Below are 72,089 nucleotides of genomic sequence, written 5' to 3' on the forward strand. Positions count from 1 at the left end.
ACTGACTAATGTTGGGCCTGCCCTTCAGGAGACCACAGCAGGAAAAAAGCAGCTGCATGGAGGGATCTATCTGGAGCAGCGGGCTAGGAAGCCTCTGTGAAGGTGTGCGTATCAGAACAGAGATGAGAGGAACCAGGTAACATGGAATCTTCCTGTGGCTCCTTCCTCGGCTTGCCCAGCCTGGAGCTGGAAGGACAGGGGAGCTCCAAATACTCAGTTTGGGTGAAGGTCATTTTCACTAGAACTCCTCTCCAACCTCAAACAGGGTTTCTCTGTCTAACAGTTCTGGCTGTCCTGGAACTTACTCTGTAGACCAGGCTGTCCTTGAACTCACAGAGATCCACCTGTTTCTGCCTCCAGAGTGCTGCGATTAAAGGCGTGCGCCACTATCACCCATCTTAATTTCACTAGAACTTTGAAACAGACATCTATGGCTGACCCTTCTCGTTTCCTTTGGCTTTACCTGCAGGAGTTGTTTTGCAGATAAAGAAGGCAATGCAGAGCAGCAAGGGGATGAGCAAAGCTGGCCAGCGCAGGGCTTAGGTCTCTCAGTGACTCAGGAACACGTTCAAGCTGAGGCAAGCTCAGGGCTGCCTCTGCACCAGATCCACCAATTGCCCTGATCTCACTATTTCCCATGTAACCTCATGTGACAGATGTCCACCCAATTACAAACCCTGTTGAGACCAGGAGACGGCTGAGCTCTGGAACATCTCCTCTCATGCCCTGCCCATTTGCAGCCTGGGATGGAGGAGCCCATTGGAGATATATCTTCTGTGTTTCTGGCATGGGGCATGGGATGAAGGTTTAGTTTGGTTTTGCAATCTACAAAACCGGGACGATCCCATTGCTCTTGTGGGTGGGTTCACTTTAGCCCCAGGCTGGGCCTCTGCCATTTGGCTGTTCAGCTGCTTCCTGTGACTCCCACTCATTACCTTCTGCAGGAACATGAGCAGGTCTGACCTAAACCAAATTCTCCAGGCATGGAAACTTGCTGCCCCCCAAGGGGCTTCTCAGTAACCCCTGGGCATCCTTGCCTGTGCCCAGCAATCTAGTTCCAGGACATGCAGTATGGACAAGGATCAGGAGGTCAGCGACAGAATTTATACTACTCCTTTCTGACTGGGTGGCCTTAGAGAAGACTTAGAAGACCAACAAGAATCTCGACATTCAGCAGGCACCCAGTGTTTCTCCACATCCTGCAGCTGTTTATGATGCTGTTGGCATGGTTGGAGAAGCCGGCGGGTTGCTCCTCCACCAGGACTCTCAATGGGGTGTAATGGGGCTCTCTCTTGCTGCTGGACCCGTAACTCGGCAATACCAAGTCCCTAAAATGATTTTTTATTTACATTTTTAATTTAAAATATTAGCTTCCAATGGCTAATGTGAAAAGAAAAGAAAAGAAAAAGAATATGATTAAGTAAATAAATCCAGTGAGATTTGGGCACATAAATGACAAAAAGAAAGAAAGAAAAGAAACCAAAAACCGCAGCTGCCTATATGGGTAAGAAAATGTAATTGCAACTCTAAGACCTCCCGTGCTCAGAATAGGATATTCTGAGGATATTCCAGGTCAATGCTAAGTAGTCCTAAAAATGGTTAAGGTCCGTGGTGGCGGCAAGAACATTTCAGTTAGAAATGTAAATGCTGGATTTGGAAGGCGAGAACATTCTCTAACAGAATTGGGCGGCCAGGTGTTCTCACTGAGACCCACAAAAGACCAATGTCTCAGAAGTCCCCGGGCAACTTTCCTGTACCGGCGATTCCCACGCGGAGCCGCTTTCCCCTGCTGGGCTGCTGCAGCCCAGGTCCTCCCAGGTCTCCTGGCCCGCGCAGTGCCTCTGCGATGACAGATGGAGGACCCCACTCCTCTCTCCAACAACCGAACCCCAGCCCGAGATTCCGCTCCAAGCCCCCAACTCCAGCACACGAGTGGAACCTGGCATGTCCCAGCCTCGGCGTTACCTCCTCGGGAAGCGGGGGCTGCGGGGACACTGACCTGGGAAGCCCGCGCTCTAGGACAGGCTAGGAGCAGCAGGAGAAGGACGAGCGCGCGCTGAGAGCCGGGTCCCATCTCGCCCAGCACAGTCTGGCTGCTGAGGAAGGCAGGTCGCTGTTCCCTGACAGACACTGAGTACCCGCGGTGCGCGAGTCCTTTTAAGCTCCCACGGCCACCAGAGACCGCAGCCGCCGGCGGCACGAGACTGTCCGGACGACGCGGGGAGGCGCCAGCCCCGTGGCGGAGGCCGGGAGAGGAGGGGCTGCAGAGCCTGGAATGCGCCTGGGATCGCGCCCAAGCCACGACTCCTGGAGGAGGCCGGGCGCGACCAAGGGTGGCCGGTGCCCACCCTGGATTGCCCTACTGCCCACTGTCCCCACTTCCCGCCGGGAGCGACCCAGGCTTTCGCCAGCCACACGTGGCTGACTGATGAGCCAAACTTAGGTTTGTCCTACCTCAAAGCCCACACAAGGACACCTTCCCAGGACAGCAGAGAACAAGGCTAGTGTGGCAGGAAGAGGGGCTTCATAACTTTTTAAACTGCATACCAAAATATGGGAGTTGAATTGCTGAATTTAGCAACTGTAAAAGCATAAGACTAAAAATTAATTCAGAATCAAATATAATGAACCCAAGGTGTCCTTGGTCACGGTGATTGGTGCTGGTCAGTTGTCCCTGGGCACCATGCGAATGAGACACCTATGACACTTGGCTCAGATCCAGACTATTTATGTTATGAAATAAAGTGTTGTTGGGTTTTTTTTGCCCGCACATACAAAGTTTTCTGCCACTTTGTACATATTTCTGTGAAGTGGTGTGCTTGGTGTAACAATTATCAAACTATCAATCAATTTGGAAAAAAATGTCAAAAATGCTTCTTGTTTTTCAATATCAAATAGTCAGACAAGATTTAGTTCTTCGTGTAAAAATAAGCATACCAGATTTCCTTTAATCTTTAATAAATGGTAAAATTAGATTTATAGCAAAGAATTACTTTAAAATCAATGGAAAAGTTTTAAAAGAGTACTGCCCAGGGTTTAGGAGCACGCACCCGGCAACTAAGAGTTCACAGCCTTCCTTCTAGTATGCAGTCTGTTTCCCCAGAGTTTCAGTAGAAACTAGAACCTCACTAAGGTCTGGGTGGGTAACAACCCGAGGATGGACAGGCATGAAGTTGAAGTCCCTGCACCCAGGCTATGGGTGAAGCAGGTGCTTCAGAACCCTGGAAAATGTAACTTAATTCTCCCTGGAAGAGCATCTTGGGAAGCTCCCCCTGATGGTACGGAATGCTTCAGAAGCCCACAGCCCCTGACACGGAGCTGTTTTCAGTGGGAATCAGGATGGCAAGCCCGGTGTCCTCTCAGCTCTGTGAGGGCTGCTATGAGAAAGAGACACAGACTAGGCGGTGTCTAACAACACAAACGCTACAAACGCGCACCTTGAGACTCGAGGAGCTGGGAGTCAGGATCAAGGTATTTATTGGCAGATTTGGTGGCAATGAGGGTTTGCTTCATCCTCATTTGTGGGGATAGGCAGGGGAGCTCTTTGAGGCCTCTTTTCTTGCGGGGAGGGTCAGGTGGGTAGGGTTTCAAGACAGAGTTTCTCTGTGTAGCCCTGGCTGTCCTGGAACTTGTTCTATAGACCAGGCTGGCCTCGAACTTGGAGATCCACCTGCCTCTACCTCCTGAGTGCAGGGATTAAAGGCATGCACCACCTCCACCCTGCATAAGGCCTCTTTTGTAACAACACCATAGTGATCTAATTCAGAAATATCCTAAGGCCACATCTCCTAATACTACCACACCGAGGAGGGAGTTCAAATTATGACCATTGCCGGTTCCCTGGAAAGCATGGAACACGGGGCATTGGGCATGGAGCCTGGGGACCACCCAAACTTTGGCTCCCTAACAAATCCCACTGAGCTGTTTCCTCTGGCTCCCTGGAGCAGAGCAAGGTCCATGTCCTTGCGCTTTGGAAGTGTTGCAGAGAGACCTAGTCAGAACACTGCTTGCCACTGTGCAGGTAGAGAGGAAAGGACAGCAGCCAAACCAGGGTAGCCCGGAGAGATGATGGGCCTCTGTGTCAGTCTCCGGTGTGTCCGCTGTCTTTGAGCGAGCCACCCGTTTCCTGGCTGCGCTTACCTCCCGGGAATGAAAAGTTCCATTCTGCTTGGAGTCGCTATTTATTTTGAGTTTTCTCCTGCCTCGTATTTACATGGCAACCGCCAAGCACACTTAGTTGGTTCTGGCTGCATACTGGACACCGGAGGCTGGGCAGATGTGAGCAAACCCTCTTTTCTCTCCCATTACCCTTTCCTCAGAGTCGCAAGGCAGACCAGATCGCAGAGAGGCAGAGAACGAAGCAAGGCTATGCCATGGTTAAACTTTCTCTTCAGCCTGGTGTGGTTTGAAATCACCTGGGAGACACACCTCCAGGCACGTGTGTAACCAGAGAGGTTAAATTAGGAGAAAAGACCCGCTCTGAATGTGGGGACAGCCCCTGTCTGAAGACCCCTGGGTGGGCAGTGAGGGGGGGGGCTGGACTACGGGAGAGTGGGTGGGGAAAGCGGAAGCCGGTTTAACTCTGCCACGCTGCGCTCAACCCAGGAGCCCAAAGAAACCCTTCCTCTTTCAGTTGCCTCTTGCCAGGTATTAAGCCACAGTAATGAGGCAAATAACTAACGCAGCACGGTTGGTGACCAGCCTGGGGTATGCGGACTCAATTCTAAACGTCTCCGCTCGGAAAGGCGCTTCCAGGACATTTGGTCTTGACCTAATCCCTACTTTACTTTTAGGAATCTCAGGATTGCAACAATTTTACTCAAAGCGACACAGCTGCCTCTTAGGTTTGCTGTTTTGCGTTTCTAAGGTTTCTAAACGTCAACAGGAATTTTTGCTTTTGTGTTGTCCCTATTTGCTAACTTCCATTTTGTGACATTGGCCCTATCTGTGGCTGACTGTGCTTCGTGCTCAGGGTTCATCTGAATTAGTCTTCTGAGGTCTAGCTGCCCTTCTTTCTCCGTCATCCACAACCATGGTCTGCAGTAACCGAAGCAGATGCCCACAAGCAGAACTTGCCGGGTGCTCTCTCCAGAGTGACTGACTGTTGGAGCCATGCTCAGCAGTTCAGAGCAGAGCAGAGGACCCGGGTTCAGTTCCCACTACCCACATGGTAGCTCACAACCATCCCCCCTTCCAGTTCCAGGGGATTCAGCATCCTCTTCTGGCCTCTGTGGTCACCGGCATGCATGTGGTGCACACACATTTGTTCAAACAAAATACTCATACACATAAACTAAAACAAATCTAAAATGGAGAAGGCTCGGAACATTAGCTGTACAGTTAGGGCTTCCCTCTGCCCTAATAAAATGGCCCTATCAGCTAGTGTGCGCCCTCTGTTTCCCCTCTATTGTTTCTTGGAGAGTATCTGGGGTACTGGGGCTGTTTTGCAGACAGTGAGATGACTTGGCAGATAAAGGTTCTTGTCACCGAGGCTGATGACCTGAATTTGGTCCTTTGAATCTACACAGTAGGAGAGAACTAAGCTCCGCAGGTTGTTGCCCACCCTCCACGTGAATGCCATCGTGTGCGAGAGAATTCGTAGTAAATAAATAAAATAAATATAATTTTTTAATGAAAGAAAGACTCTAGGAGCTGAGGGTGTAGCCCATTTGGTAGGAAACTTGACTGACATTCATGAAGCCTTGAGTTGGACCCTCAACCCCGCACAACCAGGTGTGGAAGTACACCTACAAAACCAGCACTTGGGAGGTGAAAGCCAGATCTAAAGTTCAAAGTCATCCTCGGCTACACAGTGACTTTGAGGCCAGCCTGGGCTACATAAGATCTGCTGTAATATCCTCAGTTCCCCATATGATATGGGAATGCAAAGAAAGGAGGAAGTTGGATTTTAATATTAATATTCTCTCTCCTCCCCTCTTCTCTCTCTCTCTCTCTTTCTCTCTCTCTCTCTCTCTCTCTCTCTCTCTCTCTCTCTCTCTCTCTCTCTCTCTCTCCCTCTCTCCCTCTCTCTCTCACAGCCTCCTGTGTCATCCTTCAGGAACTGTGCACCTTTTTCTTTAGAGAAAGGATCTCTCATTGGCCTGGAATTTGCTGAACAGGCTAGGCTGCCTGGCCCCAGAGCCCCCTGTCTCTGTCTCCCTAGCATCGGGATTAGAAAGGAACGCCACCATGCCCTGGCTTTATATACACGGGTTCTGGGGCACAAACTCAGGTCCTCATGCTTACAAGGTAAGCATTTATTTTTTTAGAGACAGGGTTTCTCTGTGTTACAACCCTAGCTGTCCTGGAACTCTCTCTGTAGACCAGGATGACCTCGAACTTACAGAAATCTGCCTGCCTCTGCCTCCTGAGTATCAAGGTAAGCATTTTACCGCATGAACCACCTGCTCAGTATTTAAAATTCTATTTATTTATTTGTTTGTTTGTTTATATCTGATAGGCTCTTACTAGGTAGCCCAGGCTATAGTTATAGAAGCTACACTATTCCTGGCTGAAAGAGAAGGACTTGTTGTTGAAATCTGTGTCAAAGACCTGGCCACTGGCAGCATACAATGGAAAGCAGTGACTCCCTGGCTGTCCTGTGAGGCCCTCATGGTCTCTTACGGTGCCCACATCATGTTGCCTCCCTCCTGATGCATCTGTGACCTGGTCTTGCTGTTGGCACAGTCACAGTCCAGCATCTGTCTCTCTCTAAGTGCCATCATGCCTCTAAGAAGCTACTCTGTAACGGTCACAGGAAGGAAGACTGGCACCTTAGTCTGACCGGGGATAACAGGGCAAGTGGAGGGAGGGGATCACTCAGCAGGAGAGCCATGACTTCATCCAATTCCTTCATTATACAAATATTTATCAAGTGCCAACTGCAGGCCTGGCTCTGAGCCAGGTACTACATTATGCTCACACGTTATAACCAGCGATTCTGCCAGCAAGCCAGGCAGTCACATGTAGAACATTGAAGACATTGTCTGCCTGTGTACAGCATCAGGACAGACAGTAGAAGCTGCTGGCCATGCCCTGAAGACCATTTCCAATAATAAAAAAAAAAAGACCAGACTTCATTGTGTCATAATTATAGACCAAGCATCATTCAATGTCTGCCAAGGGGAGAGAAGCTTTGAAAATCCGCAAATGCCATTCCCCAATGAAGTGCAAATGTCTGTGGAAGAGGCAGAGTAGTGGGCTCAGTTGGCCGATGATGTAGTTCTTGGAGTCAGATGTGCCTGAGCCAAACCTCACCACTTGCAGGGACCAAGAGGGACTTGCATCTCTCTATTCTTTGCAGGAATCTCTTTCAACATTTATATGATAATAAAGACATTTATCATAGTCAATAAGACATCCTAAATTATAGAGTCAAACATGATGAAGGAGCTGGGATTAAATAACACTATGGATGGTTGAAGAAGCCATAGGAAATTATTTTCTATTTACTCAAAGTTATGTAATACCCCCTCCCCCATCTATCATTTAATTAAAGTTACACCACTTGGGGTAGTAATGCTCCCTCCCCTAAAAATCAGAGTATTTAACAAAAGCCCCAGGGTCAGGTATGGGACACTTCCTTTCGAGCTGTTGGTCACAAGAGTCTAGGAGACTCTCCAAACCATAGAGGCTATTGCCATTGTCCTTGGTGCCTTCCAGAAAAAGATGCTACACACATTGTGGACACAGAACTTAAAGAGGTGGAGCCGAAACTGACCTGGCAGCCTGGGACTAGCTCTCACAGCTTTGGATGGAGCCATCACACTGCCAAGGGAGAAAATCAATTTGGGAGTTCTATCTTGCTGTGAGCACCTACAGGCAAGACGATCACTGGCATGGGGAGATAGTCTGAAAGGTACCATAGTGGCACTTACGTCCTGGGAGCAAACAAAGAGCTGTCTAATTGCTAGTTCAGTAGGAAGGAATCCATGCCTGGTGCCATAAACTAGTCAACTCCCAGTGTCTACAGAGCCCACGAGATCTGAGGAATGCTGTGGAATAATCCTCCACTTATAATTAATATTAAAACTCTGTGCATTTATTAGAGCAATCGACAGTCCTGACAAAAACCTCTGTCTACAAAGGAGAATCTACTATTATCAGCTTCCTAAACCAGGGTGATTCCTAACTGCACACTAAACACTCATTCTTATACCCACAGATCAGTGTAGCTTTCTCTCCTCCATTGTCACAGAAGCTTCTTTTGCAGCAAGTGGAGACCATTACAGAAACCCACGAGTTGTCAGAATGCAAAGATCTCCTGACTGTGGGGTGTCTGTCCCCAGCCAAGACTTCACAACACAACTCCTAAGGCTCAACACGACACAACTCAGGGAACAACATAGAAGAGGAGCCATAGGATCAGGACATCTGTTTTAAGACAGTCTCTTCTAAAAAGAAAAAAGATGAAGTATTAGAGGGGTAGGGAGGAAGTGGTGGGGGTAGGGAGAAGGGGTGGATATGGGAAGAGTTGGGGAAGAATGGGGGATGAATGTGAATGAGATACATTGTATGAAATTCTGAACGAATTAATAAAATATTATATATTTAAAATAATATTATATTTTAAAACCCAAACTCTATCTTTGGAGTTGGAGAGATGGGTCAGAGGGTCAGAGGGTAAAGGTGTTTGTTGGCTGTCTGGTCTGACAACATGTGTTTGATCTCTGGGAACCACATGGTAGAAAAAGAGAACTGACTCCTGGAATTTGTCCTCTGACTGAAACACACACCCACACACCCACACACACACACCCTCAACACACAACAAACAAAAAGTGAACAAAATGTAAAACAATTTCAAAAATTACTTTTGTCTTTGCCACTTGATGATGCAAATTCGTACTTCATATGAATTGCCGATTTTATTTTACAGAAATTTATTAATCATTTGATTAATAAATTTTTAAAAAATATTTTTTTTTTTTTTTTTTTTTTTTTTTTTTTTTTTTTTCGAGACAGGGTTTCTCTGTGGCTTTGGAGCCTGTCCTGGAACTAGCTCTTGTAGACCAGGCTGGTCTCGAACTCACAGAGATCCGCCTGCCTCTGCCTCCCGAGTGCTGGGATTAAAGGCGTGCGCCACCACCGCCCGGCTATTATTTTTTTTAAGCTATCATTTCTTCAGACATTTTTCTGCCTCTGTCCTGTTCTGCTTCTGGTGTGCTCATTGCGTGTATGTTTGTCAGTGTGCTGCTGCCTCACAGGTCTCCAAGAGCCTGTGTGCTTTTCTTCTTTCTGTTCTCTTTGTTCTCAGACATAGTAACTGAAACTGGCCAATATTCAAACCACTGATTTCCCCTGTCCAGGCAAATCTGCTTGGGTGTTGACTGGCTCACTCCGGTTGCTGTTTTCTCCAGCACTAGCATTCCACTTGGCTGGTTGTTATAACTGCCATCCTTTTACTAATACTTTCTGCTTAGACAACATTCCCACGCTTTAGTTTTAGGAGATGGCTTCTTCCAGTTTGTTCACTATATTTTAAATTGCTTCAGGAATTTGTCTCAGAGAGACTGGATTCCAGGCACAGTAGGGATGAGAGAGGCAGAAGAGCCCTACTTATCTGCAAACACCATGTCTATTGTGGAACAATCATTTTGCACATTGTGAAGATGTATCTTTGCCAAGGCGCCTTCTGATTGGTTTAATAAAGAGCTGGATGGCCAATAGCTAAGCAGAAAGAGGTTAGGTGGAACTTCCAGGCAGAGAGAGAGAGAGAAATAAAGATGAATCTGGGTGCAGAGGAGATGCCAGAGGAGACAGAGAGAAAGTAGGACATGCAGGAGGAGAGGTAAAAGCCACGAGCCTCATGGCAGCACATAGATGAATAGAAATCGGTTAATTTAAGTTATAAGAGCTACTTAGAGACAGACAATGGTGGTGCATGCCTTTAATCCCAGCACTTGGTAGGTAGAGACAGGTGGACCTCTGTGAATTTGAGGCTAGTCTGGTCTATAGAGCAAGTTCCAGGACAGGCTCCAAAGCTACAGAAAAACCCTGTCTCAAAAACCAATTTAAAAAACCATTATAAGAGCTAGTTAAAAACAAGCCTAAGCTAAGACTGAGCTTTCATAATTAATACTAAGTCTCTGTTATGATTTGGGGGCTGGTGGTACAGAGAAAGACTGGCTACATATGTCGTACAACATCAGGACTCAAATATCCAAATATAGGGCCTGAGAAAGTCTAGAAAAGTTCTGGACAAGGAGCCAGACGTAGCTTCCTAGTCCTGCAGTCTCTCAGGCAAGTTGATGTTTGCTGGCATACAGAGGCACAGCTACCAGCTGCTGCCTGCAGGTTGGCACCAGCCGCCAGCACCATCGGCTAAGCTGAGCCATGCAGCAGCTGACATGGCAGTCTAAGATCTGTTTCACAAGGTCGGAGAACTCTACAGGTGCTCAGTAAAGACACATCTACATGGGGAAAAACCTCTAAATAGGTTATGGTGTGTTTTTAAAAAGTGTACATAGGCTTAAAAAAGAAAATGGGTATAGACAATCATAAAAACAGTTTATAAATAATAAAATGAAGTGTTTAAAGAGAGAATAAAATAATATAAAAAGGATAATCCACGAAAGATGGAAAATACAGTGAGTCTGGGTCCTATATGGTGTCTTGTTAACTTTAATTTTTTTGATTGCTGATGAGTGAAAGACAGCTCCTGAGAGACCTGGGGACTCTTACAAGAGGGACTGCTGAGCTAAACCAGCCTAGACACTTTAGGGATGCCTACACTTTAAAATGGAAGCCAGAAAATGTATTGCTTTGGGAAAGAGGTTATGCTTTTGTTTCCACAGAGAATGAAAGGCTATGAACTCCTTCAAGGTTGATAGAGATCAGGTTTGATCAGGTGAGACCCTCTAGAAGACCTGGCTGCAGACATAAAGAAATAAACCTAGGGGCTGGAGAGATGGCTCAGAGGTTAAGAGCATTGGCTGCTCTTCCAGAGGTCCCGAGTTCAATTCCCAGCCACCACATGGTGGCTCACAAACCATCTGTACTGAGATCTGGCGCCCTCCTCTGGCATGTGGGCATACATTGAGGCAGAATGTTGTATACATAATAAATAAATAAATCTTAAAAAAAAAGAAATAAATCTAGAAAAACTACAACACAGGTGACATATGTTTTAGCTGCTCAAACACAAAACAAAAAATTATCTTTGGCTGGCTTGTGTACAATGCACAGGCCATACTTGTGTTAATGCAGATACGTATGTTACCTTTAAAATTTTATATGTTTTCAGAACAAGGGAACCAGACCCCAATGAAAACGGGTGGCCCAGTTGATGTAGCATCTCAGATGGCCTCTATTGCAGTTTCCTGGGAGTTCTGCATCCAGAATAGCTTTCAGGCTGAGTGAGATGGTCCAGACTCACAGACTATTCTACCAGGACTACAGATAAGCCTTGAGCTTTCCCATTGCACAGAGACTGGACAACAAACGTTATAGCTGATTTTCTCAGGTTCCTTAAAGATGGCATCACCCACAGACAACAGGAAGAAGTCTAAAGAACACAACATTCACATTCCCAAGAGGTTGGGTAGGTAGTTTTTTGATCGTTCAGTGGGTTATGGATGTTCGTCATCATTTGGTGGGGTTGGTTACAAATTGTTACTGATCATGATCAGGAAAAGAGCTGAATGAAGGAAATTACATCAGGGATCTCTTTCTAAAGGAAAAATGGGAATATAATATAGAAAGGATGGGATAAAAGGGTGGACTGTTGAGTTTATTTTTGAAAAACCATTAATCTCAAATATTTTACATTGGCATAGAGTTTTCTATATTGATACAAATTAAAGGTTATTTTTGTTATACTGTATATATGTTTCTACTCTTATTTAAGGTATTGTACCTATGCAGCTCATTTAAAAATGTAATGTAAAGTTTTAGTCCTTGAAAATTATTTGGGATAATAAAGAAATACATGTTAGTAGTCAGTCATTTATAATAATCAAACTTATAGTCATGTTAGGTATGGTTTTTAAGGTCAAACAGATATATTTTAGATAGTCTTCAAACATTTTAGAGATCTACAGAATATGACATTTAAAGTGTTAAAGACAGTGAGACACAAGACTCCTGGTAGCACCAATTTACTTCAAAAACAGATGATGGGCATCAAAAAACCTCCATATGATGTTTACTTTCTTTGTGGCAAAAGCTAGTCATTTGGACAGGAAACTACCCTTGCCTCAACTGCTGACAGTATGTTATCCAAAGTAGATAAAGAGGACACACACAAGAAGAGGAACTGCCAAACTTTGTCAAGACAGGGTAGGAAGTTCTTCAAAAATTCCTACTTCACAAAAAAATATTTTTAGGCCTGTAGGCCAAAGATGGATGCCCCAATGTTGCAGAAGAACCTTAGGTCACTGTCCAGGCAGTCAGCTGTTTCTGTCATTTCCATAGTTTGTTTGCTCTGCACTTCCTATTTACCCAGGTAATAGTATATCCTTCTCAGATCTCTGATGGAGTTGAAGATTAGATAGTTATAATTACAGTTTCCCTTGATTCTAAATTCAGAAACGAAACGCACAAAAGAGGTGTAAAGTGTATAAGGTTGAAAGACATAAAACTTAAATTGTTTATCTACAAAATGTTTTGAGGTCTAAAAATATAGTTTTAGGTTTGTAATACAAGTTAGGATAGAAAGTGAATTGGGTACAATACTTTGGACTCACCAAGTTAGGATAGATAATGGAATATTTTCTCTAAATTTGCCAAATGCAAGTGGACTGTATATTATGAATGCTATTCTTACCTGATAATTGTTTTTAATGTATGTAGTTTTACTGTGTTAGAGTTAAAACCTTTCTTCTTTATTTAGACAAAAAGAGGAAAATGTTGTGGAATAATCTTTTTGTACTCTTGGGGAAGATGTGTCTTCCCCAAGGCACCTTCTGATTGGTTTAATAAAGAGCTGAATGGCCAATAGGTAGAGAGGAAGAGGTTGGGCGAGACTTTTGAACAGAGAGCAAAGAAGAAATGAATCTAGGTGTGGGGGAAATGCCAGAGGAGATGGAGAAGAAGCAGGACATGCAGGAGGAGATGTAAAAGCCACAAGCCACATGGCAGCACATAGATTGATCAAAATGGGATAGCTTAAATTATAAGAGCTAGTTAGAAACAAGCCTAAGTGAAGACCGAGCTTTCATAATTAATAATGTCTCTGTGTCATGAGTGGGGGCTGGTGGTACAGAGAAAGACTGGCTGACTACACATGCCTCATATATGCGGTTCTGCTTCTGCTTCTCTGAGTCCCCAAGACGTCATCCTCAGTCCCTTAAGGCCATACTTGGATCTGACAGGTGAAGGCAGAAGATAAGAACCCCTGCCAGATTAGGCGACACCCTCTTCTGGCCATGCAGCCTCCTACTGTTCAGGGCAGGTGGACATGGGCTGACACCAGGACTGTCACAGTGTGAACCACGGGTGCAGACTTTCAGGGCCTGCAGCAGTGAAAAGTGGGCACATGAACAACAGGAACAAGCCAAGACTGGCCGCCGAGACCTCCAACCACCTGCCCGTGATGATGGTCCCACAGAAACCAGTGTCTAGACAGGCCATGGGAAGAAGAAATCCCAGAGGGCTGTGGTGTAGGTACTCACTGAAACAGAACCATGAGTTTGGACAGGACTATCAGGGATCTCACTTTAATGGACCGATCTTGATATGTTGGGTCTCAGCAGTCAATTCAATTGGATTGAGAGACACCTAGGTGATCAATAAAACTTCTGAGTGTGCCTCATTCAGAATGAATGGCTTCATTCAGAGGCCATTAGATCATGGAGTCTCTGACCAAATCAAGGTCCAATTCACAGATGGATTTAATCCACGAATGGATTATCAGGAAGGAGTGGATCTTAGGAATGTCCTGGTTAAGATGCCTCTTCCATCCATCTCTCCCTGCCTCCTGGTCACCATGAGGTGGCCTCTGCACACACTCCTACTGCCCATCCATCTCTCTGCTTCCTGGCCACTGTGAGGTGAGCCTCTGCACACTATTACTGTTATATATGTTTACATACACACACATGAATACAATCTGTGGGTACATTTAGTGTTGCTGGCATGTACATGTGTTTAAGGCTGACTCCCTGGGACCTATCAGGAGGCTATTCCTTAGAGAAGAGGGATTATTCATTTCTCAGCAGCCACTAATTGTCTGTAGTTCTTTACCTAACAGTGGGGTCTTGTGAGAGTTCCCCCACCATATCAGCATATCAACTGGCATTGTATCGTGAAGGTCTTGTTTAGACAATCATATGGCTGAGATTTCATGGAGCTACTTGTCATTTATAGGAGATACTCTAGCAAATGCCCTGTCCCTCTGGCTCTTACAATCTTTCTGCACCCCCTTTGACAATATTCCCTGGGTTTTAGAGGTAGGGGTTGTGTTGTAGCTGTATCAGTTAGGGCTGGGCACCTTGTAGTCAGCTGTTCTCTGAACTCTGACCTGCTGTGGATTTCTGTAATCATCTCCATCTACTGCAAAGAGATAATTTTTTGATGAGGAGTAAGAGATAACTGACCTGTTGGTACAAAGATAAGTACTTAGAATGCAGCTAGAAATTATACCAGGGGCTAGAGGGATGGCTCGGTGGTTAGAGGCACTAATTATTCTCCCAAAGGACACTGGTTCAATCCCAGCACCCTCATGTCAGCTAACAATGACTTGTAGCTCTAGTTCTAAGGGATCTGATGCCCTCTTCAGCCTCTGGGCACCAGGCATGCATGTGTGCACAGACATACATGCAAGCAAAACACCCACTCACATAAAACAAAAGTAAATATTTTAAAAAAGAAATTATACTGGTTTAGGAAAGCAGTAATAGCAGGCTCTCCTCTAGGGCCAATGACCTCACAATGAAGTTGATTGGGTTTACAGTATCAGGGATGAATTCCCCTCTATTGAGTGTCCCTTACATCCAAATGTGTGGCTTATACCTTGGTTACCCCAAGATATAAGTGCCACTATTGCACCTTTGGGGATATCTTGTCATGCTGGTCATTGCGTTTTGTAGGTGTCATAGCTAGGAAGGACTATTGATTGCATAGCATAGGGACAAAAGTTTGCATAGCAACTGCATATTCTGAGAGCTAGACCTCAGGGAAGGGGCTTTTGGGTCAGTTCCAGCCTGAGATTTGTACATGTACTGTTTCCAAAGTGTGTGGTGTCCTCAGCAATAGGGTCTCACCTTTAAGTTCTGGAAGATAAGAAAGGGCAATGGCAATAGCCTATATTGTTTTGGGAGTCATCTAGATTTTCCCTAGTCAACAATTTGAAGGGAGAATTCCTATGCTTGACACTAAGGTTTTTGTTAGTCTATGGTTCTTGGGGAGAAAATGTCATCCTAAGTGGCATACTCCATTCACACTCTGCCTGTCATCTGTCTATCATCTACCTAATCTATCACCTATATACACATATGTGTATACACATATGTATTTTTAAGTTAACATAAAACAATGCTTCCCTAAGGCTTTTAAAAACACCCTTAATGTTGTGAATCTCTCCTCCTTCTTTCCCTTTATACTGGCTTCCCTCACCAGTTTCCAGCTAAATTCTTCCTGCCCTCTTGTCTTAGGGTTCCTATTGTTGCGAAGAGACACTATGACCATGGAAACTCTTATGAAGGAAAACCTTTAACTGAGGCGGTGGCTTACAGTTTCAGTCCATTGTCATCGTGGTGGGACATGGCAGCATGCAAGCAGACATGGTGCTGGAGAGGCAGGTAAGAGTTCTACATCTTGTAGGCATTAGGAAGTGGACTTAGACACTAGGCAGTATCTTGAGCATACTAGACCTCAAAGCCCGCCTCCGCAGTGACACACTTCCTCCAACAAGACCACTTCTATTCCAACAAAGCCACACCTCCTAATAATGCCACTCCCTTTGAGTCTATGTGGGCCAATTACATTCAAACTACCGTACCCCTTTTCCCACTTCTCCCCTCCAGCATCTGTGTCCAGCCACTCTGCTCTTTAGAGCTCTTTCCTCTATTATTTTGTGTGTAGTGGGTACTGGGAATTGAACCTAGGGACTCATGCCTATTAATCAGATTTTAAAAGTCTAAATTTAAATATGTAGTAAGATTTGAGCATGGTGAACACACACCCTTTAATCCCAGCACTCAGGAGGTAGAGGCAGGCAGATCTCTTGAGTTTGAGGCCAGCCTGGTCTACAAAGTGAGCCCCAATTGCAGCCAGGGCTATAGAGAGAGAACTCATCTATAAAAGTAAATAAATAAAAAAATTAAGATGTAGCATGCATCTTAATGTCTTTAAGGTCTTTAATCTTCAAAGTCACAGACTGACATTTAATAAGTAAAATACATTTCTTAGTTGGTTAAAGGAAAAGAAAACAGGTTCTTCAGGGATGGTGTTTGGCACCACCTGCTGAATCGTTTGGGTATATTTGCCTGTGTATAAACTGACTTCGAGGACCTGCTGTCAAGGTTATTTTCACGGGAATTCAGCTTCAGGACAGTCTGTGGTGGAAGAAATTTGAATGTGAATCCATAATCACTTAAGTGGGGGGCTTGCCCCCGGGCAACTTCCTTTCAATATGAGCACATCACCTTCAAATATTTCAGGTGGAGTTCATCAGCCAAGTCTCTGTTGTCTCCCCACCACCCAGCTTCAACTGCAGTTTCCTCGGCTTACCTCAGCTGCCTCCGAAAGGCTGCACCCCAGGCAGGCCCTTTTTGTACTACCTTCCCAGCTGACTAACAAGTAAACAGAACTCCTCCTCCTTCCAGGACCGTGAGGGTGGTCTGTCTCTCTCGCAGACAACTACTGCTAGTATACTTGTCTGTTCACATTGTCAGGAGGGTGACACTTGCCGAGCGGTTTCACCTCTGTGACCGTTTTCTCATCTTTAAACCAAATTGGGGGGGATACAGAAATATACCTCCTTGACACGTAGGTAGCACAACCGTGAACAAAGCCTGGAGCCCCTCCTAAATAATTGTTGTCATCCAAACAGCTCAGGTGTTTCCTCTGAGACTGTCCCTGTTGTTCCCCCACTGCAGCTCAAGGCTGGGAGGATGTCTGTGAAGTGCCCCCACCACGGTTGCTTTCAGTGGGATGTGCTTCATTCCTGTGCCCTCAGGCCACGCTGGCTTCTCTTTTCTTCTGGTATCAGGTACTTTTTCTTTTTTCTGAGACAGGGTCTCTGTAATGATCTGTTCTGTCTCTTTAAGAGACAAGCCACGCCCACTCCCTCCCTTGCCCCTCGGCTGAGACAGGCTGATCTTCAGCTTCCAGCCTAAGTTCTCTCTCTTTTCCGTCTCCCTCTCCCTTCCTGCCCCTCTCTCTGCTCTTCTCCTGCTTCCCCTTCCCCCTCCATAACCCTAATAAATAGCAACCTCACTCTGCATGGCATGCCTATTTATGTCTCTGTCTCTTGTCTTCCACACCAGCGTGTCTCCCTGCCCTGGTCCAGCCACTGCTTGGCCACCGCTCGGAGACCTGCAGCCGTCCCTGCCTGGGACTGGCTGCTCTCAGGGCCTGCTGCCACTGCTTGGGGACCTGCAGCGTTTTTGCTGCCACCAGAGATCCTGCAGCATTTTTAATAATCCATTACAGTCTCACTACGTCACTCTGGCTGGCCTAGAATTTTCTATGTAGAACAAGTTGTCCTTGAAGTCATTGAGATTCAGCTGGTTCTACCTCTGGACTGCTGAGATTAAAGACTTGCACCACCACGCCCAGTTTACATACCTTTTCTTAAGGCACTGACAAGTTTTATGTATTTATTTTTTAGTGTGCTTTCCTTTTAAAAATTAGGAAAACACAGAAAAGCAGTGGGTAGGGCTTCAAGTCTCCCATAATCCACTGCTCCCAAACAACCTAGTATTAGGTGTTATGATTTTGGTCCCTGTCCCTTTAAGAGACAAGCCACGCCCACTCCCTACCCAGCCTGAGCTCTCTTTTCCATCTTCCTCTCAGAGAGGCAGCTTTGCCTCTGCCTCTCTCCCCACTTCTCTGCTTCTCCCCCCTCTCTCCCCCCTTCCCCCTTCATAACTCCCCTGAATAAATATTCAACCTCACTCTGTAAGTCATGTCTACGTCTACCCATGTCTCTGTCTTCTGCCCGCCCGCCATGTGTCTCCCTGCCTGGGACCAGCCACTGCTCGGGGACCGGCAGCCATCTCTGCCTGGGACTGGCTGCTCCCAGAGCCCGCTGCCTGCCACCACATGGGCCGCCACCACTGCTCAGGCCACCGCTATAAGACCGACAGCTGTAGGCAAGCAGCAAATGCTATAAAGTCCCAAATGGTGGCAGCAGGCCATGTGGCGGCAGACAGCGGGTTCTGCCTTCTATAGAACTAGAGCAGGGACAGGCACATGACTGTGACTTTCTAGACTAACTGGCAGACTGGTGTGGCCATAGGACTCTAAGACAATATACTCAGAAGCAAAGCTCACCACTTCCGGGTCCAGCCTCTGACGTTTCCAGACTGTCCTTGCCCCTTTTGCTGGCTGGATGTGGATGGTAGGTAGGTCTTGCTTCCACAGATAGAAATAAACTGTGGGATGCTGCAGGGTCCTACTCTGCTCTTCCTACCTCTTCACCATCCCAGAACTGTTATTTGACCAGATAACATTTATTTTTTTTTTTCAATACAAGGTTTCTCTGTAGCCCTAGCTGTCCTAGAACTCATTCTGGCCTCAAACTCAAGAGATTCACCTGCTCCTGCCACCCAAGGGCTGGGACTAAAGGTGTACACCACTATGCCTGGCTCAGATAACTTTAAAACCCTGCAGTGATATATTGTTTCTGATCTAACAAATAAAGCCTGCCTGAAGATCAGAATGCAGAGCTAAGCCACTAGTCATAGAGGCCAGGTGGTGGTGGCACACACCTTGGGAGACAGAGGCAAAGGGATTTCTGTGAGTTCAAGGTCACCCTGGGCTACGCTAGACTAAATCAGTATAAAAGAGAAACAGAGCTCACACAAAGGTGATCCCAGCACTTGGGATCACAGGCCTTTAATCCCAATACTAGGGAGGTGGAGACAGGAGTGATATGGCTGAACAGAAAGAGGAATATAGGTGGGAGGAGACAGCTCAGATTCAGTCTGAGGATTTGTAGGGACAGGATCACTCCTTTGGTCTGAGGATTCAGTAGAGTTAAGAATTAGTGGCTGGCTGCTCTGCTTCTCTTATCTTTCAGCATTAACCCCTATATCTGACTCTGGGTTTTATTAAGATCAATTAGAATTCATGCTACAAACTCCATCCTTTTGTAGGACTTATATATTTTATGTGTATGGGTTTCTTGTTTGCATGTACATTTGTGCATGTGCACGGTGTGTAATGCTAAGGCAGAGGAAGGCTTCTGATTCTCTGGGAATAGTTATGGACAGTGTGAGCTGCCATGAGGGTGCTGGGAAAAACCCAGGTCCTCTTCAAGAACAAGTGATCTTAACCACTGAGTCATCTCTCCAGTCCACAGGTAACTAATTGTATGAAGAGCTGGAGCCCAGCTGTGGTCATGGTACCTGAACTCAGTGGCAGCACAAGCTGTGGGACCCCTCATTCTTCCACACATGTGCTCCTGCTCATGCTTCATATATGTATTTTTCTATTATCACAAATTCTTCATTTTTACTCAAAAGCTGAAACCATCCTGTAAGAAGTAGACAGGAATTCACTCACTATTCTTATCTGGTGCTGACATTTAGTTTGTCTATAGTTTGTGTGTGTGTGGGAACCTTACTCTTTATTTTGAGACATCTTTGAAAATATCAAGAGAATTGACATCATTCAAAGGTCTTAAACATTGCTGGATATTTCACAAAGACTGAGTCAATGATGTCATCGTGAATGAGCACTCTCACTTCATTAGACTGAGAGATGACAGGTCTCACACATGAACACATATACACACACAGGTGTACAAACTTAGGATAATTCGATTTAAATATTTCCATCTTGTTCTGCTCTAGCACAACTAAGGCTGAATATTTTTCTGACTTTTAGCTGTACCTTCCTTTTAAAGAATTCCATGCCCTGCCCTCTCCTGGAGAGCGCATTTCCTACAGATTTCCATGAGGCAGTGCTAACAGATAATCTCAGAAAACAATCTCCAAACATCAGAAAGCAATTTATTACAAAAAACAAATATTAAGGCATAAAAATACAATTTTTTCAAACAAAAATCCTTTAAATTGCTGTTATATATTCAAGGAAATTTCTCCCAAATAATAACTTAATCTTTTTAAATAGTGAATATATTTTTAACCTCTAAACATTCTCCCCAAAGAATGTTTTCCTAGTTCTAAAGAAGCTTAAAACAGTATCAAGTTCCTGTCCTATGACATACACTTCCTTAAAAAATCTTATTTTGTCATTTAAATACATTTATATGTTCAGAATTTTGTATATTACACTTCCTCTGACAGATGTAAGGCTTGGTGTTTTGTATTGCTTACTGCATGCTGTCAATCACTCACAGACATGAGTATCAGAACAAGAGACAAAACCTAGCATGGTCTCTCTCAGCTTTAGTCATAGACAGCCAGGTCAATAGCCCCAAACCTCCTTGAAAAAGGGTGTACAAATCAACTTTATACATACACTTTAAGCCAGATCTTGACATTATTGTAGTCTAAATATGATGTACCATAATCCAGAGGGAAAGGTGGCACTTTCCACAGGATAGGAAAAGTTAAACAACACAAAATCCAAAAAACAAACAGGAAAAGCATGGGGGCATCCTACCACCTCCCAAGCTTATAACTTCCATCTCTCGCTTGTTACTGAAATATTATAACTACCCCAGAAGGCACATATTTAAATATCAACCTAATTCAAATCATGAAAAAATGTCTCAAGCAAACCTCATACATCACCAAAATCTAACATGAACTGTATTACAAGAAGTTTTGAGCACAAAACTTATCCTCAGATCTCTCAACTAAAGGGGAGGCCTGTCCAACAGCATCTTGAGCAAACTGAGCTGGGCACCTGGAAGTCCCAACGTTGTCTGGAGCCTCGGAGCAGATGGGGGAAGAGGTTGAAGAGCTGCATGGTAGCCTTGGGTGGGCCTCCTAGTCCTTGTGAACTACACCAACATTGCAGAGCCCCCAACAGAAGCTCAACACAGGTCACTAAACACTAGCACCTGGCACAATTATCACTAAATACAACAGACACCACACACACCCTTCCAAACATTTCTAGTGAGGTTGTCAAAATGAAACTCCACTCTCTCTGGATGGAAAGAAAAGTGTTCATTTCAACCTGGAGATAGGCCAGAGGCAGCATCCTTTGTCTTTCCTGGTTTATTTATTTGTTTTTAGAAACACTACTGATGCGGTATCAAAAGCATTTCCCTGGCCATCAACCCTTCCCCCCACACCCATTCAATGTGTAACCCCTGCTAGCTATAAGCAGAAATATCAACTGCAGGCGTGTGGGTTGTGGGTCAACTGCTTCATCCCATGAAGGCAGGGTATTAAATACAAATGTGAAGTGGGCTTCAGTGGTGCATGCCTGCAATCTTAGCAAGAGGTTCTCAAGTCTAACGTCAATCAGTGTGGGCTACGCAGCACCCTGCAACTCCTGATCCCCACCCTGCAAGGGTGTCTCCAGTTCTCAAACAACTGAGTTAAAAGGTGGACTATGCCAAAGCAAAATGTACAAGCATGCAGGGAAGCATAGTGGACAGGAGAAGCCCATCACTGTGGCAGAAACTGACAGAATGTCAACCATGGTTGAATTGGCCACTCTCCCCCAGGAAGCGCCAGGAAGCAGGGGGGCTGCGAACCAGCCTCTCTCCACCAGGGCTGCCAACACCGCACCATTTCCCAGGGTCCACTATGGGAAATTTTCAAGAGATCCAAATACAGAAATGTATCTCTACCAACCCTTATGGAATGAGTATGTAGGAAATAAATTCAGAAGAGTAAGCTTTTGAAAGAAAGGGTTGTTTTGTGGCGTCAAAGTGAAAATCACTGCAGGTTGTGGTTAAGTGCTCCTGGTCAGATTTTCATGTTTTCTCGATTATTCCAAATTAATCAAATTCACAAGGCCAGATGCCCTCCAGAGAAAAGCCATAGACCCTGCCTTTCATCACTAATGCCTGCCAGCCTGGTGTCTTTGGTCATGAGAGCAGCAAAGCATTCACATTTCCAAACTACATTCAAGTGCCTTTCAAGTTACAACATCCTATATTTAAAAAATATTAGAATAAAAATTTTCAATCATACATTATGAACATAATTTAACAAGGTGTAAAATATGATCGAGGGCTGGTTAATTACATGTTGATGCATGGTATAGTTAGATGTTTTTATCCTGAAACGGAAAACACCGAGAACGTGTAGCCAACCTGATACTGTGCAAGTCCCCACAAAGCTCACAAGGAATGGTGCATCAAGAGGCCGGGAAGAAAGTGCTTTTGGGGAGCCACATGGCCAGGGGTCACAGCGGAATTAGCAGCAGCACGTGTACCCATAGCCTGCAAATCTTTGGACGTATCCTCAAGACGTCTCTCTTTGTGCACTTGTGTTCCCCTGAGCTCACACTCCATGACATGCAGTGCATGGTGGTATTTACAAATAGGAGTTTTGTGTACACCAACAGAGGGGACAAGATACAACATATGAACATGCTCACGTTCTAATATTATGTCACTTCAGTATAAAAAAATTGAATAAAGTTATCACTACAAAAGATGAACACTGCTGTGAGCATTCAGGAGAATCAATCTCGAAGGTGCGAAGGAAGGAGTGGTCATAGAGAATCTTTTCCTTTGTTTTTGTTTTTTTTTTTTTGTTTTGTTTTGTTTTTTGGGACAGGGTCTCACTCAGTAGCTCTCTCTGGTTGTCCTGGAACTATGTAGACCAGGCTGCCCTTGATTTCACAGAGATTCAACTGCCAGGCATGTGCCACCACACCCAGCTACAAATTCTTTTTTCTGGAGAACACTTGAGACCCAAATCTGCATGCTTGTAGCTGTCACCTAACACGCTTCTGTGTACACTTGGTTAAGACGTATCAGATCATTTCCAAATTCAGGCAACATAATGGCAATTAAACTGACTTTATGAGTCAGTTTTAAAGATGGCTTTATGAGGGTGGTGGACCCTCCCACACCTGAATTCTTCATTTGCATACACAGATCTTCATGACAACACAATAAAACGTATCATAGTGAAGTCATCGGTTTTGATGAGACAGGCTTTTCTCATCACTCAACTGCAGTCCCAGTCACATTATCTTTTCTGAAGAGAACATTTTTTCAGCTATTTCAGATCTGGTCATAATTTCCTAGAGGGGAAAAAGATATGTGTCAATTGTTGGGGCTACATCCAGAACCTACCAAGATGTTCTAATCTTACAAGTCACTATATTTACTCTTTTTAACAGACCTAACTTTGGGGAAGTATAAGATAAAAACCATGGTCCCCACATAATTCAACAGGTTAATAATCAGCCAAGGTTGGAAAAAGTCAGCTTCTTTCTACCTACAAATGAGTTTAGGTTCTCTGTAAGAGACAGAACCAGAGTTAATAGGGATCTCATGTGAGATTTGTCTCATGTTACTGGACCCAAGACATTTTTTTATCATGTCAAATGAACTAAGTGCACCACTAAATAGCCTCCCAGCATATCCCTGTGGGATGTAGATCCCACAGTGTCGTGTGGGAAGGCCTCCTGCACCCTGTCATCCTGCCACAGAGGAACACAGCACTGCTTCAGAGGCATCTCCCTTCCAATTCTTCTCTTGCTTTACTGGCAACACAGAGCATACCAACTGCTAATAGCCGCCCCTCCTCTGTATGAGCCATGGCTTCACCATTTACCCTTTAATCCATATACTGAAGATGAACCCTGCCTTGGGCTACCCTGCAATGTCTAGCTGATCAAAAACTAATCCCCCCCAAAAAAACCCTTTATTTAAACTTCATGCTTAGTAAGTAAAGCTGGAAACTATTCTAATACATTATACGTATCAGAAGCTAAACAATGGACACACAATGCCTTAAAAAACACACTTTCAAACAAAAACCTCATGAAACACCTCTTCTCTTCATTTATATCAATCATCTTTTACCCTGCTTCCGCATGCAGTGAATCTTACTTAGCCCACAATCCTTCACACTTCAAGCCAGCTCTGTGTCCTTCTGTCTGCTTAGTTGGTAATTACATCAAAAGGTTATTTTTGAATTAGCTTCTGAAATACAGTGTAAAAACAGAAACCACTCTAAGGAGACTTGTAAAAGGAGGCTTACCTCATCTGAGTCCACTAACACTGGGAGAGCGCTGAAACAAAAGAGAAATAACAGTGAACTCTACAAGAACTCTACAGCCAGAGCTGCAGGGCAGCAGGGCATCTGGGAGGGACTGGGGCTTAGTGGACTGGCAGGGTTCTGCCTTCTGATTATAGGATGTATGCAGTTTCCAGAATGCATGTGCCTTTGAAAAAGCTCAGTCTAAAGTTAACAGAAATACTTTAAAGATCTGAACTTTAAACAGAAACAAGCTGGTACTACAAGGACACTCCTACTACATATGGGGCAGTGGGCTGAACTCACAGAAACATTCAAACACACAACACTCCCTATTTACTTTTCAATCCTTGGCTATTCTTTTACTCTTAATAATTGGCTGGGTATCTGCCACTTGAACTACAAAACTAAATTCCGTGCTTTTGTGAAAATGAGAGAGAAGCACATTATCAAACATAGTATTTCTTTTTTCTGGAAAATATCTGTTTGGAGATGTATTTATTTACTGTACATGTTAGCAGGTGTGTGTGCTTGGAGCACAGGTGTGGACATCAGAGGGCTACTCAGGGGCTGGCTCTTGCCTTCTACCCCACAGGCCCTGGGACTGAACTTCCTGCCTTTGTCTGCTGTGTCAGATACAAACATACCTAAAATTCTCAGTATTCAGGGATGAAATGTAAAGAACCTTGATGCTAATGAGGAATAGATAAAAAAAGCAAATATATATAAAAATAAAACTACCACACAAAATGAAGTCCATAATACACACAGGGTGACAATGAACGCAGACTCCCTCTGAAGCCATGAAAGCTCGAGCTGGTAAGACAGCTCAGAGGCTAAGTACGCCACCAACATGGTGACTTGAATTAAGATTCCTAGGCCCATATGGAAGGAGGGAACCAACTTCTACAAATTCTCACCTGACCTTTACATAGACAAATGGATGTAAAAATAGTTTACATGTCTGAACTTTTCTGTGGTAAAAGATTAAAATGAAATAAAAAGATTCTGAAAACTGTAACCAGGAAGAGAGCGAATTGGCTCAGGTCGCTAGTACTGAAATGGCTGTACAGTGGAAAGGGGTTGGGGCTATGTTCAGTTCTGCAAGAAGTTCACACGTGCACGCACGCGCGCACACACACACACACACACACACACACACACACGCGCGCGCGCGCGCTTTGAGAAACATCCAATAAAATCTCCTTAAACTACAGCCTCAGGTTCAAATTTGGAACAGAGGATATTTACACATCTGTGAATGAAGAGGGAATATTTTCTTCCACCCACTTCAAATCTTCATCCTGTAGAAATAAATATTTATATTTAGTATTTGCTGAATATCACCTGAAAACATACATTTTTTGGTAGCATGTTTTTAAACTTATAAACTTAAATCAGATGTATGGGATCTGTTAGTTGCTACGTGTGCTGGCTTAGAATGTCACACACAAGTGTGACAGTGTTTCATAAACAGACAGAACATTACTGATTTTTCTGTTTCTTGGTTTTAACTAAGAATATTACTGATCTTCCCCGCCCCCACTTTTGTTTATTTACTTTTCATTGGTTTAAATCCAGGAAGGGTACAGCTTCACATGGACTCTGTGTCCAATGGCCTTTGTAGGAAGGTTGCTTCAGAAACTAGCAGGAACCATGCCACTGTTTCCATGGGCCTGAGTTACTTTTCTCCAGATCGCTCTGGTTTTGTTTGGTTCGCTTCCAGGTGCTTCTATGTTGTTTTTTGCTTTGTACGCATAAACACATCTCTTTCCCAAGTAGTATGGCTTCTCGGGCATAAATTGTTCTTCAATTTAAAGAACAGCTGTGTGCTCTCTCTGGTTCTGGAGACCTCGTTTATAGCCAGCTGAAATGGTTTTGAATCACTGCCATTCCCAGAAGGCCCCAGGAATCTGCCTCTAAGATCAACAGCAAGAACTTCCCTCACCTTCACAGGTACCAAGATGGCGGAAAGAGCTTGTTCTTTTTTGTCTTAATGTCAAACTAAAAATGTAGAATTTATTTGTAAGACAGAAAACGGCAAGGTCCACTGTTTTTGCTTCTATCCCTCATAATGCCTAATTTGTATACATTCTTGGGTTTATATTTATATTCAATTAAAACAATAATGGACAATGCTCTAACCTCAGCAAAGCACTGAAATGGAGTGTTCATATTCCTATACCAGACAAGGAAGGCCAATCAGCTGGAGTAGGTAGAGGTTTTCTGTCAGGGACCATTGTCCTAAAGGACAGCAGAGGTCATTGCCCTAAGGATGTTTACGGAGAACCCGCCCCACATCCAAACTATCTTGAGAACTACCTGTTAATAGAACCCGCCCCTTATTCCAACTATCTTGAAAAATGTTAATAGATCACATGTTTCGGCTTACACCAGGTGCTGACTGATGACCTTCCGCTACCCCGGCAAAGTTTCTACCCCTACCCCCACCCCAAGCCAAGTTCCTCTTTCAAGGGCTATATAAGCTGTAACCTTCACCCTAATAAATGAGACCTTAACAAACAGAATCTTGCTTGGTCTCCTTCCTCTCTTCAGCCCATGTCTTTCAGGTAGCGCCCCTTCAGAGGACCCTGAATAGCTGACCCTGCTGGCGGGGTTACAGTTTTCCCTTCTAATAGAAATTTACACTGTATACATAATGAATACATTTTTTAAAAAAGGAAATTTACTTCTAGTTACTACACTCAAATCTTGTTTTTCTTTCCTGTGTACCTGGCTATCTGGGCTGTTCTACTTGCGGCAATAAGCACCTTGCTGACTGAGACAAGGCAACAGAGTCCTGTTTCTGGTCCTAGGTAGAAATTAGTGACAAGTAAGACCTCTAATTTCTGATCAAAAGCCAACAACACTGAGTCTAGAAAAATGAGTAAATTCCACTGACATGTTTGTGACTAAGGAGTTTTAAATAAACTGATACACACTGCCACAGGGAAACTAACAAGTTGGAACCATTAACACAGCTTAAGTATCCCTCCCTCATCTTAAATTCTTGGGCCAGAATTTCATATTTTATATTTCCAAGTATTTACAGGAAATGTAATTTCACACAGTGAAAAGCACAGGGATGGGACCCAAGTTGAAACAGGAAATTCATTTATGACTCATCTACTTTGCACACAGAAGCGAAGGCAATTTTATACAGTATGTGGAAGAATCTGGCACATGACCAAGTTTCACAGCAGGTTTTTATTGTGTCATGCTGATGCTCAAAAATTCGGGGGCTTTGAATCTCAAATTAGAGTGCTCTATCTGCAGCTTTAATACAAACTGAGTAAAACTAGAGGTTTTTAAATTACCATGAAACTACTCAAAGGATACATTTTACAACTGCCAAAGTAAAAATAAGAGAATTTGTCAAATCCTACTGAGAACAGTGTTATTTGCCACAGAGCACTTGTCCTGTGGAAAGCCCACACACATGTAATTTTATGTATCATTCCATGGCAGCAGAGTACAAGAATGTGTAAGGTTCAATCTGCTTAGCTATCATCACCATTACGTTCATGCACAGCAACATGTGTAAGGTATTTTAAGACTCATCTTTGAGCCAGGTGTGGTGGTGCAGGTCTTTTATCCCAGCACTTGGGAGGCAGAGGCAGGCAGATCTGTGAGTTCGAGGCCAGCCTGGTCTACAGAGTGAGCTCTGGGTTTGGTTCCTTGCATCCCAGTGGTGACTCACAATCGACCATAACTGCAGTTCAGAGGCTCCGATTCTCTCCTCTGATCTGAGGGCACCAGGCACATACATGATGCACATACATGCAAACAACACTTTTATACATAAAAAGGAATAAAATAGTTTATAAACTCATCCCTGCCTTAAGGTCTACATTTGACTTATGCTTTCCTGGTTTTAGAAGTCTGTTGTTTTGGAAAGTGAACAGGACATAAGAAATTCTTTTCCCAACAGGTGACAACCTGGATCTAACACAGCTTCAGAAGAAATTGCTTGGATGTGCTGAAGAGCTACCACTGACTTTACCAAGACAAAGCCTCTCCACCTGGGATGAGTCTGGTAGAGCCCTGGCCAGACATGGACTGAGACCCAACAGGGCTGGGAAGCCTGAGGTGCTGCACCTCCAACAAGCGCCTGACCTCAGGCTGCTGGCCCAAGCATAGCACCTAACAAATGAGGACAGACAGCAGTGACACTGTTATGGGCCTGAACCTGCACCAGTGCCTGGACACAGCTAATTTAATAACAACAAACCTTAGCAAAAGCTCCTTTGACGATCAGTGACTCTGACACGGGCAGACTCTAAAGTATCAGACAGAGATCCACTAAATACACAGATACTCACGAAATTATCAGAAGTAGGTTTAGCTGTTCCATTCGAAACCGTTTTTGAGGCTCTTAGTTTTATTCCTTCAGCTACAATGAGAAACATCAAAGAGACATATAAAAGATTACTAATTATACTTTCCTTTATAACTTCACACTTAATACCCTAATAAGAAAAAAAGATAATTTTTAAAAGAGTAAGCAATAGCCACTTTGGCCAGGGGAGTAGCTTAAAATGCTGTTTTGGAATGAGAAAAGAGGCACAGGGAAAGCTAACAGGCTTTTGAATTGATATGTACCAGTTGAATATTTTATGGGCACAGTGGTATTTCAACCCACACACATACACAGTGTGTCAGAAACACATCAGGGCAATTTGTCAGATGTCACTTCAAAACGATCACTTCTCTGTGCTGGGAACGGAGCACCCCCCCCCCCAGCTATTTGAAAGGAAAATGAATTAATAACTGTTAGTCACCCTACTGTACTACCCACTAGGACTTGTCCTTCTGTCTAACTTGAATTCTCGCCCTCCCTCCCTTCTGTTTTTTGAGACAGGGTTTCTTGGAGCCTGTCCTGGAACAAGCTCTTGTAGACCAGGCTGGCCTCAAACTCACAGAGATCTGCCTGTCTCTGCCTTCCGAGTGCTGGGATTAAAGGCCTGCACCACCATTGCCCAGCTGAATTCTGTCTGTTTAAACAACTGTTGTCTATTATTGTTCCTGTTTTTTTCTCCTCACCTCAACCTGTTATTGCCTGCATTGAAGATCAACTGTTTTGCTTCTCTACTGGTAAGAACATGTTTGTCTACCTTTCTGTCCCTGGCCTAATTCACTGAGTAGTATCCTCCAGGCTTAGGTTCTGGTAACTGTATTTCACAACAAGCAGGTTTTCAACTTGCTGGTCTAAAATGCACCTGCAGAGGAGCTCAAGCATATACTTCCCTAATTCAATTTAAAGTTTAAGGACAAATGTGCAAGGCTTACAGTATTTCAATAATAAGACATCTTGGGAACTTGGGATATATCTCAGAGGTAGAGCATTTGTGAATTGTGAAAAAAGCCCTAGGTTTTATCATAACACCCCAACACACACACACACACACACACACACACACACACACACACGTATCTTAGGCATTTTTACTTGCTTGACATATAAACAGCAGGGTATGCTTATGGTATAAAATATGATATGAAAATTATTTTCTTCATATTGATTGAAGTTTTAGATTTAAAAAAAATTATGCACGTGTGTTGATATGGGTATGTCACACTTCTCTTTAAGAGACTTTATACTGTCCATGACTTGTAGTAGGTAGTATGTGAGGAGTCCTCTCCAATTGGCTACCAGTCACGCTGACTGTGAGCAGTGGGAGCTGTAGTAGCTTACTATTGTTTTGTGTCCCTGATTACTGAGAACACTGAGCACTTTCAATGTGCACACTGCCTATCCAAGTCTTCTGTTCACTGTTTACCATGCAGAAACCTTTCAATGGATGTCTTCCTTTATCATTCTCCACCTTATTTCTTTTCAGGGTGGGGGTGGTGGTGTCTCTCACTTAGCCTACAGTTCACTATTTCGGGAAGACTGACTGGCTAAACAGACCTGTCTGTTTACACTACCTCTCCCCTCCATCCCCAATTCTAGCATGGTGTTGCACCTGGCTATTATGTAGGTGCTACGATCCAAATTCAATTTCTCATATGTACTTAGCAAACACTCCTGAGCTTCCTCCCCAGTGTGTGTGGGTGCTGGGCACCTGTGTGTGTGTGTGTGTGTGTGTGTGTGTGTGTGTGTGTGTAGTGGTCAGAGGACAACCTCTGGTGTTATTCCTTGGGTACCACCCACTTACACTTGCCTGGAATCAGCCAAGGCCAGGTTGGCTGGCCAGTGAGCTCCAGTGATCTGCTTCCCCAGCACATGGGTTAAACATGCATGCTACCCAGCATTTTTTTTTTTTTTAACATTCTTTCTGGGGACTAAACTCCTATCCTCATGCCTGCAAGGCAAACACCTTACAAGCTGAGACATTTCCCCAGTCCTCATAGGAAAGATTTTAAACAATACATGTGACCTTGCATCTCAAGTAAAAAATTCTTTTTCTTAAAGTATGTATAATAGTCATTTTGAAAAAAAACCCCACACATCACGCACTTAAATTTTCAGATGTTACCATGAATTCTTCAACTTCATCATCAGAATCATCTATCAAAGGCATGAAGGCATACCTAGGTGAAAACAAAGGAGTCTTTAAACCTGATCACTGTTGGTCATGGCATATAAAAAGCTTATTGTCCAAGTTTCTAATGCATTAAGATAATAACTAACCTCCCACCTCATTTCAGTTTTTCTAATGAAAGTGCAGATTAATCTGATTTGTGAAATTAAAGATCAAATACTTGCTCAAAAATATTGTTGATGATAAAATTTATTTCTACAGATTGTCCTATATAGCAAGGAGGAATTTTTTTAGAAGATTATGTGTATGAATATATTGTCTATATATACTAAATACATTGCATGCCTGATGTCTGCAAAGGCCAGAAAAGGGGATCAGATGCCCTGGAGCTGGAGTTATAGGTGGTTGTGAGCAGCTATGTGGGTAGTGAGAGCTAAATCTGGGTCCTCTGCAAAAGCAACCAGTGCTCTTAACCACGGAGCTTTCTCTTTAGCCCTCAAGAAGAAAATGTTTTCCTATTTATTTATTTATTTATTTTGTATGCAATATTCTTTCTGTGTGTATGCCCACAGGCCAGAAGAGGGCACAAGACCCCATTACAGATGGTTGTGAGATACCATGTGGTTGCTGGGAATTGAACTCAGGACCTTTGGAAGAGCAGGCAATGCTCTTAACCTCTGAGCCATCTCTCCAGTCCAAGAAAATGTTCATAGACGAAAAAAGCATTACATTTAGAGGGCTGATATTCTATTTTCATATCACCAAATGAATCTATATTTAAACAAACATTTACATTTTTGAATCCTCTAAGAATTTTTGTATTTTAATTATTAAATACATCATATATTAAACATCTTTCCGAAAGCATTCAGGAAATATTGCTGGTAATAGCGAAAGTCAAATGTCCAGTATTTTTGGAATATGTGTGTGTGTGTGTGTGTGTACACGCATTTTCTCTCACATTACAAAATACTGCACAGCCCCTGGTTACTGTGATGCATCTATCCACAGTGATACAGAGATATATTTTTAAAAAGAAAAGTGTAGAAGAGTAATTTATTTATTTTTAATTCTTTTGGGAGGGGATTCAAGACAGGGTTTCTCTTCATAACAGCTCTGGCTGTCCTGGAACTCGCTTTATAAACCAGGTTGGCCTCAACTCAGAGATCCACCTGCTTCTGCGTGTGCTAGAATTAAAGGCATGCATCACCACTGCACAGTTTAAAATTTCTCTTAAAGATAGGGTCTTGATGTGTATCCCAGGCTGACCTTGAACTCACAGAGCTTCTGCTTCCTGATTGCTCTGACCCAACATGCCCAGTTATTTAAATTTTTATTATTTATTTGTGTGTGTGCATGTGCTCACACAATTGAAGGTCAGAGGACAACTTTGAGGAATTGGTTCTCTCCTTCCAACAAGTGGGTCCCAGGCAATGAACTCAGGTCCACAGACTTGATAGAAAGAGCCTTTACCTGCTGAGCCACCTCACTGACCCATTATTTGTTAAAGGAAGAAGAAAACGCATTTCCTAGTATGCCTGTCTCATTTTCCCTAGAGGGATACACAAGAAAATCAATAGTTCTCTCCTGGGAGAAGAAGGTAGGCAGGAGAAGGTGGGACTGGCCGCCACCACAGTCCAAAATACAGGTTTCTGAACTGGAACTCAGTCCTGTACCATTCAGTCCTGCTCTCCCTGTCCAGCTTTCCTGACATAAAGAATAGGCTGAAGACCTCGACTCTCAGACTGCATACCTACCTGTCTAAGCATCAGGTCAGTGCTCTAGAAGGTTCTGGCTCTGTGGATCCTGGATTTCAGATTAGGATGTTTAGTCAGTAAAATTTATGCAAATATTCTAAACCAAAAGCACTTCCAAGAATGTGGGATAAGAATGCAGCACCTGGGGCTGGAGAGATGGCTCAGGGGTTAAGAGCATTGCCTGCTCTTCCAAAGGTCCTGAGTTCAATTCCCAACAACCACATGGTGGCTCACAACCATTTGTAATGAGGTCTGGTGCCCTCTTCTGGCTTTCAGGGATACACACAGACAGAATAGTGTATATGTAATAAACAAACAAACAAACAAACAAATAAAAGAATGTGGCACCTGAACACAGTAGAGCGGGTCCTGATGGTGCAGGTGTGGGAGAGCTGACCCCAGGATATGAAAGCCGGAGAACTGGCCCCACCCCTTGCTCAGTGCTGCAAGGGTGAATTAGCTAGGGCAATGTGGGAGAGCTCACCCTGGTGGTGAGGATAGGGGAGAGCTGGCGGGCAAGAACCAGGGTTGACTTGACCTGCTTCAACATCTACCATCTATAATCTGCTGGAGCATGTGAAGAGACCTGACCCGCAGAACCAAAGCTGCAGGATCTCTACAACACAGGGCAACAACAAGATATCCAAGAAGAGTACTAACAAGGGCCCAGCATTGATAGTGCAGCAGAAACCAGAGGCCTCGAACCAGATCAAATGACTCTTTGCAACAAATACTTGCAAGTAAAGATATATGGACAAAGGAGTTTACTGTGTGACACACTCTCTCACACAGCAGCTTCCATGAAGAGATTTTTAGTTTTTTTCTTTTTTTCCTCTCTCTTAAATTGTTTTATTTTGAGGGGAGTTATAGGGGTGGAGGGTGGATGTGAGGGGATAGGGAAATGAATGGGATCAAGATGCATGAAGTGAAAGACACTTGGGATAAATAAAACAAAAGAAGGAAAAAAATGCTGCCCCGCCATACTAGCTATACTGCATACTTTGCTGACTTCTATGTACCATGACTTTTCTCCCCAAATGTACATTCCCTCCATCTCAATCTTTCACTGTGTTATTGCTATTTTAAAGCTTTTCCATAAATTCTGGCTCTTCACAGAATCTGTTCAGTTTTGTTTTTCGAGACAGGATTTTTCTGTGTAGCTTTGGAGCCTGTCGTGGAACTCACTCTGTAGACCAGGCTAGCCTTGAACTTACAGAGATCTGCCTGCTTCTATCTCCCGAGTGCTGGAATTAAAGGCGCCACCACCGCCCGGCTCTTCATAGAGTCTTATCTTCCTCCTGGACTGCTTAATGCCTCTTACTGTCTTCCATTTGCTATGCCTGTTTTCTCACTTGTCTATACAACTCCTTAAAAACAAAGTACTTCCCAGCAGTCTCCATGTGTGTGGGGTCCCTGCAAGCATCAAGACCAGCAGGGAAATGATCTGTGCGAGGGAAAGGATGAAACTTGGGTCAGCACCAATTTTAGTAGGCGGCAGGTCAAAACTTAAGAGTCTGACCTCGAGGTTTCTTTTTCTTACACATTTAAGCACAGTAAAACTTTGGGGGAAAGTCTCCATGTAACAATTAACACAACAAAGCTTCAGGGATGGCTATATCAAAACTCTCTTGCAAAGCATACCTCTATAGGAAAGCACCTGTAACCTTTGCAATAAGAGTGACTTCTACTGATAGTCAGGGCAAGGGTGTAAGGAGGAAGGACTTGTAATAAGTATAAGGGAAACTTTTATTGTTGAAGGATACAAAGTACATGAGGCCTCTTTCATGAGGAAGGGTTCTATTCACTGAGAGACAAAGTTCAGGATTAGGGTTGAAACAGCTGAGGATTTTGGAGGACTCGAGTCCTGGCTCTATAGAATAGCAAAAGATCACCAGGTTGTTTGACAACATCCACTCCTGCCTTCCAGGTGAATGAACAGGCATCATTTCCTTCCCTTGGGGAAAAAAAAGGCCATTGTGTTTAACAGTTCTGGATTTCCTAATGCTTCCTGGGAGGTGTGCCTCCTAAGGTTCTCAACAGCACAGAAGGTAGCTAACAAATGCCTCCGAGTCACAATTCCCCGTGTTGTTACCTCTGGTTATTTGCTGATGGCCTCCATAAGAACATTATCACAATAAGGATGAGTGAAAAGAGGAAGCTCCAAAATGCATCATCAACCCAGAGCTCCATCCAGTCCTAGAACAAGGATGATCCAAACATGAACTGTCAACTTTCTGTTAAGTGTGCAAATGTCCATTCAAAGAATACACAGGAGTACTGAGATCTCTCCAGCCTGCCTAGCAAGTAAACAAGTAAAAATCTTCTTCTAAGGAACCTATGTTGTAAGCATTGTGTCTAAAAGTAATACATAATTCCCTTCACAAACAGAAAGATTTAGGAAAAAAATCAAAACATGTAACTCCAAGCAGAAAGTTTCAAGAGGGAAATATGCCAACCAAAGTTCAGCTTCTTTCCTTCAATTGTCTCTTTCACGGCAGCAGATGAGGGCACCTGGGTCCTTTGTGAGTACATCTGTGATCTCAAGAAAGAGGTTCTGAGTGAGAACTGAGACGAAGTAGGGGGCATCTCTCCAAAGCCAATGCTAAGTGTGATATCAAAGCAACACCCCACCTTAGGTGTGTAGTTCCATTAGGTACAGAGCCAGGCTGGGGTGTAGCCTGTGAAGCAGAGCATGTGCAATGCCCCGCGTGCCATCTCTAGCACCAAAAGGTAAAACAAAGAAAAAGGGAGAAAGGGGGCACAAAATTTCTTTTCAAATACATAAAAAGAAGTTCAGAAAAGGGGATAACAAATCTGAGAGGAACTTGTTCAAATATTTATTTATTTTTGGTGTTGTGATACAGGCTCAAATATAAGTTCAAACCCAGGCTGGCCTTGAACTTCTGATCCTCTGGCCTCCTCTAGCTCCTGAATCTGAGATTACAGGATTGTTCAAATACTCAAGAGTTTATATGGCACTGGGATTAAACCCAGGGTTTGTTCATGTGAGACAAGCATTCTACCAACTGAGATCCACCCCTAGTTTCAGAGTTATTTAAAAGAGAAAAAACCTGATAACTCTACAAAAAATAGGTCAAAGTAAAAGGGAAAAACCCAAGAAAATTATTACTTTACAAACTAAATTCTTTGAAATTCTGCAACAGTATAATTAAAACAATAACTGCTTGAATAATTAATTTAAACACTTTAATAGTTTAATTAACCATTGATTTTTTTTGTTGGCTTAGTGGCTGCATATTAGTCTACTTATATTTTAATTATCATCTGCAGCCCCACAGTTGCTCAGTCAGCACCCCATCAGTCACTCAGGCCAAGGCATAGCAGAGCTTCCTGTCTCATAGCCCCGGCTCTTCCACGGTCACAATATGTGGTTTAAATTAAGTCTCTATCATTCTATTTATCAATAAGACTCAGAAGTCAAAGGCTGAGGTAAAAACTTGATAGCTCAGAGAGGCTGAGTAGCAATTAGCTAACCCTGTTTTAGGCCAGAGATGCCACAAGAGACGGTTGAGAGATGCCGCTCTTCCCTCTTCCCAGAACCAAAAGGTTCCAGACCCTACCCTTTCCTTCCCAAGTATCTTTTCTATGCAAATTTTGGCTTCTCAAAGGTCAATTTCAGAAAGCCATTCGCTGGTTCTGCCCCTTGATTTAGAGCATAACTTTATTGGGTAGTCTCAGGAATGTTAAGAGTGTGATCAAAATAACCCACAACATTCCCCCCTTTTGTCTTTTGTCTAAATAAAAAGACACGTCTCTTGTGGTGTCTCTGGCCAAAATACAAGGCCAAGCTAGTTGCTACTCAGCCTTTCTATGCTAGCAGGTTTTTACCCCAGCCTTTGACTCCTGAGTCTTATTGATAAATAGAATGATAGAGACTTAATTTAAACCTACATACTGCAGTCAGAAAAGTGGAACCAGAAGCCCTGCCAGGCCACAGCTTGAGTGGCTGGTGGGGCACTGAGGGAGCTGTGGGGCCACTGATGATAATTAAAATGTCAGTAGATTTATGTGCAGTCACTAAGCCTACAAAAAAAAAACATTTGGCATCCTACATTGGATGCCATAAGTAATGAGACCTTTTCTGTCTCTCCAGCCAGCTCCCAAATAATAATATAGAGACTTCTTTTGAGTTAAAAAAGCTCAGTCTTGTCTTAGGATTGTTCCTAACTAGCTCTTATAACTTAAATTAACCCATTTATATTAGTCTATGTTCTATCGCATGGTGTTACCTCTTTTCCACCTTGAACCTCCTGTTTCTTCTCCATGTCTCCTGGCATCTCCTGTGCACCTAGATTCCTTCTCTTCCTTTCTCTCCCCTATAAATCCCACCTATATCTCCTGCCTAGCTATTGGCTGTTCAACTTTTTATTACACCAATCACAGCAATATACCTTCACACAATGTACAAATACCCCATAACAAACCACTTTAATTATCTAGCCAATGATTTAATTAAATTTTAAAATACTTAAGATTTTACTTACTGATTGGCATTTTGCAAGCCTGAAGGTCTTTGTTGTCCACACCATAAACACTATAGAAGCTGAAAGACAAAGTCACCTCTGAAAGAACATAAAACACTGAAATGGGTTGTTTTAGAAAGAGGTACAGATAGCTTACCTAGCACAGCAAAGATGAGTGTATTTGTAAAATGCCTATACAATGAAAATTTCACTGTGTTCTTTCTTAGCCTTAGAGTCTTCATAGTCTGTGCCAAACTTATAAAAATGTAAAAACTAGTTAAGGAAAAACATAGAAAATGGCAAATTATAGTTAAAAGAAAATACAGTAAGAACCTTAAACTATAATCCCAAACACAGCAGTGCTAAATACAACTCTTAAAACAGAACACAGAAAATGAATCTTAATCTATACCATTTTAAAATTACAATTAATTACACAATTTTCTATATAAAATTTCCATTGTCTAAAATGAATAAACAGACTTTAAGGAAAAAAGGCAAGAAAACCTGTGATGTATTCCCTTGATACAGGACAGTGTAGTGTACACAGTCAAAGCAGAAACCCTCAGCTAAGACACCTCTTGCTACCTATGACACCATTTCTGTTGCTTTCTTGTTTTCTTTTTCTAGTTGGTTCTTATGTTATTCTCTAAATAGTCATAATTGAGGAGTCAGAGGATCTATCAATTCCTTTTTATAAATTAAAAAACTGACAAAGAAAACAAGCCTGAGTTTAAGGAGACATCTCTTGGAAGGACAAGGGCATGTAAGCTATTCAAGCAATTTAAAGGCCCTGGAGAAAAGACCTGTGGACAGGATGCAAGCACAGGGAGTTGGCCAGGCACAGTGACAACATACAAGTCTTTCCCGGGGGCTGCTGGTTCCCATGAGGCCCTTTAAAGAGGTAGGTACGGCTTGGGCTGACAGTGGGTGCAAGGATGCTGGAGGGAAAAGTCTTTAAGTCTGGTATAGTTAGTATTTTGTCTGGATTAGACAAGGAGACGGAAGGTTTAGCTAATCATCCATAAGGCAAAGAATGGGAATTTGGAGGGCCTGGGTCTGGCTTAGTCAGCTAAAGCAGGAACATCCTGGACCAAGTCCTATGGAAAGGGAGCTGCTTTACAATAGCCTGTTCCAGGAAAAAAAAAAAAAATGGTTGAGGGAAGATTTTGCATTGGTTGCTTTCCAAGAGTACCAGGCTCAAGTAAGGCTAATACTATCCAGAAGGAGGAAACAGAGAGATTTCCTTGCTGACCCCTGAGGTCAGCAGAGGCCTGCAGGTCTCTGCTCATGCAGTTGAGTTCCTCCTTGGGGGCACACCAGGGGCCTTTATTTATGAACCAGATACCAACAGAGAACAGGGCAAGCTTTGAATTTGTACCTCTTTAAAAGACTAAATACTTCAAAAAGCTGGGTGGTGGTGGTGCACACCTTTAATCCCAGTACTTGGGAGGCAGATGCAGGCGGATCTCTGAGTTCAAGGCCAGTCTGGTCTACAGAAAGAGTTCAAGGACAGCTAGAGAAACCCTATCTCAAAAACAAAAAACAAACAAAAGACTAGATTTTTTTAAAAAAAGTTTTCGTTCAATCATTCTAGATATCCAATACTTTTACAATGAATATTTTCCCCTTTCTTTTTTTAAAAAATATTTTTTATTCCTATTTTTTTTAAATATTTATTTATTATGTATAAAATATTCTGTTTGTGTGTATGTCTGCAGGCCAGAAGAGGGCACCAGACCTCATTACAAATGGTTGTGAGCCACCATGTGATTGCTGGGAATTGAACTCAGGACCTTTGGAAGAGCAGGCAATGCTCTTAACCTCTGAGCCATCTCTCTAGCCCCTCCCCTTTCTTTCTTAAAAAATTTTAGTTAATTAAAAAAATGTTCTTTGAGAAAAGGTCTCACTGTGTAGCCACGGCTGGTCTGGAACTCAGAGATCCTTCCATCTGCCTCCAAGTGCTGGGATTAAGATGTGTACCACTATGGCTGACAAGATCAGCTTCTAAAGTAACACACTCCAATCAAGTAGGCCCTACTGTGAGACCCTACAAAAGTGCAAAACACACTGTACTCCTTAAACACATCAGTTCTTGTTAGATCATCCAAAGGTGTTCTTTAAGCCACAGGGTTAAAAATATCAAAAGTAAATTTGAAACTGCCTAAGCCTTTACTTACCAAGACACTGTTTAATTGGGTCAAGTTTAACTCACCCCACCGCTACCCCTGCAGAAGAGAAAGCAGTGATGAAAGTGCAGCCCCACAAGGTGGAGAGAGCCAGGGAGCGCGCTGTTGCAGTAAGAAAAGGATATCCACCAGCACAAGCCCGAGTCAAGGAGAGAGAGAGGCAGGCTGGCCAGAAGAACAAGATCAGAGTCATTCGCCTGCAGCAAAACAGCAAAACAAATAACCAAGCAGCAAAAGGGGTATGGGGAGACATAAGAAAGACTACCAACTTTGAATTTCTGTCAGTTAAGATTCTTACAGGATTAACTGCTTTTGTGTTAGGTTCATCAAAATCAAAGAGAGCAAGCAAGGTCATTGCCCTAAACCATCAATTTCGTATTCAGCCCTGCTTACATCTGCTTATCATCTGTAACCACCCAGGACACCGACTTGACTTTACAGTGGTAAAAATGACCAAACAGCAGGTGACAGAAAACTTGACAAATTCAGATTCAAAGGAAAGGGCTATTATAGTAACTTATTTCTGGTCACCATTCAATACTGTACAGGATAATTTTAATTTCTGGATTTCTTTATGAACACCGAGTAAATTAAACCTGTCACCTTGCTTTTTCTACCTCTCCATTCTGTTGACTCACTGTATGGGAAGGTAATGAAGTCAATGCTGTCCAAAGGAGATAGATAGCCTGCCCACATTAACACAGAGATGGGATCAGAAAGCCAGAGCTTTTTCCTTGAAAATTTCTGCCAGTTACTACCTGAATGTTTTCCCAATGAATCACCCTGTGTAGAGTTAAGAAGAAATCTTTGGAATATGTATCTGTAAGTCCCAAGAGAAAACAGCACTTTTTGTTATTTGTTTGTTTTGAGACAGGGTCTCTTTAAGCAGTCCTAGCTGTCTTTGAACTCTCTTTGAAGCTCAGGCTGGCCTCTAACTTAGAGATCAGCTGCCTCTGCCTCCCAAGTACTAGTATTAAAGGCATGTACCACCACACCTGGCTACAAAATTCTTCTGGATGAGAAATCTGAAGTTCAATTGCTTAATGCAAGGGCATATTCCCTGACTTGTCAAAAACTCCAGGCACAAACTACTTTAGAAAATAGGTAATTTCAAAAGGGGCAGCCCAGGGTCCTTTCTAAATACACAGTGGCATAGGGACAAGCCATCAGGGCAGCGATGTACTGCTGAGGGTGGGGTTGCGCCATCTCTACTGCAGCTCTATCATCCTAATTCCAGAGGTGTCTATTTCTGTTCATTCTCCACAGGAAGGCAAGCATCTCTAAGAAGCCACTGCAGAGGCTGCACAGGACCCATAGTTACATCATTTACATCTTTCCATCTTTCCCCATGACCTCATCTGCCATAATTCCCCCACCATATTTACATGTAAAAAGCTAATCTGGGATATTCTGCCACTGTCTCCTTTACCTTTACACTTCCAACTATGCTTTCCCTTCAATTCTCTTCCTACTTACTCAACCATTTCTGTGAAGTCTTTATTTTTATTGCCAGAGTTTTCCTCTTGACTCTATTCTCACACCAACACTCTAAAACGGCACTTTCTCCTGCTGTGCTGTTCCAGTGAAGTTACATATTTGTCTCTATCAGGCGTGAATTCTGTAAATGCAGAGACAATCTTCTCTACTTGTGCCTCACTGTGTCAGGTGTACATTGAACACTTTATTTAGTGAACAGAAAAATAAAGACATTTCTATCTGGGGAGTTACTACTTTCTTGCCTTTAGCTAAACTATTATGTTGAGAAAACAATAATGCACAATTATATTTCATTCCACCATTATTATAAATTAAAAATAATCTAATTTTAATAATACCACAAACTATTTTGGAAGGACATGGTAAAGGATATGAACCACACAAAAATGGAGTCAATAACTGCTAAAATAATGTCACTCAAAACAACAGCTAAATGTTTAGAACCCTGAAAGATAAAAGTAGAGAAGGTCTAAATTTACACACGGTTCACTGCAGTGTACAAGTATCACCTGAAGGGAAACAATTTTGCTTTTTATCACCTACAATACCATGGAAGACTTTATAGCTTGATGGAATTGTGTTTAACAAACAGAAATCATCTGTTTTGGGAAAACCAAATGTAATTTCTTACCAATTTATTTCATGCTAGAATTAAATAAACTGGCAAAAAAAAAAAAAAAAAAAAAGCTTGCCACGTCCCAATCTCACCCGGACCTGCCATTTCAATGTCCCTCCTTGTCATACCAAACTCAGAGCTGATCCTATGAAGGAACAGACTCCTGCCCTCCCTTGACGGTAAAGGCATACACTCATGTAAAAAAGTCAAAGTAAAGGTGGGATATTATGTAGAAAGGGAGGAACAAACTATAAATTATACACCTGTTTCAACAGCTACATTGAAAACAGCCAGTATCTAAAGTGCTGGTTATGTAAATGTTAAAATGTATAATACTATATTTATATGCAGGGTATTATTTTTCCTATAGTCTTTTTAGTAAAGACTAATTTTCTATGAATTATATGTTTACATATATATTTAAACATATAGGAGGCTAGCCAGGTGTGGTGGCGCACACCTTTAATCCCAGCACTCAGGAGGCAGAGGCAGGTGGATCTCTGTGAGCTCAAGACCAGGCTGGTCTACAAAGAGAGTTTCAGGACAGGCAGGACTGTTACACAGAGAAACCCTGCCCCAACACAGACACACACAAGGGATTCTTCATGATTATGAAAGGGAACAAATATACTCAAAGAATAAAAGAACAGGTTTGTAACACGGAATGCAGATACATCAGGATAACGGAATGAGGCTTTTTAACACTGCTGAAAAATGTCCTCCTTCAAGAGCCAAACAAAAATATGTGAGGGACACTCACGTTAACTGCCCTGTGCAGTGATCTGATCTACACACTGCGTCAGGTAAACTCCAGTAAGCGTCTCAATCCGGCTTCCCAAGAACTCAAGCTCGGTTCACAGGAGCAGTGCAGCGAGTTCTGCTTTTCTCTGAGGGGTTTTCAGAGATTAAATCCAACACTTCCTCAGAGGACAAAGTGCTACTGCCCACATGACCACAGTCTTCCCTCAACATGACCTCCTCCTGGTTCTTCCAACTGTAGGATGCGCTGGCTCCCCAGAGAGTAAATCCAGCTAGAGCAAAGTTAGAGCCGAATGAGAGGAGGGATGCTTACATGAGTGGAGGGAATAATTCCCTTTCTGCTCATTTGATCCATTTCTAAGCCCAGGATTAAGAAAGATATGTCTGTGTTCAAACTACATAAGGGCAGAAGTAGACACCCTAGTAATGACTGCAGACGTTTCTGGACGGAGCTACTTCCAGGACGATAGTCAGTGCTTTCACTGTCCACTTTAGAAAGCACTCTGTGGTTCTTCCTTTACCAATTATTAAAAAAAAAGACTATTCCATCTGAAAAATACTCAAATTGGAACTTTCTTGTACATTTTTATCGTAAAAACAAAGAGAAATTAAGAGACTAAGTACAATTTCATTCCATAGCAACAAAAAGGGGTGACTGGGTTAATGTGGCTTTTACCCCAATGACTCTCATGACGCCTTCAATGGCTGCAAAGATCAAGTAAAGCAGTCCCAGTCCGATCACCCGGTGCATGACTGTTCCTAACCGAGGCCTGGAATAGCAAGAGAGAGCAGGGGAGAGAAAGCATGGGTAAGGAGAGCACATCTGAACACAGAACTCATAGGGTCTGTACAGAGGGCACTATTTAGTTACGTGGCTATGCCTGGAACTCTGTGTTCTCTTTCACAGGACACTAGGACTTCCCTCTAGGCCTTGAAGCTGCGAAGGTGCCAGAGGATTAAGTTCAAGCAACAGGATGAACATAACCAAGTACTGCTTAGAATTGAGGAGCAGGTTAGTGAATCCAGGCAGGAATACGTCAGTGTCTAGGGGCTGCTGACAGAGACTATAACTTCCATTAACTATAGCTGCAAACTATATGGAACACTATCTTGGAGGAGCCCACTGATCTTGTGACTGGACACAGCTTTAAGGAGAAAAGCATCCTCATTACCTTGGGAAAGTTATATGTAACAGAACTCTTCAGGAAACATGGAAAAACACCTCTGTGTGCCCCTTTAAGATAAAAACACACGCTGCTGAGAAGCACAGTTCCTGTTTACCTTCCTGCCTTTAGGAAGGAAAGAACTGGGAAGAACTACGTGTGGATAATGATCGCCTATTAGGAAGCCAACAAGACCAGGCTTGCTCTCAGCACCACCAAGAGCTAAGCAACTTGGTTAATCCCTACTCTAGCATTATCCACCTACACCAGCCACATTCAATTAGAAAAAGGGATTAAAAAAAAACATTTACTAAAGAGATCATAACTCCACGCCATCTATGATTTAAATTAATCAATGATCCATGAGAAACTGGGGCTTAAAAGCTAGTAAACTACCTTAGTCCTTATGGCAGTCAGAATCCTCCTTACACTAGAGGGAATGGCAGATCAGAATTACGACAGGTAAGAAAGAATGTCTGTAATTCAAAAACATAGCTGAGTTGCCATGTTTGCATCTGGGCTTAGATGGCATTTTCTTTCTTTTATTTGGTTTACTTATTTTTCTTTCATGTGCATTCATATTTTGCCTACATGTATGTCAGTGTGAAGGTGTCAGATCCCCTGATACTGGAGTTACAGGCAACTATGAACTGCCATGTGGGTGCTAGGAATTGAACCCTGGTCCTCTGGAAGAGCAGCTAGTGCTCTTAACTACTGAGCCATCTCCCTAGCCCCTAGATGGCAGTTCTAAACAGAGTCTCTACTGCCCTTGTAAATGAAACACCTGACACAGCAATGTCACCCCTGCCTGGATCCCAGAGACAACTGAACCCAACTCCATTCGTTTTAGTTCTACTCTTGTCAACTCTTCAGGAAGGGCCTGGGAGCTTGACATCTTGATGCTAGCCGTGTTCCCAAACACAATGAGAATCCACAAATCAGCATAAGGAACACAGATAGATCCTTGAAGTCACATTCTTAGTACCACTTTTCTACCTTTGCCTTCGCTGTGAACACTTCAGAGCTCCTAGAGTTCTCCTAGTTTTTTTTTTTTTTATTATTATTATTAGCCGACATCAATGTTGTTTCCCCAGTGATCCTACCCTAACTTGAAAATACCCTTAGACAAGCACCTAAAACATCTGCCAAACATTTGCACTGTGCATGGGCCAGCTAAAGTTACTAACAGGGCTTTCTACTTCAAAATGACCTTCCTTTCACCTCTCCCAAGCTGCTTCTGCCTATGCTGCAGTGGAAGGGTTACTCTCATGTAGAAGAGCTCTACTCTGGGAGGGCATGGCCTCTGCTGGTTCCCTGGGTAGGTCAATGGTACAAAAGCCCATTAGCGAATCCGTTAGATGGGAGTGACCCAGATGATGGCCATATTCACAGTCTCCTACCAGAGATCACCCACAAAAGATAGAGTTCCTATTGGTTCAAACCTTCCAAACACTGAGTTCATCTCGAGGTACACACCCCCATCCACAGATTGCTTTATAGACAGGAACAGTATTGCTACCTGGATGGTTAGGAGCATCGGCCCTCTGCTACTACTGTCACTATTGCCAGTGGAACCCCTCCTATGTTTCCTGTAGACCTAGGGACATCTTAATGTGCAGTTCCTATATCAGCCCCTAGCCTTTTCTGCAAGCTTGTTAAAACAAAAAAGGCAAGACGGGGTAAACAAGGTCCTGAGAAAGAAAGGTTCAAAGTGGTGTGACCAGTTCTCCTGCCTTCACTTTCAGAATTTCTGTACCTTTCATGTAGCCCTCAGTGGTTCTAATGTTACAACAGGGTGTCCAGAACTTCATAGCTTTGTGGTCTGCAGGGCAAGGGAAGATCATATGTCCAGTAGAAAATAAAATAGTGGTCTCCAGCAATGATGGTTCTGTACTTTGGGCCTGGATTTGGTGCACCTTTATACAGACACAGACTACTTATAAGGTGTGGTGGCACATGCCTATAACCCCAGCACTCAGGGAGGTTCAGGCCCCCTTGGGCTACTGGGATTCAATTCAGGATCTTCATTTGGAGATAATATAAAATAGCTAGTCCATGCAAGGTTTGTTTTTTGATTTTTTTTTTTCTTTTTCAAGACAAGGTTTGTCAGTAGCTATGGAGCCAGTCCTAGAACTCACTCTATAGACAAGGCTAGACTCGAACTCACAGAGATCCACCTGCCTCTGCCTCCCGAGTGCTGGGATTAAAGGCATGAGCCACCACCACTTGGTCCATGCAAATTTTTTAAACCCATGCTCTTGCAGGGTTTTCCCTTGGGGATTCAGGTTGCAACACTGACAAGTCCTGAGTTCCACAGAGGTCAGGATGTGCATGGGCAAAAGCACTAGACGGGAGAGTTGGGAGCTGTTCAACACAGCAATACTTACTTCACAATGCCGTAACCCAAGCTCACAATGATCACAAGCAGGCGAGCCAATGTCCTCTTAACTGCAGATATCAACTCTGCAAATATCAGTAAACCTTGGGCTGAGGGGAAGGAAAGAAAACAACTCATTATGTTCATTTTCAGAAACCTTTTAACTAAGACTCCAAAGACTTACCACCATATGCAATGACGCTGGCCTCAGACTAATTAGCCATATGTGATTTACAAGCCATTTAATCCAACTGATATTTCAGGCCTCAGTGGAAAGCAGCACTACTTTCTAAAGATTCACCTCAAGTCTGATCAGCTCTACTGGGCAGTTTTCTTACGTCAACCTGAAATCTACCGGAGCTCCCCTCCAAGTCATGTTCAGCAAATATCTGAAAGCCATTACGCTCTCTGGAGTTCTCTTTTCTCCGTGTGCCTTCATCATTTATTCATTTAAAAGGTATATTTATAACAGTAAAGTGCTAGCCTAGAATGTGCAAGGCCCTAGGTTCAAACCCTAACACCTCAAAAAGAAATCAAAGTATTCATTGTGCTCCTACCATATTACTGCAATAATAAAAGAGGCCTCTTGATCCCTCTCTGCAAAGACTTTGAACTCTGGTTAGGCCATGTAGGTGGACATAACTAAGCATGGGGAGTGCTACATGTGACACAGTAATCCCGAGACTAGGAGAAAGAGCACCTAATACATACTACACTTAGGGGAGAAAAACTCACAGAAGAGTGAATAAGGACTTAAAAACCAAGTGGACATATGTGGGGGAAGGAAGCATGAAGAAGGGAAAAGCATGATGTATATACAGCAGACTGCAACATGCCAAGAAAAGAGCACAGGTTAGAGGCTAGGACCACTCATGGCTCTAGGAACTCCATTATAGAGTCTAGACTTAATGCTGAAGGCAGTGAGAAGTCAACAGTAAACAGAGAAGAGGAGGGTGGGATCGAGGCCAGGACCAGGATCACTCAAAGCTCCAGGGACTCCACTATGGAGTCTAGACTGGATGCTAAGAGCAGTGGGAAGTCAACAACAGTAAATACAAAGAATTGGTAAACTACAGCCCAGGGGCTAAATCTGGCCTTGCATATCTCTATAAATCAAGTTTTAACATAACACAGACAGGTTTATTTGTTTATTGTTGTCTGTGGCTACTTTTCATAATGGCAGAGCTGAGTGATTACAACATAGACCATGTGGTGTACAAAGTCAAAATATTTAGTACGTGGCCTTTACACAACTCTTCAAACATACTAACAGTGGCTCAGTTTCTTTGACAACCCCTTTGGTGACACTTCAGATGAAGGACTTGGATTCCCTGTTAGCTGCAAATGGCCCTTCATCTCTTCATGGATTTCTGGTTTTTGCTGTTCCTCAGTTCAACTGCCCTTGCTCTCTCTAGGTAAGAGACCCTTACCAGGACAGAAAGGGAAGGAGCTGCCTTCTCTGACACTCAGTAGGTTTCAACCCTTATCATTGGATACTACTCCCAGCCTACCCCTACAGTGCTTGGGAAGGAATCCAGGGCCTACGTATGCTAGGTGAGTTATCTACCACTGGGATACGACCCAGCACGTCACTCTCTTGACTTAGCGCACATACGCAAATATCTGTGTGCATGTATACACAAGCACACACACAGCAGGAACAGCTCTACCATGCAGACCTCCATGTTGGCCCTCTGTCTAGCCTTTTGTGGATATGCTTTTAGCCTTTCTACTTTGATGAATTTTCAACATTCCTCAACAGAAAGAAATTAGTGTAATAAATTTCTATGAACCCATCATTCAGTTTCAATAAATAGTAAACTGAATCCAAAGTGGTTTCATGTGTATTTCAATTCAGTATTTTTCCTGGAGTGGGCCAGCATCACAGCACCGATTAATAATCTTTGCACTAACTACACTCAAAGGTCATTTTTTACCCCTTCGAAATTCTCTCTCCTTTTTCAAAGTGTCAGTGGTAAGACTGAACCCTCACTTTCCAGCCTGCTTGAATCTATCTTCTACAAGCCTGAGGCACACATCTGAAATGTATAACAGAGTCCTTCCCAGCTTCAAACAACTGTGCAAACCATGGCAGTGTCAAAAAGCTCATGCAGGGTAAAGGAGAGGAGAACAGACTACAGATACCACACAATTTGGTGCTACTCATTTTATTCTCTGGGGCCAAAGTGCCTCTCTTTTCTTTTTCAAAGAAGAGAAAAAATTGGAGAAGGGAAAATATCAAAAGCACTGGCTGCACCTAAGGCACCCTTACCCATGTCTTGGTATTGTTTTAATACCACTGTTCCTTTTTCTAGAAACAAAAGTGAAGGGAAAATTAGCAGGAAAAAAAAAAAAGCAAATGGAGAGAACATATGTACTAGCTCAGATGATGAGGGTCTTCCTCTAACGTCCTCACTTCTGTGTAGGGTTGCAGAGTGCACATGCCAATTCACACCTTACAGCACAGGACACAGGTGTCCACTTTATTCCCGAGACCAAGTCTCTCACTGAACCTGCAGCTAGGCTGCTAGCAAGCAAGCTCGGGGATCTCCCCCCCAACACCCCCCCCCCCCCCCCCCAGTGTTGGGGTTAGAAGTGTTTGTGCGGCCACATCCGGCTCTTAAGTGAGTACTGAATTCTGCCTCAGGTCCTCATGTACTGAGCCATCGTCCCAGCCTTCTGACATTCTCCTGTTGGCTTCCATCCTCTTCACCTAGGTATAAAAGGGGCCTGCCTACAGCTCTCCTCACACTAGCTAAAATACACTACACATAACTCATGAAACAGTCAAAACTTACTTGACAGTCCAGTGCTGTTGATGTTTTGGTATTCACTATAAAAAACTGCCTTTTCAAGCATTCCTAGGAAAATAACAGCTGCAATCCAGAACTGGATTCTTAATATATCTTTCCAGTAACAGGCAGACCACATCAGCCAGAGGACACCATACAATATGTAAACAATACACATCACCATGTAAAACTGCAGGAAGAGAAACAGTGTTAGTAGCCTCTGACCCTTCGACTCAGAGAGCCGACATCTCAGGAGCTTCCCTTCCCTCAGCCCCTTCATTTCTTCATCACTCTAGAAGCAGAAACAGAGGGCTTGTCAGAGCATCCCTACAGAGAAGTTATACTACTGAATTCCTACAAATTAACTTGAGAAAAATGATGAGACATACTCACAATCATTAGAGGCCAGTCTGATGCAGAGATGTATCCATGAGGCCCCACCATAGAAAGAGAAACTAGTCACAGCAGGAGGGAGGAAGAAGAAGAAATTTAAGAGTTAACTAATAATCAGGGTTTGGGTTTTTTTGTTTTTGTTTTGTTTTTACGTTTTTTTGAGACAGTTTCTCTGTGTAGCCTTCACTGTCCTAGAACTCACGTTGTAGACCAGGCTGGCCTTGAACTCAACAGAAATCCATCCGCCTTTGCTTCCCCAGTACTGGAATTAAAGGTGTGCACTACCATGCCCACAACAATCAGGTTTTAAAAACATTTTAAACATAAACTCATTTATCCCCATCTATTAAAAAAGTATATTAGTATTAAGCATCAAGTTTTAAGTCTTCAAAATAGATGTATGGCAACAGATCCATTTTTGAAAGACATGTTTTAAACAGACAATATAGATTCACATTAATGATAAAAACTATAGAATACAGAGAATGCATACAAAGGGGTTAACTATACCATTCAAATTCCAGGTTGCATCTGCTTTTTCTGTTTTAATAGAAACGATGAAGATATGGAAGCCATCTTTCTGGGTTCTGGCTACAACATCCTGCAATAGGGAGAGTAAGACTTTGTTCTTTTAAACAGATTAGCAAGTGAGAAACAGTTAGACACTTTAAAACATCTTTAAAGAGTTTATCGGAACAGATAAAAGCAAAAAGGAATGGCAGGCAGTGGAAGGGAAGACAGTCCTGCCAAACTTTTTCTTACCATACACCCCCATACCCAGACGGGGAACAAAAGGTTCTCATCCTCAGTAATCTTCTACTACCTATACTGCCACAGGTTCCCCCCGGATTCTCATTCTGTACTTTCTTTAATATTATCACTCAAATATTTTTTCTATGCTGGTCTTGGTAGCACACGCCTTTATCTCAATATTTAGGAGGCAGAGGCAAGTGGATCTCTGTGGGTTCAAGGCCAGGTTGGTCTATATAAAGCTTCAGGCTATCCAGGACTTCAGAGTGAGACCCTGTCTTAAAAGGAAAAAAAATCTGGGCTGGAGAGATGGCTCAAAGGTTAAGAGCACTGGTCCTCTCTTTTAGAGGACCTGAGTTCAATTCCCAGCACCCACATGGTGATTTACAGCCATCTGTAATGAGATCTGGTGCCCTGTTGGGTCATGCAGGGATACACGCGGGCAGAACATTGTATATATAATAAATAAATAAAATCTTAAAAAAAAAAAATCTAACATTGGAATTCTCATCCTAATATTATTGAGAATTCAATTATAACAAAATGTTGTTTTTTAAAAATTGAGTTGAGAGAGAAGTGAGATAATGTCAAAATTAAGTCAGACTAGCCAGAGAAGTTGATTCTGAGGTCAGTCTGGGCAGCAGTAAGACTGTGTCACAAAACAAAATTAAACTATAGAATTGGTCCTCAGTCTCCACAGGGAAAGGTCCCAGCACCACCCCCAATAGGTTCCAAAATCCTTGAATGCTCAAGCCCTTCATATAAAATGCCATGGATGTGCAGTCTCCTGCACACTTAAAATCATCTCTAGGTTGTTTCTAGACCTAACAATGTAAGTGCTATGCAGACAGCATACGTGGATTGTCTAGGGAACAACATGAAAAATGTCTGTAAAATCAATATGGCACAGTCCACACCAGGGAGTACTTTCTTCCTTTCATTTCTTACTCTTCCACAGAATGAGATGGTTTGTGCCAGTCACTGCACTGAATGTCTTCCTATTAGATTTCTCTTTGGAATAGCTGAGGAAAAATGTGAAGTCAGCATACATATGCTCCATTTAAGCTCTCCTATGCCCACATGACCTACACATGACTCCTCCTGACCCTCTAGAGTTCTTACTCAATCTCTGCCTCTTAGTAATTCCCCAAAGGCCACAATCTCTCCCACCACCTGTGCTATACTCCTGTTTTCTCATTGGATAGTGACAGCAGCAGCCCACAGCTATACTGTCTTGCACACTGAGAAATGGAAATTTTTTTAAAGAAAAAAAAAAAACTGGCTGCAGAGCTAGTCTTCAAAGAGATTTTAAAACAAAAGCAGAAATAGTATATGTAATATATCGAAACAAAAGAAAATACTGTTTTAAGTAGTTTCTCTTTTTCTTTTCCAACTTAAATAAGTATCATTCTCCAAGCAGCCACCTGATTGATTTTTCAATCTCACTATAGTTTGTGCATATTGGATTTAAAGACAAAGGGTTTACCGTTGATCCTTCTTGGCTTGAAACATTTCTGCTGCCTGTTAGCTCTTTATTCTGGAAAAGAGTAAAACAATACCAATCTATATTACTGCAGATAATAATTCATTCTAAACAATGGATTTATTATCCAAGTATATTAAATTATAACAATTATCTAATAACAATCCACCCTAAATAACTATATTTCTATGGAGAAAAGTAGTTTTTAATAATTAAGACAAAGCTTTAGAAGAAAATAGATTTAAAAGTTGAATATCAGAAAATAAGTCTCACTGTACTCTGAAATGAATTAACAAAGTTCTTCTGTGGGGCTGGAGAGACAGTTCAGCAGTTAAGAGGACTGACTACTCTTTCAGGGGACCAACGTTCAATTCCCAGTACCATATGCAGTCCACAACTGTCTGTAACTCCAGTCCCAAGGGATCTGGCATCCTTATACATACATACAAGCAAAACAACAATGCACATAAAACAAATATAAAGTTTAAAAAAAAGCTACCTTAAAAAAACAAGTTCTTTTGCTTAAAAGAAAAAGTTTTTGCTTCCTTAATAGTGTGATTAATGTTGAAGAGTGGGTACGGTTAGAGAAATGCAGGAAATAAACAGGGGCTCTAAGTGCTAAAGCTCTGTACTTGGTCAAAACCTGCAGTTTCTGAAAACCACTTTTGTGTTCTTATGTTTATTATGCTTCCAAACACATTTTTAAAAGAACTTTAAATTTTTTACAAAGGCATTTTCACTTTAGAATTTCTAGGAAAAAGTAAATTATAATGATCCATAATCTCACTATCTGCTCATCTAAGAATTTCTATTGCCATGATAAAGTTCATGACCAAAAGCAGGACGGGGAGGAAAGGGTTTAATTCTTACAACTCTCAGGTCACACTCCATCACTGAGGGAAGTCAGGACAGGAACTTGGAGGCAGGACTGAAGTTGAAGCCATGGAGGAACACTGCTTACTGTCTTGCTCCCCAAAGCTTTCTCAGTCTACTTTCTTATAGAACCAGGACCACCTGTCCAGTGTCCTGTACCACCACCCACAATGAACTGGACCCTTCCACATTAATCATTAATCAAGAAAATTCCCCACAGACTTGTCTACAGCGATCTGATGGAGGCATTTTCTCAATTAAAGTTCCTCTTCCCAGATGACTATAGCTTGTGTCAAGTTGACACTCCTACCCCCTACTGCACCGCACCACCCCAAAACCCCAGGAAGTCAGGTATGACTGTTTTATTAACATTTATAAGACCACTTGCTGGGAGACAGAACAAGCACATAAGAAATGTTCAGGCTGGGGCTGGAGAAATGGCTCATAGGTTAAGAGCACTGTCTGCTCTTCCAGAGGTCCTGAGTTCAATTCCCAGCAACCACATGGTGGCTCACAACCATCTATAATGAGAAGGGATAAATGCAGGCAGAACAATTTATACATAATAAAAAAATCTTTAAGAGAAATGTTCAGGCTGTTAAATGCTGGTGACAAGGCAAGAAGACCTTTGGTAAGGGTAACAGATCACTGGTGTTAACACTGATAATCTTGACCAGGGCTCATATGACAGGATGCTGGGAGCAAAAGCCAGAGAACAGTGCAAAGAAGAATGGGAGAGAGCAGATCATAAAAACCTCTTGTAAGGGGGCTGGAGAGATGGCTCAGCGGTTAAGAGCATTGCCTGCTCTTCCAGAGGTCCTGAGTTCAATTCCCAGCAACCACATGGTGGCTCACAACCATCTGTAATGATGTCTGGTGCCCTCTTCTGGCCTGCAGGCATACACACAGAAAAAATATTGTATATATAATAAATAAATATTTTTTTTTTAAAAAAAAAACCTCTTGTAAGGCTGAAAAGAGAATGATCTGGAAGCATGATAGTGCACACTTTTAATCCCAGCAATTTGGAGGCTAAGACAGGTATATCTGAGTTCAAAGACAGCCTTGTCTACATAGAGGGTTCCAGGTCAGTTAGGACTATAATGAGACTACCTCAAATAAATAAATAAAATAAAAAAGGAATAGGATATCAATTTCTTACATCCTATTGCACACATGCAAAAGTTAAAACCAAGACTTAAAGGCAAACACCTTCCTTTCTGAAAATACTGACAAAACATTATTCAAGCTTGGCGTTTGTATTCACTTCAAGTAAAATCAGTTGATTTTTAACATGGTGAGGCAGATACTTACAGTTAATGAGGGAAATGCCTGTAAATCACTGCTGCAATCTAAGTTCTCACTTTTTGTTGTCCAACAGTCTATGTTCTTGAAATAAGCACAGAAGTCCGCATCAGCAGTAAATTCATGTTTTTGGGACAGCTCCTATCCAAGGTAAAATTCTAGGTTATAATTTACTTCTACACTTTTTTTTCTAGAAGAAATAAAATTTCATATCTAAAGAATGCCAAGAATTAATTCAGTTTGGAATATTTGAAAATATGCAATACAATAAAATACCAAATATAAAAAACTATTAACTATGATTCTAAGTATTGCTGAAGTGGCCATACCATTTTAGCCATTCCAATGTGTTTGTACCCAGTATCAAGTGCAATCATGGTCTTATTATGAGAAAAGAGATGAAGACACAATCATAGTTAGGCCTGGAGCATGGCTGCCTGGGAAACACAAAGAGACTGTCTCAAAAAACAAAACAGTAGTTGGGATTAGGGCTATGCATCTTTAACACCAGTACTGTGAGGATAGAGGCAGGTAGATATCTGAGTTCAAGATCAGCTTAGGTAAGTTCCAAGCCAGTCAGAGGTACATAATAAAACCCTGCTTCAAGACAAAACAAAAATCAATATGCTATCACAAAGAAATAGCTTCTAGAAAAATAAAACATGCCCTAGGGCTACTTCTATTTTATCCTATATGTAAAAATGTCACAAAGAAAGAGAAAAGTATTTACTTACAAAGAAGTAGAAAGCAAATGGTAAATAAACCAAAAGCAGCTAACCTAGCCAAACACTTCTGGACCAATAACAGAGGACTAAGCTAATGCACTAACACAAGCACTCCATCTTCCAAGAATTGCCTCTCACAGACCAAATACAGCACAATTGGAGCAGAGCAAATAAAAACATTGTCTCTGGGACACACAGGGAGACTCTGTCTCAAAAAACAAAATAGGTGGAAATAATGGCACACATCTTTAATCCCAGCACTTGGAAGGCAGAGTATGCAGATCTCTGTGAGTTTGAGGCCAGCCTTGTCTACAAAGACAGTCCCCCATCTTGAGAAAACAACAACAAAAACTAACTGATCATAGCTCATGAAACAAAGTAAAAATTAATGTGTCCATAATGCTGCCTGGGATCAACAGAAAAAAATAGAAAAAACAGAGCAGCTCATTCACAAAGAAAAACACTAAAAAACATAAAAGAAAACTGGAAATAATAAAATCATTGTTTGGCAATTATTATAACAATTGATTCATAAGGCAAGACTCATAGAAGGCTGCTAAAATAAATGGATAGATATTTGATGAAAAAAAAATAGCCCAGACATTTATATAGCTATAAAAATACTGTCCTACACACCAACAAAAAGCAGTAACTCTACAATGGAAAGATCAATAAGTACTTCCTCTATCAACTGTTTGAGTTAACATCACCAAACAAAGGACAACTCGGTATTGTATGGAATGCCTGCTAGAAGTACTTACCTGGAATCTGATCGTCAAGAAGTGGAGCTAGTCAAATTGAGGGACATTTGCTCTAAGTGAAAAGACAGAACTAATAAAATGGAGACCCAACATTACTCAGGATAGAAGCCAAACATAACAGAGAAGACTTCTAAGCAATCGTCGTAAGACCCATCAAAGAGCACCTCGCAAGGGGCTACAAGGAGCACCCCCAATCCAGAAGCGGAGACTCCATCCTTAGCACAGACTCTTTCCTCCTCTCTGCCCTTCCTCAGATGTCTCCACTCTCCTCAGAGACTGACTTGAATTCACAAAATCTACTTGTGCCCCTAAGGTTCTGGGTTCCTAGCAACTCATTGTTTGAATGATGAGAAACTTCAATTTGCTTCTCAAATTAAGTTGGCTGGTCACAGCCCTCCCACAAGCCTGATTTAAACATTGTTTTATAAGATACCTCACAAGGAGATTACACAGCTTATAGTTTTGTCAAGAAGCACGCACTTTCATTTATTGTCTTAAGTCACAAAATCAATTTGGAGTATTTCTCAGTTGTGAGCTCCACTTGTACCTACTCACCTGGTCCTCTATCAAATCCTTTCATTGATAATCCTTCCTCCACAGCTTTGTACACACTAGACTTGTTTCCACTCACCTCCTCCAGGTCAGGGTACTCGTTGTGACAGGTGTGATACTTCAAATGCCACTCTATGGTAAACTTCACAGGTGCAGAACAACTGAACGACTTCACTGTTCAGACAAAGAGTTTCATTGTACATTAATAACAGTCTATGTGGACTTGAGACTTCAAGAGTACTGTCTGAAACTGGCTGTTTTAATGCTAACATGAGTAAAACATTACTTAATTTCTCTAAATCACTGCAAAATGAGAAGGATAAATTCATTAAATTGTAACAGCTGGTTGAACTTACAACAACTATTCACATGTAAGTCCTATGTTATAATCAACTAAGCATCCTGGCTTGTTATGCTATGGCCTCTCTCAGTCTAACATATGTTAGACTCTTACTCGTCCAAACCATGCTGAATAAACTCCTTGCTGTGTAGCATGGAAGGCCAGCAGCTAACAAGAACAGTTCCTTCTTATGAACTATAATCTGCTGGAGTTAACAAGTGGGTGCTCTGTGAGGATGAGAGGCTGAGAACAGGCTGTCAAGGGCATTGGACACCTGACGTGATCTAGGACTAAGGCATGTTACCTGGAGGAAGAAAAGCAGGCTAGTCAAGTGAAGCAGTCAAGCCTAGTCTAGTTGTGAGTCCAGACCAAGGATGACTGCCTGAACACAGGTCACACAGACCGAGCAGTCTGACCCTTAGTTTGAATACCACAAAGCACCACCAATACTTAAAAGTTCTAGGTGGCATGATTAAGACTGAAAGGGTTAGATCTAAAGCCAGAGATCGAAAGCTCTTGTTGGGAGTGTCTATGCCACTACAGCCGACTTCCAGAGCAATAACCCAGAGCAAATTATCAGGAAAGGGCAAAGAAGCCAGAGCATCTTTCTCCAACATGGCCTCAGACATTTAAGAGCAACTCTGTAGAACGTAGTGGATGATGAGTACCAGAAGGTGAGGATCACTGAGTATCATCTTTAAAGGATGGTAACCCAAACAGAGCCCACAAATAAGGCTAATAGAATTGAAAAAGCTCTATTGTTATACATAACTAAGCCCTGAATGAAACAAAATTCTAAAATGTCAGAATCAATTAAAAACAAAAAGTTCAGTGTTGTAAAATATTATTTTAACTAGTCAAAGATTTGTTACATTTGTATATGCTACAGAATATTTAACTGTGTAAAGGTTTGTTACTTTTGTTTATGCTGTATTTGTTTAACGATGTAAGGATGTGTTGCACCTATTTTACCTTGCCTGACTAAGGCATCTAATTGGCCTAATAAAGAGCTGAATGGCTAATAGCTAGGTAGGAAAAAGAATAGGCAGGACTGGCAGGCAGAGAGAAAAAATAGGAAGAGAAATCTAGGCTTGAGATAGAAAAAAGAACCAGGAAGGAGGAGAGAATGATGGTCAGACAGGTAGACACCAGCCAGTTAGACATAAAGAAGCAGTGAAAGTAAGATTTACAAAAGTTAAGAAAGGTAGGTAACAAGCCCCGAGGCAAAGGTAGATAAAGAAAAACAGGTTAATTTAAGTTAAAAGAGCTAGGCAGAAATGTGCCTAAGTTAGGCCAAGCATTCAAAACTATTAAGTTTCTGTGTCATGATTTGGAAGCTTGTTTGTGGTCTAAAAGAAAAAATCTGGTACAATTCAGCTTAATGTATCTTACATTAGTTCATATTATTGGATTCATTTATAATATATCAGAGTTGTATATTAGTATACTTACCAGAAAACTTGATATCAGTAGAGTTAAACATAGTTTTCCTAAATATCAAAGGTCCTGATTTCTAAAATGAAAAACAAATACAGAAATATCTTAGTTAAAACTTTCTTTCTCTATTGTTTAAATCTATTTCATCTTCTAAATACAGTGCTCTAAATCCTGTGACACTGTCTGAGCAGAGTGATTATCTTTTAAAGTTTCCACATCTAGCTTTTGAATCAAGACATTTTAAAACCATAAAACTGGGGCTAGAGATGGCTGGTGGTTAAGAATGCCTACTGCTCTTACACAGGGCGTGAGTTCAGTTACCAGCATCCATTACCACAAGGCTCACAGCTCGCTATATACCCAGCTTGATGTCCTCTTCTGACCTCTGCAGGTACCTGAATTCATGTACACATTCTCCCCTACCCCTATACACATAATTAAAAATTAAAAATAAGTCTTTAAAATGCAAATTAATCACATCTCTTGCTCGCTTAAAACCCCATTGCTATGTCTATTTCCTAGTTATCTTCAGTAAGGATTGGTGTAGGAGGTCCTTCTTTCTATGTGTTGCTTGTATTGGTTAATGAATAACGAAACTGCTTTGGCCTGATAGGCCAGAACTTAGGTAGGCGCACAAGACAGAACTGAATTCTGGGAGGAAGAAAACAGAGTGAGAGAGGAACACCATGGAGCAGCCAGAGTCAGACATGCTGAATCTTTCCCGGTAAGCCACTGCCACGTGGCGATATACAGATTAATAGAAGCTGGAATAATTAGCATTTCTGCCAAAATCCCTGTAATGGCTCTCTGTAATTCATATCCAAAACTACCTACTGATAATTCCAGGTCCAAATCAAACCCCAAACAGATGGGGGAAGGGTATATGTCTGGCTCATGATAAAAAATTAAAAAAAATCCAAGTCAGGTGACACAATAAACATTAGTTTAAGTGCTTTGAGCTGCAATTAAAAGGAGTTCTGGCAATTCTGTGCCTATGAACCACAGTGCTCCCTCATCTGTGGCCAAATGGCAGTTGCGCTGTATAGCTGGCTTCAAACTCTCCTTCCTGAGTGAAGACGGCAGTCTTAAAAAGCTTCAAAAGTTCACAAGGCTGACAAGAGTCCGCCCTGAAGTAACAGGAGCAGGGAACAGTTGCTGGGGTGGAGTAGCTGCCTGCAGGTTGTAGAGTGGATCTTCAGTAGAGTGGATCATAGCTTTCAGTTCTTACCCAGCGACAGCCGAAGGGTTCGGTCCCAACGCTGTCGCTGGGAATGCAGAGACTGGGGGACTCTGAACTGAACAAATAAAGGCATGAGCTAGACACACCGTGCCCGGGCACAGAGAGGCCAGGACGAAGCCGGGGAAGAGACGCACGAGCAGCAAGAGCGTTTGGAAGGGGAAGCGGCCTAAGCACCTTGGGATCGCTCTTCCCTGAATCCCACATCGGGCAGAGGAGGGGACGCTCCTTTCCCAGAGCCCACCCTAGACAAAAGGCTCAGTAAACCTGTCAGAGGACCCACTGCCGGCCCGACAGAGCTCTAGTGAACAAGCACCGAGGCCAGACCGGTGCGCGGGCGGAGCTACCCTACCAGGGCCCTGAGAGTCCGAGGAGCGCCACGCCTCAGCCCCTAGGGTACTTACGTTATTGACAGTCCTCGTCCAAAGCCCGAGCTCAGGGACGGCGTCCACGGCCGCCGGGGCCCAGCACAGGAGGAACAGGGCGACGCGCAGCAGCTGGGCCCCGGCAGGCAGGCGGCGGAGGCGGCCGGGGGCGAGGCAGGGCGAAGAGCCACAGGCGGCGGCCATCTTGACGCGGAAGCCGCACCTGCACGCCCGGAACCCGGCCACGCCCCGGGGCCGCCCCTGGAGGGGCGGGCCCGGGGCGGGAAAGCGCGCCGGGGCCGGGGGTGCGGAGAGCGAGGAGGCGCGGTCAGAGTCTGGGAAGCGGGGCGGAACCCGGGAGGTGGCTTCAGGGACAGGCCTGGGAGAAACCGAGGAAGCGCGGAGGGGAGGGATGAGAGTCGGGAGACGGACCCGTGGCACAGGAAGGGGCGGGGCCTAAGGAGGAGGCGGGGCCAAGAGCTTAATAGGGAGGGTTTATGGTCGCGGGGCGCGGTAAGGAGGCGGGGCCTTCCCGGGTAGGGGCGGGGAAAGGCAGGACTGTAAGAGGTTAAGGGGTCGAGTGGGCGGAACTAGAAACTGCTTGGTGGGGAAATTTGAGTGTCTGGAAGATGGAGGCGGGGCCTGCAGGGAGGCTAGAAAATAAAGATCTGGTCTGGAGGATAATGGGACTCTCTAGTTAAGAGTTGGCAGAAATGAAGATCCCCGAACTGGGAGGTTGGAGAATCATGGGAATTCAAAGACAGTCTAAGCTACATAGCAAGCTTGAGGCCAGCTTGAGGTGAGCTACATGAGACTTTGTCTAAAAGCAATACAAAACAACAGAACGCTTGTTAAATAACCATCAAAACTCTAAAAGAAAAAAACGTTCCTAGAGCAATAGTCAGATTTCACCAGTAGGTGGCACTAGTAAGTTCATGTTTTATAGAAACTTGAATCTTACCTTTTTAGTTCCAATTAGATAACAGTTGCTAACTTCAGTAGGAGTTGTTGTCGATATCTCTAATTTACGCATTTTTAGTTAATTAATTATTTTGCAAGCACATTTAAGTTTATGGTGAAATAGAGAGAAATGTATCTTTGGTCCCCCCCAAAAACTCTCCCCCCACCTAAGCAATATCCCACGCTACAAGAAGGCCTTAATAGAGATCATTAAACCAGTAATCAAGTCAGAACACCTGTGTCTTACTGCTCATTAAGTATCACACAGCGGTAGACTCAACAGGGATTTTACACTATTGAAGAGCCGGTCCCCAGGTTAAAGATACTCGCTGCAAAGGCAGACCACCTGACTTCTTTCCCTGGGTCCACATGCTTAAGGAGAGAACAGACTCTGGCATGTTGTTCTCTAACCTCCACATGCTCTCCGCTGGATACATAAATAAAATGTAATTATTATTTTTTTTCTTTTTGTTCTTCGGGAGAGGGTTTTCCTGTAGCTTTGAAGCTTGTCCTGGAACTAGCTTTTTGGGGGGTTGTTTTTTGAGACAGGGTTTCTCTGTAGCTTTGGAGGCTGTCCTGGAGCTAGCTCTTGTAGATCAGGCTGGCCTTGAACTCACAGAGATCTGCCTGCCTCTACCTCCCGAGTGCTGGGATTAAAGGCATGCGCCACCACTGCCCGGCCGTAATTACATTTTTGAAAGAGTAATTACTTTTATATAATTAGATGTTTCTTATTCTAGGGTAATTTCATTGCCAAGGAAGAGTGGTACTGACATTGCCTCTTTAAGTCAGGCTGCCTTTATTACCACCTACATCCACAGCATTCTACCTGGATAAGATCAATAAAACCCATTATACAGTAAAGAGCTATCATCAGCGGGTGAATATAGCCTTTGCCCAATGTACCCTACCCTGGTTTGATTCCCCATCACTACAGAAAGAGCTAATAGAACTGGAGAAAGTGGCCATATCCTGAGGTGTCTGGAGACATGGCTCAGAGGTAAGAGCACAGGCTGCTCTTCCATAGGACCAGGATTCTGTTCCCAGCACCCCGGCCACAGCTCTACTTCCAGGGATCTGTTACCCTCTTCTGACCTTCCTGGGCACCAGCCACCCATGTGGTCCACGTTCGTACATACAGGTAAAAGACTCAAACATATAAATAAAATAAATAAGTCTAAAAATATTTTTATTTCAAAAAGTCTATAAGTAACTTTTTAAAAATCCTTATATTGGGGCAGGAGAGATGGCTCAGCCGTTGAGAGCACTGGCTGCTCATTCAGAGATCTTGAGTTCAATTCCTAGCAACCACATGCCATTAGTACTCACAGCCATTAGTACTGAGAACTGGTGCCCTCTTCTAGCATGTTGGCACATGTGCAGGCAGAACACTATACAAAATAAATAATTTTTTTTGGAGTTCTTTGATTTAAATGCTTCTAGAAGTAGTCTCTGGGGTAAAGACTCCGCGCTCATCAGGAAAGGATGGTAAACACCAGTAGGTTAGCCTTATGAGACAGATATCATGCCCTGAAATTCCTTTGTGTGCTGGTTCTAATCTCCAGTTCAACAAATGTGAACATTTAGAGAGATAATTAAAGTAAGATGAGGTCTTCAGGGTGGGTTCTTATCCAGCCTGACCAGTGTTCCTATCACAGGAGGCACTCAGGGCACATTCATAGCCTGGGAAGGACACTGTAGACCAAAGGAGCAGCGACAAGCCCAAGACAGAGGCACTCAGAAGAATCTATCTGTGTCAACAACTTTGTCTTGGACTTTCAGCCTCCACAGCGACGAGGAGCTCATTGCTGTTGTCTGAGCCACCCAGCCTTCTGCTGCTTTGTTCTGTCAATCTTAATAAATCAGTCCAGACAGTGAGCGAATGCGACAGGGATTGGAATGCAAGCAATAAAGACAAGATCTTTATCCAGCTGGCTACCACGGTGGCAAATGGCATGCAGTCTCAGAGAGACTTTGGAAAGGTGTGTGAGCAATGTCCCTGAGTCACCTCCCCAGGAAGCTGGATTGTGTGTGTAGATGGCTCCCCGGATTAGGATCCACTCAGAGTTTTTCAGCCTTGTGATATTACAGAAGCAGCACACACTCAGGGCATACAAACAGGACTGTGTTTTGAATTTCAATCTGTCCATGACTGGAGCTGTGTGATGTGGTGCCCTTGGTGGCCCTGGGCAGCCTAAATTCAACTAACAAAACAGAAGCTCTGTAGTGCGCTGTGCTGCTTAGCTGGGCTGCTGTAGGTCGGGTGAACTAAATGCCTCTTTCTTCTTTAGTGAGACAGGGTCTCTCTCACTAAACACCCCAGTCCTTGAATTCACGACCCGTCGTCTCCACCTCCTAAGTGCTAGAAACACAGGTATATACTATCATACACAGATGCTTCTCATCCCTCCCTCTCTCTCTCTCTCTCTCTCTCTCTCTCTCTCTCTCTCTCTCTCTCTATTTTATAGGGAAAATAATTTTACTTATTGGCATAGAATAAAATGAAAGAAAATTGGCATTGCATACATATATACAATGTATTGTGAGTAAAATTGCCCCGTCACCCTCTGCTATTGCCCTTCCTCTCCCTCTCCACTCTCTTTCTTCCCAATTAGTCCTCTCAGACTGGGCCCTTCAGTAGACAGAGGAGATGCCCTACCCCTTCCTGAGGAGTTGTGGATTGTTAATGTCTGCCTGCTTTCTTTTTTCCCTCCCTCCCTCCTTCCTTCCTTTTTTAACTTTAGCTGTCCTGGAAGTCACTATGTAGACTAGGCTGGCCTCAGACTCACAGAGATCCACCTGCTTCTACCTCCCAAAAGCTGGAATTAAAGGTGTATGGCACCACACCTTTGTATCTTCTAACTGGTAAATATTGGGCCATAGGTTTTTACTCGTGTGGGGTGACAGGCATGCGCCACAGTGCCCAGCTTGTGTGGTGTGTGTGAACAGGCCTCCCACTCAAGTCTCAGGTTACAGATGCGCATGCTTGACTTGATGCCTTCTACTTAACCGTAAGTGGCTGTATCAAAACATAACCCCATAAGGGTCAAGGAGTAGAGGTGCTTGCCTCTATTCATCCTTGGAGTATGCCTATCCCTGAAGGGCAGTCTAAGTCCTCTGAGTAAGGCAGAATAGCATTTCCAAACTTTGAGGAAAGCAAAGAAACACAGGGCACGATAGCGGGAAGTCAGCTTAGACATACGATGGAAAGATGAGGAGACAGCCACAGGGACCCCTGGAGAACCTCTCCCTGGAACTCTCGCAGATGAAGCCCCATGGTGTTGGGGATTTGCTTCAAAACAGTACAAGAAGGATAGACAGGAATGGAACATAGATCAAATAAGATGACCTATGAATTAATCTTTAAATTCATTATTATTGTTGTTATTTTATTTTTATGGGTATAGGTATTTTCCTTGCGGATATGTCTATGCATAAAGGCCAGAGTTACAACTAGCTGTGAGCCTCCATGTGGGCGCTGAGAACTGAACCTGGCTTCTCTTAACCACTGATCTGTCTCTCCAAGCCGGATTGACTTCTTTTTTTCCTTTAGGCCTGGAGATGGATACATGGGCAGTCATGTAACTGCGTTGTGCACAGTAGAGATTTTTGCTGTATGTAATAACAGGATATAAGTTTACACTCCTACATAAAAACAATAAACCAGACCAAATGTATGAACCCATAGTTTTAGGGCACTGGACCCCAGGTGATGAAAGACAGTTATTCCCAAGGAATGAGGTGTAATGAATGAAACACATACACAATGGGGGGGGCACTATCTTAAGTCCCATGATTCCTCCAGTCTACTGAGAATTTTCAGACTGTGGAACAGGAAGAAAGAATCCAGGCAGAGCTTGGGAGACTCTGAGAAGACGGGGCAAGAGTTCAGTATGAACTATGGAGCTGGAGTTGGCAGGAGGAAATAAGGAAAAGAGAGAGTTATGTAGGGGAAGACATTCTGAGGTCTGCAGGGGGCCCCTTAAATTCTTCAGCAGAGACCCTGGACACTGCGTGCGGAGAAATGGCCACTGTCCTTGTCTTTCAGAATTCTGATCAGGCATGGAAAAGTATGTGTGCTTATGTTTCCTAAAGCTGGCCAGATATTTGCATAAAACCTACACACCCCCTCCTGAACACTCTTGAGTATCTAGATACCTTACGCATTCCTTTTTAAACTTGACATTGATTTATTTAACTGTGGAGGGAGCATGCCCACGCCATGACACACACGTGGAGGTCAGAGGACAACTTTCAGGAGTCGGTTCTCTTCTTCCCACGTGCGGATCTCCAGGATCCAACTCAGGCCATGAGGCTTGGTAGCAAGTGCCTTCTCCCTCTGAGCATCAGGCCAGTCCTAGAGGTCTTTAATCTCTAGAATGTCATAGATACTATGTCAATCGTGGTCACAATGCTTTGTTTAGAGAGTAAAGAACCAAGGGTGTGGTTCTGGAGAGTGCGTGCCTTGCATATTTTACTTTTTTGTTTCATCCCCTGGCATTCAAGGAAATTTCTATCAGAATCTCTATACCGAGTTTTGTGAGAGAGTTTTGACATAAATGAGGGTTGGTTTTTTAACATTTTTTCCATGTCTACCGAGATAAGTACATGGGTTTTTTCTCTCTCTCTCTCTCTCTTTTTTTTTTTTTTGGTTTTTCGAGACAGGGTTTCCCTGTAGTTTCTAGAGCCTGTCCTGGAGCTAGCTCTTGTAGACCAGGCTGGCCTCGAACTCAGAGATCCGCCTGCCTCTGCCTCCCGAGTGCTGGGATTAAAGGCGTGCGCCACCACCGCCCAGCTGGGTTTTCTCTTTTATGTTATTAGTATGATTTAATTAATTTACTTTTATAGACTGAGATTGTGGCGGCCGCACTTACATTCGCCATTACAAGATGGCGCCGAGGGCTAAAGTAAACAAGTATGTGGCGCGAACTTTTCGCGCCACATCTGCCTGGCAACAGGTTTCCACCAATCCTTTTCTGCCACGTCACCTAATCAGTAGACACGCCCCGTCCTCCTCTATATAAGCCGCCACCCAGCCCGGCTCGGGGCCCCCTGCTTCCAGCTCTCCCTCAACCAAGCAGCGCTTCATTAAAGTGTGATCAGAGAAGAATCCTGTGTCGGTGGTGATCTTTCCCTGCTGGTCAGGGTTCGCTCGCCGCAGCTGGTGCCGAAACCCGGGAACTTCGGCGGACACACACAGGGGGCCGAAAAGGATTCAGAACTCTACACACGAAGCGGTCGGCGCCGGTAAGTATCCTTAGGTATGCTTCTTGGAGGAATTAGTCCTTTGTGGTTTGCACTAGCAGTGGTTGTTTTTGCTGTAGTGGTTTATGCCTTTTGCATTTTTATCCGTTGTCATAGACCAGGAGAGGAGTGTCTCTGCTGTAACATCTAAAGTGAAAGTAAATCCGTAGCAGATAAGGCGATTTTTCTGCCCTTTTGTAAGCCTCTTGTAGAAAAGTGAGCAAAGATGGGCAACGATCAGTCTGTCTCCAGTGTATGCGATTTTGTAGATCCCATACAGCGGTTACTACAGGAGAGAGGATTGAAAATCTCGAAATCCACCATAAAGGTGATTGTCGGGGATATTGATCGCATGGCGCCGTGGTTTGCGGTGTCTGGGGATCTAAATCTGCATTGCTGGAGAAAGCTAGGCAAAGATTTGGAGGCAGCAAAGGAACAGGGGCAATTAAAGAAGGGGACTTATCCTTTTTGGAGATTAGTACACTCCTGTTTGAAAGACGGAAAAAATGTAGAGGAGTTAAGAGAAGGAAGGAAAATGTTGGCAAGACACCAGGACAGCCTTTCAGAAGCAGGTTCAAAGACAGAGGAGGATACAGAAGAAAAGTGCACGGTAATAAGGAACAAAAAAGGAGAAAAGAAAGATATAAAAGAAAAAGAGGATCCTAAGATAAATAAACCTTCAGCACCTCCCCTATATCCGGTGCTGGATGAATTCGCAGCCTTGCGGCTGGCTGAAGAAGAGCTGGTAGAGGCAGAGGAGGAGAGCTTAGAGGAGGAAGATGCACGTTATGAGGAGGAGAGATATGGGCCAGCTCTAAAAGTGCCTACTAGAGAGTTTCCCCCTCCTTACGTGCAGCCCAGGAGTAGCTGCCATTTCATCGACAGGGGCACTCTTGCGCAGTTAGCTGTGCATTATCCACCTTCAGTGGTGGTATTTCCTGTTTTTGAGGATCAAAATCAACAAAGATATCATGAGCCAGTCCCTTATAAAGAGTTAAAAGATTTAGTGGAAGCGGCAAAGACTTATGGAGCTAATGCGCAGTATACCCGCACATTACTGACTCGGTTGACCACCAGAGCTATGACACCAACAGATTGGTGGGAAATTGCTAGAGCATGCCTTTCTACAGGTCAATATCTAGATTATAGATCTATAGTAGTAGAAGCTGCTCACACTCAGGCTCGAGTAAATGCGCAAACGCCAAATCGAGCTCCCTGGAATGCAGACATGTTATTAGGGCAAGGGCAATGGACGGCTAATCAAACAGCCTATCCAGTGGAGGTATATCAACAAATTAATGAAATTTACACAAGAGCATGGAAAATGATACCAAAAAGAGGTGAAGTGACGGGCAACCTTACTAAAATTATTCAAGGCCCTACTAAACCTTTTTCGGAGTTTGTGGCTCGCATGATGGAAGCTGCAGGAAAAGTTTTCGGTGAGGCGGAAGAAGCTATGCCTCTGGTTCAGCAGTTAGTGTTTGAACAGGCTACTAAAGAATGTAAGAGAGCCATCATGCCGTGGAAAAATAAAGGACTGGATGCTTGGCTTAAGGCCTGCCGAGAGATAGGCGGCCCTCTAACTAATGCTGGCCTAGCGGCTGCTATGCTAGCAGTCTCCAGGGGGCAGGGAAGATCAGGTACCTGCTTTAATTGCGGGAAGCCGGGGCATGTACGAAAAAATTGCCCCCAAGGCACACATAAAAAGAGCCAAGGTCAGAGACAGCCGGGCACATGCCCGCGGTGCAAAAAGGGAAAACACTGGGCAAATGAGTGTCGATCCGTAAAGGATATCAATGGACAGCCCATACCTAATGCAACATCAGCCATGTCAAAAAACGGGCAGAAGGGCCCACTACCCCAGGGCCCGAGAATTTATGGGGCAATTCAGGAGCCAAACATGAGACCACCCCAGTCATCAGAAGGGCCACCACAGGCTCCGCAGGGTTGGACCTCCGTGCCACCACCGGATTGGTACTGACTCAGAGTATGGGTGTTCAAGCTATAGACACAGATATGTCAGGACCTCTAGAGGAAGGAACAGTGGGACTAGTTTTAGGAAGATCCTCCAGTACTCTTAGAGGGTTATTAGTGCTACCTGGAGTGATCGACCCTGACTACAAAGGCATTATTAAGGTAATGTGTCATTCTCCGTTTGGCATCATTTCGATTGCACCCGGAGATCGTATTGCACAATTGTTAATTCTTCGATCAGACCATGAAAAATTTCCCTCTTATGAGAAAGAGAGGGGCAAGCGAGGGTTCGGCTCCTCTGGGGTTGAACTAGCATGCTTGTCTATAGGACTTGATGATCGCCCCATGTGTACCCTAGAAATAGAAGGAAAGCTCTTTACGGGCCTATTGGATACCGGAGCGGACAGAAGTGTGATGCGTAAACAGGATTGGCCGAAGAGGTGGCCGTTACAGACGGCTGCACAAACCTTACAGGGTCTAGGATATCAAAATACTCCAGATATGAGTGCTAAGCAATTGCATTGGAGGATGGAACACAGTCAAGGCATTTTTCAGCCTTTTGTCATAGACCTTCCTTTAAATTTATGGGGAAGGGATGTACAACAACAATTAAAATTGATAATTACCAATGATTATTCTCAAGTGAGTAAAGATGTCATGAAGGCACAAGGCTTTGTACCAGGAAAAGGGCTGGGGGCTCGCCTTCAAGGACGAAGTGATCCCGTGTTGCCCACTCCCAAATCTGATCGGAAGGGCTTGGGTTTTTCCTAGGGGCCACTGATGATGCGTTACGCATCCCCTGGGGCACAGATACACCCGTTTGGGTGCCTCAGTGGCCCCTGTCTATGGAAAAGCTCCAGGCCGCACACATATTAGTTAAAGAACAACTTCAGCTTGGTCATATTGAACCTTCTGTGTCTCCTTGGAATTCTCCTATTTTCATCATAAAAAAGAAGTCAGGAAAATGGAGGCTGCTGCATGACCTTAGAGCAGTTAATGCACAAATGCAACTCATGGGATCTGTCCAAAGAGGGTTGCCTCTTTTAAGTGCTTTACCAAGAGATTGGCCTGTTTTTGCCATAGATGTTAAGGATTGCTTCTTTTCTATACCCTTGCATGTTTTAGATAAACATCGTTTTGCATTTACTGTTCCCTCTATAAATCACGAACAGCCTGATGAACGCTATCAATGGAAGGTCTTACCACAGGGTATGGCCAACAGTCCCACCATGTGCCAGCTATACGTGGATCAGGCGTTACAACCAGTGAGACGTAGTTTTCCAAAAGTTAGGCTGATCCATTACATGGATGATATCCTATTGGCAGCAAAACAAGAGCATATGCTAGAACGGGCATTAGTTGCCCTGGAGGCATCCTTAAAACAAAAGGGGCTGATTATTGCCGCCGATAAGATTCAAAAGACAAGTATTATAGAGTTTTTAGGAGCCCATGTTACCCCAAAACAGATTTTTCCACAAAAAATTTGCATTCGCACATCACATTTACGCACTTTAAATGATTTTCAAAAATTGCTCGGAGATATAAATTGGCTGAGAGGATATCTCCCCATTACCCGTGAAGCTTTGCAGCCGTTGTTCTCAATATTAGAAGGAAATCCTGATGTAACGTCACCTAGAGAGCTTACACCCAAGGGAAAAGAAGCATTAAAGATAGTGGAAAAGGCCATAGAACAAGCGCAGGTTCTTCGGTTTGATCCAGAACAACCATTATTGCTTTGCATTCTGCGCACTGTTGGTCATCCTACTGGAGTATTGTGGCAGACAGGCCCGATTTGGTGGATACATGGTCATACACTTGGTTCACGCACGTTAAGCTATTATCCTGATTTAGTGGCACAACAGGCATTATTGGGAGTGAAGTTCAGCTTGACCACCTTTGGAAAAATGCCAGAGAAGTTAATATTGCCCTATACCAAAGATCAAATTGAAGTTTTGACAGGGACTACTGATGATTGGGCCGTATTGATTTCCTCATATTCAGGCGTTATTGATAATCATTATCCGTCTGATAAATTGCTGTCCTTTATGGCACAGAATGTTGTATATTTTCCAAAGATTACCAGTGCTTCTCCTTTGAATAATGGCTTGACTATTTTTACTGATGGGTCCAAAACTGGAATTGGAGCCTATATGGTATATGGCTCCCCGCCTGTTACTCTGAAATTTCGCTCTGGAGCACCCCAAGTCGTGGAGTGTCAAGTAGTGTTGGAGGTCTTTAAGGCCTTTCCCCATCAGCCTTTTAATTTGTATTCTGATTCATGCTATGTAGTTAATGCTGTAAAACATCTGGAAGTGGCTGCATATGTTAAACCTAGTAGCATGGTTGCATCTTTGTTATTACAAATTCAGAATTGTATAATTCAACGTGCTAAACCATTTTTTATCGGTCATATTAGAGCTCATTCCGGTCTTCCTGGACCTATGACTGAAGCTAATGATATGGTTGATAGGGCTACCAGGGAAATGGCTTTAGTTGCCCTGGATCCTATGCAATCGGCTGAACAATTTCATAGAAAGTTTCATGTGCCTGCAAATACCCTTCGCCTTAAGTTTAATATTACTCGCGACCAAGCGCGTGAGATAGTTAAACAATGTTCCTCCTGTGTGATCTTTCATCATCCGCCTCATATTGGGGTTAATCCACGTGGGTTAAAGCCACTTACCCTTTGGCAGATGGATGTTACTCATGTTTCAGAATTTGGTAAACAAAAATATTTGCATGTTTCCGTGGACACTTGTTCAGGTGTTATACATGCCACCCCGTTATGTGGTGAAAAGGTCCTTAACGTAAGGACCCATTGCCTAGAAGCCTGGGCTGCTTGGGGCAAGCCTTATTCTTTAAAAACTGATAATGGCCCGGCATATGCCTCTAAAAGTTTTCAACAGTTCTGCTCTATTTTCGAAATTAATCATACTACTGGTTTGCCCTATAATCCACAAGGACAAGGCATCGTGGAAAGGGCTAACCGCACCATTAAGGAATTGCTTCAAAAACAAAAAGGGGGAATAGCCGAGGGCGCATCCCCGCGAGATAGAATATCTCTCGCTCTCTTTACATTTAATTTTTTGACCTTGGATTCCAATGGCTGTTCAGCCGCGGAAAGACATATGGACCACAGACACAGAAATACAGAATTAGTAAAATGGAAGGATGTAATTGATAACAAATGGTATGGACCGGACCCTGTGATACAGAGGTCCAGGGGAGCTGTTTGTGTCTTTCCTCAGAATCGGCCAGATCCGGTGTGGATCCCTACCAGACTGACAAGGATCGTGACAACACTGGAACAGCCTGACGAAGAGCAAGGAGATGTTGCTGCTCCTGATCCTGTTGGTGAACCTGCCGGTTCCAGTTGAATCTGAAGAATCTTATTTCTGGGCTGTGGCCCGTACATGGCCCATTCCAATTCCTGTTCACAATGAGTCCACAATATTGCCACAATTTTTTGTTGATAGTTGCCAATTGAACTTAGTTTGCAAAAAGGTGGATGCTCAGGAACAGAAATTTAATCAAACTGTAGTGCCCCTAGCAGGAACTTTATGTTTTACCACAAATCAGAGCACTTCTATCTCAGACTGCATCTTGCTAGATGCTATGAATCTTACTGTAGCTAGAGATCCATTTTTAGAAGATACCCCTAATTTTTTGAGAAAGGCCATTAGCGTAGCCCTGCCTCAGGTCAGATCTGGAGCTAAATCTGGATCTGGCTCCTATTTCGGTTCCAATGATACTGTTAATGTTACCACTTATGGGATCAGTTGCAACCTTACAACGCCCAATTGGGTACAGGTTAGCAAGGTTAATAATAGTGATTCACAGGTTGGCAATAGTAATCATACTAGTAATAATATTTTTTCTTGGTCTGTCCCTAGATGCTCTGGTAATGATTTGAGCTATCCCCCTGAATTTGTGGATTGCAGAGGACGATATGATAAGTTTTACAATAATTCTGGATGGGTTCTTAGGAATCTTAACCATTTTAAGGTTAAAAGAAAACTTATGATAAAGGTTGGATCACCCTTTACACCATGGATACTTATGAATTCCAGAGGAGCTATAACTGAGTTGTCTCCATTTGCTACATTTGTTCGCTCTGGAATAATTATGTTAAATAATTATACAGGGATTATGAATCACACTTCTAAAGAAATTAATATAACTAGTGTAGAGAAAAAACATAATACTACTCTACGGCAAACCAGAGTTTGCCTGGATCCTCCCTTTGTCTGGCTTTTGTTTAATACTACAGGGAGTTCAAATAATACTGCAGTTGATTGCAAGAAGGATAATTGCTCTCTGTCACAATGTTGGAATTTCTACCATTCAGGTGCGATTGTTATGCGCATCCCTACCTTTGTGTTTTTGCCTGTAAAAGCCAATCCTAAGAACTTCCCATTAGCCACCCTGGTTCGCCGGAAAAGGGATTTTGGCATTACAGCAACTATTGTGACGGCTATTGCAGTGTCTGCTGCTGCAGCTGTTACTGCAGGAGTAGCTATGGCCAATCAAGTTCAGACAGTTACTTTTATCAATTCCGTGGTTCAAAAAACCTCGGACGCTATGTATATACAAGAAAAGATTAACCATCAATTAATGTCAGGTATTTTATTGTTAAATAAGAGAGTTGATTTGGTGGAAAGAAATATGTTAAAAATGTTTGATATAGTTACCTTTGGTTGTGTAGATCGTACTAAGCATTTGTGTGTTACCCCCTATACTGCTACCCTTAATGAATCCCGAGCGATTTCTCAATATCTAAATGGCAATTGGACAAGGGAATTGGAACAATTGCAAGCAAATTTTAGTTTGAAGATTTTGGCTTTGAATCAAACCCAGGCGACTATGGTTTCGCTGGGGGAATTTACAGATTGGCTGGTAGATACCTTTTCATATATTAAGGAATGGGCAGGGGTTGGCGTGCTAGGATTAATATTAACTTCGGGAGTGATATTGGCGTTGTTTCTGATTCTAAGGCTGATTCGGGTAAGGAAACGGGAAAAGGTGGCCATTGCTCGTGCCCTCGCAGCCTTGGAGGCCGGTAACTCCCCCCAAGCTTGGATCAGCATCTTACAGGACTCCTGACCCTAATCCCTGCTTTTGCACCCGAAGGCCATTGAGCCATTGCACTCGGAAAGAGGGATCGATGAGGTTCCCCTGAATCTGGGGATGTGTTGTCCTGGACAGGAGGTTTTGCACCTAAGAGTGCACTGAGTAGATCCACTCAGGAGATCATGACCTTATGCATATGGGTAGTCCCGCTTATTTTTCCCATCCCTGAGAAAAACGGGACATGTCTACA

The 72,089-nt window shown here is 43.2% G+C and overlaps 1 protein-coding gene across 4 annotated transcripts; it reads right to left on the bottom strand.

Annotated features, from left to right (window-relative positions):
• Window positions 1-22,636: 22,636 nt before the first annotated feature.
• On the bottom strand, window positions 22,637-58,831 carry Tmem87b (transmembrane protein 87B). 4 transcript variants are annotated; one of them, XM_038329773.1, is made up of 19 exons: window positions 58,631-58,830; window positions 57,005-57,065; window positions 55,292-55,386; window positions 53,184-53,315; window positions 51,000-51,050; window positions 49,274-49,364; window positions 48,764-48,825; window positions 48,377-48,560; window positions 45,589-45,688; window positions 42,715-42,808; window positions 39,292-39,363; window positions 37,135-37,243; window positions 36,999-37,057; window positions 34,586-34,689; window positions 30,712-30,785; window positions 28,574-28,644; window positions 25,503-25,555; window positions 24,255-24,285; window positions 22,637-23,289 (listed from the first exon to the last, which is right to left on the bottom strand). In XM_038329773.1, the coding sequence occupies exons 1-19, from the start codon at window positions 58,793-58,795 to the stop codon at window positions 23,230-23,232; spliced, it is 1,668 nt and encodes a 555-aa protein (XP_038185701.1). In that variant the 5' UTR covers window positions 58,796-58,830; the 3' UTR covers window positions 22,637-23,229. The 4 variants fall into 4 exon arrangements, with proteins under 4 accessions (XP_038185701.1, XP_038185700.1, XP_038185699.1 ...); XM_038329772.1 differs by lacking the exon at window positions 39,292-39,363 and adding an exon at window positions 41,044-41,108 and having other exon boundaries at window positions 37,135-37,250; XM_038329771.1 differs by lacking the exon at window positions 39,292-39,363 and adding an exon at window positions 41,037-41,108.
• Window positions 58,832-72,089: the final 13,258 nt, after the last annotated feature.

The sequence above is a fragment of the Arvicola amphibius genome, chromosome 5 (genome assembly GCF_903992535.2).
Source record: "Arvicola amphibius chromosome 5, mArvAmp1.2, whole genome shotgun sequence".
NCBI lineage: Eukaryota > Metazoa > Chordata > Mammalia > Rodentia > Cricetidae > Arvicola > Arvicola amphibius.

Excerpts from the sequence above, each read along its gene's own strand:
- Tmem87b (XM_038329773.1), bottom strand. The coding sequence starts at position 58,795 with ATGGCCGCCGCCTGTGGCTCTTCGCCCTGCCTCGCCCCCGGCCGCCTC. Across the intron at positions 45,689-48,376 it reads CAACAGCACTGGACTGTCAA|CCCAAGGTTTACTGATATTT; the intron begins GTAAGTTTTGAC and ends CCTTCCCCTCAG. Across the intron at positions 28,645-30,711 it reads GGTAACATCTGAAAATTTAA|CTGAAGGAATAAAACTAAGA; the intron begins GTGCGTGATGTG and ends TTCTCATTGTAG.